This window comes from Zingiber officinale, chromosome 11A (genome assembly GCF_018446385.1).
Source record: "Zingiber officinale cultivar Zhangliang chromosome 11A, Zo_v1.1, whole genome shotgun sequence".
Classification (NCBI taxonomy): Eukaryota; Viridiplantae; Streptophyta; class Magnoliopsida; order Zingiberales; family Zingiberaceae; genus Zingiber; species Zingiber officinale.
The window spans coordinates 30,632,438-30,704,526 of record NC_056006.1 but is presented as its reverse complement, the minus strand read 5'-3'; the positions used below and the strand labels follow the sequence as shown (position 1 = coordinate 30,704,526).

At 38.1% G+C, this 72,089-nt stretch overlaps 1 protein-coding gene across 1 annotated transcript; it reads left to right on the top strand.

Moving 5' to 3' along the window:
• The first annotated feature begins 18,667 nt into the window (after positions 1 to 18,667).
• LOC122031842 (TLC domain-containing protein 2-like) lies at positions 18,668 to 62,442 on the top strand. The gene is made up of 3 exons (XM_042591023.1): positions 18,668 to 19,044; positions 61,287 to 61,564; positions 61,680 to 62,442. Exons 1-3 carry the CDS (start codon positions 18,798 to 18,800, stop codon positions 61,980 to 61,982), a joined length of 828 nt encoding a protein of 275 aa, XP_042446957.1. The 5' UTR covers positions 18,668 to 18,797; the 3' UTR covers positions 61,983 to 62,442.
• The last annotated feature ends 9,647 nt before the right edge of the window (positions 62,443 to 72,089 follow it).

The following is a 72,089-nucleotide window of genomic DNA, read 5'->3' as shown; positions in this document are numbered from 1 at the left end:
GCAGGAGGAAAGAATGACAGGTTCCGTATCGCAGACGATGGAATATTATACCTCAGGGATCGATTATGTATTCCAGAGGATCCAGAGTTGCAAAAGAAGATACTGGAAGAAGCCCATACAACGCCTTATGCAATGCACCCGGGTTCCACAAAGATGTATCAGGACCTGAAAAAGAAATTTTGGTGGTCCGGTATGAAAAGAGAAGTGGCTCAGTACGTCAGTACTTGTCTGACGTGCCAAAGGGTAAAAGCTGAACATCAGAGACCCGGCGGATTATTACAACCTGTCCAAATTCCAGAATGGAAATGGGAAGAAATCTCCATGGATTTCATTTCAGGTCTACCCAAGACGACAAATGGATATGATGCTATATGGGTGATCGTGGACAGATTGACGAAGTCTGCACACTTTTTGGCGATCAAGATGACTTATTCAACTGAACAACTAGCTCAGTTATATGTTAAGGAAATCGTCAGATTACATGGTATCCCGAAAACCATTATTTCTGATAGAGACGGACGTTTTGTCTCGCACTTTTGGGAGTGTGTTCAGAAGGCCCTCGGCACGAAGTTGTTGTTTAGCACAGCCTTCCACCCACAGACTGATGGGCAGACTGAAAGAGTAAATCAAATATTGGAGGATATGTTAAGAGCTTGTGCCCTGGACTTCAAGGGGAGCTGGTGCCGATATTTATACTTGGCAGAATTCGCTTACAATAATAGCTACCAAGCTACTATTGGAATGGCACCTTACGAAGCTCTATATGGGAGGAAGTGTAGGTCCCCTATATGCTGGTATGAGAGCGGTGAAAAGAAGGAAATGGGGTTCCGAACGGAACTTATTGATGACACCACCCGAGCTATACAGAAGATCCACCAACGCAGAGTCGGCAAAAGAATTATGCCGATAAACGGCGCAGGCCGCTAGAATTCAACATCGGAGATTTGGTATTCCTTAAGGTATCCCCCATGAAAGGGATAATGAGGTTCGGAAAGAGAAGCAAGTTAAGCCCACGATACATAGGACCGTACCGGATTTTAGAAAGAGTGGGCCAAGTTGCATACAGACTAGAACTACCTCCAGACATGGCAGCCATTCACAATGTGTTCCATGTATCGATGCTCAAGAAGTGTACTCCCAGCACAGATCAAGTAATTGAGCCACAGTCGGTACAGGTTCAAGAGGACCTAAGTTACGAAAGTAAACCCATCCAGATCCTGGACCGAGAAGTCAAGAGGTTAAGGAACAAAGAAATACCCTTAGTAAAGGTCCTGTGGCGGAATCAACGATTCGAAGAAGCCACCTGGGAACGCGAGGACGATATGAAACAAAAGTACCCGGAGCTATTTTAAAGTTCGAGGACGAACTTTTTATGAGGTACGGGGTACTGTAACACCCACTAAGCTTTTAAGATAAGCATATGAATGTAGGATTTTGCCTTAGAAAAATAAAAGGAAGTGGGTTGAAGCAAAAAGAAAAGAAATGAAATAAAAAGAAGAGGAGGTCAAGGATTCAACCTTGAACCTCTTATATTATAATTTATAGAATTAATTAGTGGAAACCAATTGGGATAGAGAAAAGATATTGATAGCAAAGAAGAGAAACTCATGATAAGGGTGAGAGTAAAAGCTAGCCAAAAGAAAACAAGAAAAGAGCAAGAGAAAGGCAACTTGCCTTCCTTCCTTCTCTCCCTCTTTCTCTCTTCTCTTGCCGAAAATAAAAGAGGCTAATTAAGGGGATTCATTCCCCCTTATTTCACCATGAATGATGAGGATAAATAAATAAATAAAAATAAAAAGAAAATAGAAAAAAAGGGCTAAGGGAGAAGGAAAGCAAAAACTAATTTTGCTACTTCTTCCTCCTTAACATAAAAGGGAGCAAGTAAAGAGAAGAATTCTAATTTTTCTCTCATTTCTCTCATTCTTCCCTCTCCCTCACCGAGAACCTCAGTCCCCTCTCCTCCATCTTCGGCCCCAAGCCAAGGTTTTCTCCTAAGAAAGCCTAAGATACAAGGAGGACTTAGCAAGAGAAACAAGGGAAGGGAACTAGAAGAAGAGGCTACTTCTTCCATCACCATACCTTAGATCCACAAGCGAAAAGGATGTAAGCTTCCCCTCACCTGTGGTACAAGGCTTTTTATGTGATTTTCGGATTTTATGAGGATTAGAAAACCTAGAATAGAATTTAAGAAAATTCGGCCAAAGAAGAGTTTTCAAGTCTAGGAAGGTTTGAACAAGTCCTCATTTCGTGATATTTTTCTATGCTATGTAGGAAGGTTTTCCTCCATGTTTTTATACCTATATGATGCTTGGTCAGAGGAGTACCTAACCCTATAATTTTGGCCAAAAATATTTTAAAGAGGTTAGGGAAATCATTGTTTAACCAAACTAGTACAAGATTCCCTCCATGAATTACTAAGGATCTTTTATTGGTTTTCTTGCTTGAAAGTTACTTGGAACCAAAGGAAATCCCCTCATATGTTTCGGCCAAGAAAAGAGCTTAGGGTTAGGAAGACCTTTAAATTTAAGTAACCATGTTTATATGATAGAATATAGAGTTCTCTTAAAGAATTTGCATGTTGAATATTGCTAGAAATTCATGAACTCTTCATTAAGATTTTCGGCCATGTTAAGATGGATAGCTTAGGAAAGCTTAAACAAAATTTTAACATGCTCAAGACCTCTGTGATATTAAGATATGAAAGTGGTTTAATGCTCTCATGCTTAATTAGGGTATAGAGAATTTAGTTACATGATATATGACTTGTAAGGTCACAAGGGTCCTAGCATGTTTATGAACCAAATTTGTATATGATGTTCTTAGTAATTTTTGCCATGAAACTTACTTAGGTTTTCCATGCTTTAGGCTACTTAAAACCTAGTTTAGAGAATGGTAGGTTTCGGCCATGAGGAAAAATAAAAGAAAAAAAAAAGAAAGAAACCTAGGAAGCCTAAGACACAATGCACATGTATGTTTATTATGCTTGTCTTTATACATGCTATGAAACTTGTATGACTTTCTATGCATTTAGGCTATTTGAAGCAAAGTTAACCACTGATGGGTCTCGGCCAAGTAGGGTTTAAATGACCTAGAGGCCTTAGAATTTAAACCAATTGTGTTAAAAATGCTTCTTATGGAAATATGATAATGTGTTGATTGTGTCACATGTTTGTATAATTTTTCCATGACCTAAATGGACCATTGTAGGTCTCGGCCATGAAGGGATAGATGCCCTAGAAACCCGAGAACAAAAATTAAATATGCTCATGTCACTCTACATGAAATATAATAAGTAGAAAGCCAAAGTTCTCATGCTATATGTTGTTTAATGACCTAGAATGAGGCTAGGGTAAGTTTCGGCCATACCCTTTGTATGATGCCTCATTATAAATTTATACATGATGTTAGTTCAAGTTCACATGCTTGTATGCTTGTTTTTAGCCCTAATGAATACTTGTTAAATTTTGGCCATGACATATGTTAAGGGCTTGAAGAACTTAGGAACTAGCTCAAATATGCTTACTATGTTACTTGGAAAAAAAATGCTATAAATATGGTTTAAGGTTTCCATGCTTTCATGACATTTGGGACCTTGTTTCACACCTGATAAGGTTCGGCCACATGAAGTTTAGGGACTTGGAGAACTTAGAAACCAAGTTAATCATGCTTATAATGCTTCCTATGAAATTGATGTGATGATAATTTAGGTTCCACATGCTTGGAGTTTATTTTTACCTAAATTGAGATCTAAGGGGGTTCGGCCATGATAAGAACCCAAGATATTAGGAAGCTTAGAACCCAAGTTAACTATGTTACCATGTTTCTTATGATAGTATAATCACATGATACACCCTTATGCTTAAACATGTATGCTTGTGATTCATACTTTTCATGATATGATATGTGCTAGAAATATGCATGTTTTTATGATATGCTATGTGGATAGAAATATGCATGCTTTTATGATATGCTATATGGTGAAAATATGCATGCTTTTATGACATGATGTATGCCTAAGTGATGCATACCTTTATGATATGATGTATGCCTAAGTGATGCATACTTTTATGATATGATGTATGTCTAAGTGATGCATACCTTTATGATATGATGTATGCCTAAGTGATGCATACTTTTATGACATGATGTATGCCTAAGTGATGCATACTTTTATGATATGATGTATGCCTAAGTGATGCATACTTTTATGATATAATGTATGCGTAAGTGATGCATACCTTTATGATATGATGTATGCCTAAGTGATGCATACTTTTATGACATGATGTTTGCCTAAGTGATGCATACTTTTATGATATGATGTATGCCTAAGTGATGCATACTTTTATGATATGATGTATGCCTAAGTGATGCATACTTTTATCATATGATGTGTGCCTAAGTGATGCATGCTTTTGTGATGTGTGATATGTATAAGTATGACATGTACTTTACTTTATGTGGCTTGTACCAAGGGTGGGCTCCATAAGTGCCCCGGGGTCGATGGAATAAGACTCGGGCCTCGTTAGGGATGGGCTCCTAAGTGCCCCTAGGTCGATGGAGTAAGACTCGGGCCTAGTATGTTTGCCTTGTAGGGTTCAGGACTTGCTACCTTGGACCTACATAGGTTGCGCGCAATATGTAAGTGGTACATAGCCGGGATCCCCTTTAAGTTGAGATTATGTTCAAGTATATATGTAAGAAGAAATGGTTTTAAAGATCATGAGACATACACATATTTTTCGGATACATGTTTTCAAAATCATATTGCATATACCTTATGATCATATTGTGATGATGCTATGATTTATGATATGTCATGATTAGATATGATTATGTTATGTTTCATGCCATGATTTAAGAGCTTGATATGCCATGCTACCTTATGATGATGCTATGATATGTCATGATTAGATATGATTATGTTATGTATCACGCTATGCTTTAAGAGATGATATGCCATGACTAGTTATGATTTTGCTATGTTGCATGATATGCTTAAAGAGTATGATATGTTATGCCATGACTAGTTGAGATCATGTTATGTTAAGATATTCTTTGATCATGTGATGATTTTCGGTTTTAGTGAGTAGGAAAGGAACTTACTGAGCCATGAGTGCTCATAGCTTACTTTCCTTGTACCACAGATAAAGGAAAAAGCTGGATGAGCTAAAGGAGCAGCAGGAGAGGCAAGGAGATGTGTGTGGCGGTGGCTAGGCAACCAAATAAGAACCTGCTTTAAGAACTTTTTTTTAAGAATTACGCTTTGGTTTCGTAAATTATAGTACTATATGGGTGACTTGATGTTATGTTTCTATTTATCTTGTTATCATGTTATGGAAACCATATTAGTGTAGTTCGGATTTGAAAACAAAAGAAAAGTTTTATTAAACTAAGAAAATTATTTTAAGTCTTCCGCTGTAATATGTACGTAGAGTATCGTAGCCCCGTCCCTTAGGGTTAGCGGGGAGGGCGGGCGTTACATTTGGCCGGAGACAAAGCTAGGTCTTCATTTTCGTTCTCGTTCGGGCAGAAACGGCGCACGCGAGAGGTGAGGAGAAAGGTTCGGAATAATACCTAAGTTCATTTTTCTTATACTAGGGTTTTTATTATCAACTATACCTTAAATATATTCCGCTCCTTCCTTAATTAGCAAAACCCGCTGGCACAGTTGGTTGGCTGCGTTTTGCTTAAGGCGTGGCTCATGAGTTCGAATCTCGGCTGCAACCATTTTTTTCTTCCTATTTATTTCCTATTCATTAACTTCTGCTTAAATAGAATATTTCTCCTTCTTTAATAAGAAACACTCGTTGGAACAGTTGGCTAGCTGGATTCGGTTAAGGCTCGGTTCAGGTCCGAGGTCCATGGTTCGAATCTCGACTTGAACATTTTTTTGTCAAAACTTCCTTCGTTTAGTAAAAATACCAAACGACCTCCAAAAATTACATAAAAATACTCTAAAAATCTCTAAAATATTTCTATAGCATTTTTAAATATTTTTAAATTACTTTTAGGACTCGAAATGGAAAAATTTGGGTTGTTACAATTCCCCATACCTTATAAAAAGTTCGTCCTCGAACTTAGAATAATTCTGAATATCTCTGTCTTATACTGTCCTTTACTAGTGATACTTCTTTGCTTCTTAGTCTCTTAACTTCTCTGTCCATCATCTCCTATATCGCATTATACCCATTAATGGTCCTTGGAAGACTTGTTATAAAGTCCCTAGAGACCATAGGTGCATTAGTCACACCAATTGTCGTGACTATAAATTCGTAGTGTCCATATCTAATCCTGAAAATTGTTCTGGGTGTATCACTTCCTTTCACTTCCAACTGATGGTACCCAAAGCGCAGGTCTGTTTTAGAGAACACTGTGGCCCCCTTTTAGCTGATCAAATAGATCATCTATTCTGGGAAGAGGGCACTTGTCCTTAACTGTTACTTTACTCAACGCTCTAAAATCTATGCTCATCCACATAGATCGTCCTTCTTCTTAACAAACAACACTGGAGCTCCCCGGGGTGAATGACTAGGGCGGATGAAACCCTTGTCAAGTAGCTCCTGAAGTTGTTCTTGTAACTCTTTTAACTCTGCTGAAGATATTCAGTATGGAGCTTTTGAAATTGGGTTGGTGTCAAGAACCAATTCAATTTCAAACTCCACTTCTCTGTTGGGAGGTAGTTCAGGTAACTCTTCTAGAAATACCTCTGGATATTCACAGACTACCCGAACGTCTTTCTGCTTGGGTCTTTCTTGTTATCATTGTCCTTCTAGTTCTAATTACTTAACTGGGGTTTCTGACTCCCCACTGTCTTGTCCTCTATCTTGACATCTAGTTATGCCAAGAAAAAGACTTGATATTTTCTCTATCCTTTCTAAACATACTTATGTATATTATAAATATAAGAGAAACAAAACTTCTATCTTACTAAAGCGCATATAAGCAGTTACTCTATACTGCAAATAATAAAGAAAGCATAAAAGGAATACTTAAATACTTTCTTACTTGAAGACGGTAAAGATGGTGCTGATGTGTGATGCTGGAGAATGGAAACTGCTCTGATACCAACTCTAACGACCACCCTTCTTACAACTCTACTACTCTTTAAGGTGACCGTTACTTAACTATTAACTCTACTTAACCGGTTTGATCGAAACCATAAGGAATCCCTATCAAAAAATTTCGACAGAGTCTCCCCTGTATTGGTGACCATAAACATCGATACATACACAGTATACACAGCCACAGGTGACTGGAACATATATTAAACACCCACGCAGTTCATATATAATCAAAATAACCAACTTTCGCAAAACACAATAAAACAATCCAAATGACATGGAACTCAAAATACATTCTCAATGTTTATTAATCACTACAATGCGAAAAACTCAACAACATCCCAAGTCTCTCCCATAGTCCTGCATCACACACCATCCGCACCTCCTCGTCATCTTCCTTTATCTGCAGTAAGAGGAAATGCAAACTATAAGCAAAATGCTTAGTAAGCGCTATCTAACTCACAAAATCTCGATATGCATGTGAATATACTGAAAACCAAAACTGAATGCTCAAAAGGAAAACTACTCATGCTCATCTACTAGTAAAAGTAACATACTGAAGGGCTAAATATGTAAAGCAAATCTATACAATCATGCTAGCATAGAGAACTAAACTTACTGAATTTTAAACACTTTCTGAATCTTATTTCACTTACTAAAAAAAAACTTATTCTTTTATTTCACTTGTTTAAAACTTATACTTTAATACTTTTATACTTAAGTGAAACTTATTTTACTTGTTCAAAAACTTATACTTATAATACTTCAAAATAATAATCAACTTCTCTTGGGCTCAGGCTTAGTACCATCTTATGCGCGTTCCCTAATAGGTTGGGGTAGTGAGCCACCAATCCTAAAAGAGCAGACCTTGGTGTACCAGGGCCAAGACCTTGGAATTGGACACCTGGATTTGTTTAACTACAACCTTGCGATGTCGGGTACTAGCCTCTTCTTAAAAGTAAAATACTTATAATCTTAATTACTTCTCCTTTAAATGCCTTGGCATTTTAATAGGCACCTTGTGTGCCAAAATCTCTAAAGTCTTGACCTTGAGATCTACTTAAGGCCTTGGCCTTTTCTTTCTTTTCTTTATCTTCCTTATACTTTTCTTAAACCCAAATACTGTTAGGGTATTTTTTTTTCATATGCATCTATAAGTGAAATCAACTAGGTAACACACAATCATGCGTATTAAAGTAGCAAATAAACTCAAATCTGTATGCTTAAACAAATTCTAAAACTATAATTCTTAACCTAATCACTTCCTTCCTTTGAAACTCACAGCAGCAAAGAATGTACAGGTTAATCCGAATCAAAGAAGGAAACTAAAACCTAAATCAAATATGTCCTTCATGCCTAAACTGAACTAATTCTTCTCTTCTTTCTTTAGGGTTCACAGCAGCAAACAAAAACAAGTTTCTTCACGGCAAAACTCAAGAAAACAAGGAAACACCAAAGCAAAATCGGAGCTACTCTTACCACAGGTGAGTAGCAACTTACATCGTTCTTGGACTTACAACCGAAGAAGGACTTTAATGCCTCTAGGGTTTCGGTGGCTTGCGATTTTTGGCTTCCTCTTCGTGCTCACAGCCTTCTTCTTAACGAGGGGAGCTTGGATTCTAGAAGAGCTCACGAAAGGATCCCCTTTGGCCGGAGACAAAGCTAGGTCTTCGTTTTCGTTCTCGTTCGGGCAGAAACGGCGCACGCGAGAGGTGAGGAGAAAGGTTCGGAATAATACCTAAGTTCCTTTTTCTTATACTAGGGTTTTTATTATCAACTATACCTTAAATATATTCCTCTCCTTCCTTAATTAGCAAAACCCGCTGGCACAGTTGGTTGGTTGCGTTTTGCTTAAGGCGTGGCTCGCGAGTTTGAATCTCGGCTGCAACCATTTTTTCTTCCTATTTATTTCCTATTCATTAACTACTGCTTAAATAGAATATTTCTCCTTCTTTAATTAGAAACACCCGCTGGAATAGTTGGCTAGCTAGATTCGGTTAAGGCTCGGTTCAGGTCCGAGGTCCACGGTTCGAATATCGACAAATATTTTTTTGTCAAAACTTCCTTCGTTTAGTAGAAATACCAAACGACCTCCAAAAATTACATAAAAATACTTTAAAATTTTCTAAAAATCTCTAGAATATTTCTATAGCATTTTTAAATATTTTTAAATTACTTTTAGGACTTGAAATGGAGAAATTTGGGTTGTTACATATAATACTTTCTATGAAATTTAGTTTTGAAGTCCCCAAAAGCAAAGATAGAAAAGAGCTCAAGGAGCATCTTTGGACTAAGAAGTAGAACGATAAATTCATGGCAAATGGTAAGGTCAAGTTCCACCTTCTGATCGAAACTCAACAAAATTAGCAACTATCACTGTGCAAAAGAACTTTGGGAAAAGTTCTTGGAGCTCTATAAAGAATCAAAAGAAGTCGAATTCAACTCCTCGATGGACACCGAGTCATCATCAGAAGAATTGATTCAATATTTTTTTTTGCTTAAAATTGCTTAACATTTTTAAAGAAAATTTTCATATAATTTATGTTCAAAATTCATTAGATATTAATTTTTTCAAGAAAGATGATTTCATTTCTTATCTGTAGAAAAAATTTCAAAATATTTTAACCGTTATTGAGTTTTATGTGAATTTTTTATAAAAATAATAATTTTTAATATTAAAAATTTTCAAACATTCAATTTTTTATTTTTCTACAAAAATACTTGCTCTATTTTATTCTCACAAAATGTTTCGAGATTTTTTGAGCTTAGAAATTATTTTTAAGGATTTTTTAAAGAAACTACATCTTGTTGTAGAAAATAATTTATTACTACTTAAATTGTTTTTATTTTTTATTTTTTTTGAAAATTTTATCACTACTTTAGGTATGTCTGTTTAACCAGTATAATTTTTTTTTAGATTTTTTCATAAATTAAAAATAATTTTAAAATTATTGTTCTAAAACTACTTTATAAATAACAAAAGTTTAGATTTTTGAAATTTAAACTTTATTATTTTTCTGAATGTAAGTCATTTTTTTCCCTTAGAGATTATTTCAGATTGATTTCAAAATTATTTTCAAAGATGTCTTCAATTTTTTATGTGATCCAAGGACAAAAATTAGAGATTAAGTTTAAAGGGGGGATACATTTTTGATTTTGGATTAAATGTTATTCATTGCAAATTATGTACCTATTTATTATTTTACTATTTTTTTGTTTAATTTACCCTAACTTAACTTAGATTACTCACATCAAAAAGGGAGAGATTGTAAGTACCCCTGATAATTTTGATGTGATCAACTAAGTCAAGTTAAGTTCTATTATGTTTTGATCCTTTTGTTTAAGTGTACAGGAACTTAGGAGCATAAGAAGTCGAGCAAGAGACACAACTAGTGAGAAGGATGACACGGGAAAGAGTTGACAGGCTCGGTGCATCCTAGGGACAAAGTACTGCGGAAGAGTATGTTAGTAGGCGAGAAGGAAGTATGCGACGTTTCTGTGGGATGAGAAGTCAAAGCAGAATATTGCTTGAGAATGCCGGAATATGGGTTCGGATGAGCCTAATTCTAGATGACCGAAATCACCCAAGTGAGCGGAGTCGGAATAGAAGCCTAGACAAAAAGTAAACTGGGAGTTGACTCTTATCCAAGCACTCGGGGCTACTCTGGGTGCCCAGACCACTTTGGTGCCAGTCAGGGCGCCTCGACTTCTCGACGGTGTGGATCAGGATCAGCAAGGGTCCGGGAGCCTAGAGTGGGTCCAAGTGCTCAGAGAGGGATAAAATTTATCTCGCGTTCGTTGCGTAGCCATTTTTGAGAAGATGAGATTTACCATGCTGGGGGCGCCCGGAGAGGGTCCGGGCACTCGGACCGTGCCATGTCAGCAAACGATTAGTTTCAACCAGTGGGCTATAAATAAAGATTTGGTCTTTTCCATTTTGTACAACACACTCTGTATTCTTTCTTGTTTCGAATTTCTATATTGTCAACGTTGTAAGAGGTTTCTCCACCTTTACAAAAGGAGAGCTTTCTACTAGAGTTTTAACTATCTTGGATTAGCAATCTTCCTGGTTGCAAACCAAGTAAAACTCAGAGTCTTCTCTTACTTTTATGTTGTTATTTTTTATTAACTAATGTGTGTTTATTTTTGTTAAATGGAAAGCAAAAGAAAGTATAAATTTCATTGCATGATTATTTATACCCTCTAACTGGCCTCAAGGGACCTACAAGAACAAGGCTATAAAATATATCATTGAACAAGTAAATGACCAAATACATAGTTCATACATAAACATCATATTATAACTACTCCCTACTCCTAAAATTCAAAGAATCTACGCAATTGTGTTAGAAATACAATGAGAGATGAGAATAAAGCATCCCACAATCAAAATACAAGATAAAGAAGGGAGGAATGCTTATCAATGAGTTGTCGATCTCCTCGGATGAAATCCTGGCTCTGGAGGTGGATGGATCATCTAGATCGACGAAGATAGAAGCCTTAGGATTCCCCCAAGGGAGAGAACCGTTCCCCAAGAAAAGGGAAAGAAATTCCAATCCCAAGATAGGTCCAAACGGGGAGAAGGGCCACTTTTATAGGCAAGGGCATGACCTCCTGCCTGTCTATGCACACGATCGTGCTTGAAGGCACGACCGGGGCGTACAGCTGGTGAAAAAAGGTGGAATGATCATGCCTGAAGACATGGTCAGGCCGTGTACATCCCTATGATAGGGAGGCACAACCGTGCCTCTTGGTATGACCTTTCCGTGTTGCTCTTTAGAAGATAAGCACGATCGTGCCTCCTGGCACGGTCCTACCATGTGATGCTTTGGAGGAGAGGCACGACCATGCCTGGTGTATCTCATTAGGGAGGGGCACGGTTGTGCCTCCTAGCATGGCGCCTGCCAGTGCTAAAATTTGAAAAGGGTTACACCTTGCATTCTTTATTCATTTTTAACATATTGAGTCTTATTAATAAAAACAAATAAAGAGCAGATATCCAAACAAATCGAATGAGATTATGACATAATAATGAATTAGAGTGTAATAAACATAGATTATACTCGTGAAATATAAGTAGATGTGTCAAATAATATATAAAAAGATATTTAATCTATGCGCATCAATAATCATTTTTGTACATAGCTGATATTTAACAACATAGTCCTAGAGGATGATATTTTTATTTTTTAACGATGACCGTGCACTTCCAGTTTCACAAAACGCCAAATTTTTGATGTCATTATTGAGGATTATATTTTGTTGATATTAATCTTATTTATAATTTGGTTAATATATATATATTTTTTATTTTATTTCTTTTACTACTAGAGTAGAAGTATCAATTCAGGTGAGTCGGATCAGATTCAGATCAAGTTGATTTTTTTTTAAAAAAAAAATTCTAACTCATATCCAACCTGAACCCGAATACAACCTAAAATCACTAAACTCGAACCCGACCCGAATAACCCAAATAACTTGATTAAAAATATTTTTTTATACTATTTTCCCTATAAATTTTAACTTTTAACTCAATAGTCCATCATTCTCATACTAATATTAATATTGATATACATAAAGCATCTTAACTTTCAAAATAAAATTTGATTAACCCAAAAAAACCTAAATTCGGGTCAACCTAGCTCAACCTGAATCTATCCCGAAAATCACTAACCTGAAATCCCTCTAATCCGAACTCGAACTGAACCTAGAAATTCTCAACTCGAATATGATATTTTTAGGTTGACTCGGGTCGAGTCATTGGGTCGGATTCATTTTGACACCATATACTAGAACAACTAGAGTGAAGCTTGGATATCCTCCCTCAAGGTCACTCGACATTAAAAGGTAAATGTATTTCATTAAACCTACAAACTAACATGTGTTCAAAGATAGCCTCTCATTTTTTAAGATGTATCAGATCTAACTAGATATTTAAGGTATATGAGATCATAGACATGAGTTTATATCATCATGTGTAACACACTCACAATATGTAAAACAAACAACATCCAAACATCTAACCAATCTCATATTTAGTTTAGGGAGTTGTATCTCATCGTGGCTCGTCGTATCTCAGTGTTGGGTCTGATCTAGTCAACTACTACTATCAAGTCAATAAGTCAATAAGACATATGATAAAGTCGCCTCATGTGATGTGTGTAAGCCGCTAATTGAAGCTCTGATATAGGTGTGTAAGTGAATCCATATTACGTCTTTGTATTTTTTTTTGAGATACATGTATCCTCTATATCAAAACGCACCATCAAAATCATATCAAAATGTGGCCAAAAATGTGATCACATATGCATAAGGTATCGAAACAAAAAAGCATGATGTCACTATAGATTACTTAAGGAAGAAGAGGTTGAGGGATGTTTTGATAATCCTACTTGTTGCTAAGTGATACAAGAAGACAGTGTGGAAATCTTCAAAGGAGCGGATAACTCCTAGTTTTATTTGGTTTAACCATTGCTAACTTGGTCTTGCATCATTTGACTCCATTTGAGTATTGATGTAGGAGGGATGCATTCTCGAATCGGCATAAATGGTCTTCTAAGTTTGTTGACCTGCTATACTTACCAATCTTCAATGATCGAAAATTACCTGGCAAATCCTCTGCTAGTATGATATCTAAAAAAGGAGTATCATGACGAGTTCCATTCTTTCGCCTCGGCTCGATCGAGCTAGCGACTCTCACTTTTCTAGAAGTCCCATAGGTGGTTCATAGGCAGTTAATTCTAGGGACTACTCCTCTAGGAACATGGATACCTTGTCTTGATCCCCTAGTATTGGAGAGTTCAAGTGAGCTTATCACAGTAAGCATTCCTTGACTATGATGGACAGATTTTCTATTATCATTAGAGGAATCAATGTCTCTAGGGCCATTCGGTGGGCCCCTTCCTTCACAGGAAGACCTTTGATCTCAATGGATTCAACATACATCTTCCATCTCAATGTATTAACTCAAGCACCCACAGACGATACTAAAATAATCTAAGTTGAGATATGGGGTCTGGTTGACATTATATTCTCAAGCACCCACAGACGATGCTAAAATAATCTAAGTTGAGATATGGGGTCTGGTTGACATTATATTCTTCGCGAGTTTGTAGGGTTGTCAGGTAGAAATCCTATTAGGTTAGCTTATTATAAGGTCAGCTTACATTGGGTAGGCACCAATGAATCTCCGATGTTGGGAAGGGGGAGAGAAGGATGCTACAATAGATCTGCATGCACACATGTTAGAAGGGGTCCGAAGGGGCCCGAGGGGGACCTTGGTAAAATTCCTTTGATGCTCAAGTTAGATATCTCACAAAAGTTGGAGGAAATACGCGCTTAGAGTAGATTGTGTACCTCATTTTAACTAGAGGGTGACCTTTGTAAAGAGGGAGAAAGGTGGGGAGAATACCTACCTCACACTCCTCGCAGCACATTGTTGGTGCAAGTTGCACCAGAATCAAACCTGAGTTTTGATGTTGTCAAAGGTTCAAGTTAAGTCTTGTTGTGATCTAACAAGTTGACTAAGTGTGCAGGATGTTTACTCAATCGGGAAAGACCTAGTTGGAGGCTAGGTAGGAGAAATCTTAACAGATCGTGGAACCCAGGTGCAAGTCCAAGTGGATCGAGGGAACCAGATGCTTGGCGGTGTGATCGAGAGGTCTGGAGGACCGAAGATCAAAGGAAAAGTCCTGGGGAGCCGATCAAGGCTGAGTGAAAAGTCGAAACTAGATCTGGAGGATCTAAGTTTGGCAGGTAGGTTGAGGTAAATAACTGGAGGAGCGACAGTGAGGTCGAGTTCCCGAAGGGAACAACCTTAGTTTGTTGATCCAACTGAAGAAACTGGGAAGGTTTCAAAAGTTGAGATCAAGACAATCCTACTGTATTACATATTATTCATGCTTTATATTATTCTTCTAACATCTGTTTTGCAGGAGAATTTTGTCTAATACTGTTTTGCAGATCTGAGCTGATCGGTCGACCGAATAGTAGGATCGGTCGACCGAACCAAGCAGAATCAGCACAAAAATCAGGTCAGATCAGAACTGAGTCCAAGTCGAATCAAAGCCTGATCGATCGACCGAACCGTAAGATCGGTCGACCGAACCATAGTGACTCAGCACAGGACATATCATCAGCACTGATCAACAGCAAAGGAAATAAGTTAATCGGTCGATCGAACCTGGGGATCGGTCGACCGATCCAATCAGCATTTATTCAGCATTAAAGGATGATCTCGACAAAATCACGACGAACAGGGAAGGAAGTTGTTCGGTCGACCGAAAGGTATGATCAGTCGACCGAACCATTAAAGACCAGTAAATGCAAAAGATCAAGCCAGCTTCGAACTTCAGCCAGGAAGGAAGGGAGCGGGTTCGGTCGACCGAACAATGGGATCGGTCAACTGAACCTCTAGTACACCTATAAAAATAGGCTTAAGACAGAGGTCATACAGAACTTTCTGATCATCTTTAAGTCTTCTCTCTGCGTACGGATTGTGCTATAAGTCATCAACTCCGCAAGTCTACTCCGTCTGGAAGTACCGACCGAGCTTCAACCTACACACATAATTGTCGGTATATTTTCATATTGCACTTAATTTCAATAAGATAGTAGGATTGTTACTATCTTATTCTATTTGTACTTGTACGATCTGCTTCTCTCCGAGGATTTCGGAGAGAAGAGTTATAGTGATTTGCCCATCGGTGCGGTCAAGGACCGCGGGCCTTCGAGTAGGAGTCGAGTTAGGCTCCGAACGAAGTAAAAGAATGTGTCTCTTTGTCTAATTTCCACTGCTTAACTTTGAGTTTTAAAATACGAAAAGAATAGTTTTAAAAAGCGATATTCACCCCCCCCTCTCTATCGCAAGTTTTCGATCTATCACACATCCCCATGTCCTTGGATCGTGTCCCACTTGTTATCTTATGTTATCGAGTATAGAGAATTCTAGTTTCATAGGCTTGACTATGCAGGCCGACCCTTTAGCTAAGAAACCCATCTATAGTCTACTAAAAACTATGATGAACTAGATAACACCGAACCTGGTGTGATCGACCCTGTTCTATAGAAGTTTTCTATCAGCTGCTAGGGTAAATCAGGAAACGCTCACTACGGATGACCCAGAAGCTCAGTATCTCGTGGTTGCGACCCCATTTGGAGAAAAACAATTGCTACAAATATGTCATAGCTGGGGATCAAATCACCGATGCCTAGGTAACAACTTGACATCCTTCAGCTCCACCATAACCCCGAGGGTCATCTATAGTCTCCCAAGTCCCCATACTAACGGGTTTTACCAAGCTAGTATGAAGGCGACCCCTTATTGGGTTATCATTCATCTTCTATGTGGAGCCCTGGCTACTCCGTCCCTCATCACCAGTGAACAAAGAGATATAACGACCTATGGAGCAACATTTCAATATAAGGTGATCGAAACTCTCAAAGACTTTTGAAAGAGCTCAGTGGAAATAACCTAAAATGATTTTTTTAATGTTGTGAAGAAAAAGGCTTCAATAGCTTTAGGTTAAGGGTTGGCTTAAAAATATGCTAGTTCATATCCTTGCAGTTAGGTTGCCCATTGAACAAAGGAATATTTCAGATATAAAATATGAATAAAAAAGGATCTTTTGAACCCTATCATTTTTAGCTCTCGTGGATCAAATTGTGATGCTTGGTTGCAAGGACCAATTTAAGCGAGAGTCCAAATTGGATAGAGAGCTAGGGCAATAAATGAGTTAAGCTGAGCTAAGCTTTGTATTACCCAAACTTATTTGATAAGCCAACCAAGTCAAACTAAACCAAGGCTAAAATAAATGGTCATTGAAGCATTTGTTCAAGCTTATTTTAGTTCATTTAGATGCTATCAAGTTTTTAATTTAAACTTGTCTATATTTTTTATATTTTAAAGCTTATTTAGTTGGTTAGTAAGTTTAATATATAAATTTATTTGTTTATTTTGAGTTTTTTTATAAAAAAATTTATTTATCATATTAATAAGAGATTTGTTGATTAATATAATTTATAAATATTGTTTGTGAATATTATTCATTGTAGTAAAATATGATTATGCTCATCCTAGATGCCCTCCATAGCCTATCACCAAATTATGTGAAGGGAAGTAAATTACAGGATCAACTTATAGTCGACTGCTAAACAACTAAGGGGTGAGAGGAGTTTTTTCCTGAGGGTATGCACTCGTCGAAAATTAATCCCTATTCTATTATAGTAAATTTGTCACCCTCTAACTAACTGAGCACTCATGTGAGGACATATATCTTCTAAACATTTAATTATTTATGAATATTAATAAATTGAATAGACCTTCCAGTTTTTCAAATTGATCAGAACTTTCAACAATCTTAATATGATGATTTTTTGGTTGGCTTTTTCATCATCTTTTTTTTTGGTCTTGAATGACATTCCTAACTTTAGGATTTTCTTTGTGTGCATGTATGTATGTGCGCATCATGGATAATATAGTCCCCCCGAGAGGGGTGAAAGGGGGGGGGGGGGGGTAACATCCCATTTAAATGCCCGATTGTCCTCTCGTGAAAGCTTAGGTTTTTTCAAGACTAATTTGAAGCCCTCAACTAGCTATATGAATGTTCAAATTTGTTTATTTGATTTAATAATTTTTTAGAATTTAATTATTTAAAAAATAGAAATAAATTCATTAGTTTTTTTTACCAAATTATGTAGGTATTTAAATTACGTATCCTAATTTTAAAATTATTAAAATCATTTTTGTCCCAATTCTAATTAACTGCTACAATCGTAAAAAGTTGATTCATAAAAGCATCTCTAATGCAAGTTTTGTGAGAGGTTTATAAAATCAAAAAAAGCCTCAATAAAAAAGCTTGAGCTATTATAGAGGTGAGATTTGAGATTTGTAGTTAAAGAGCAATATTAAAAACTAAATATACTTTTTTCTCTTGAAGATGAAGCTCATAATTAATGATAAATTAGTGTTATATTGTGATTTGTGATTTGTAATATAGAGAGTTATATGATTTGTAATGTAAGGTCCATAAAAAAGTTGTAGAGAGGTTTTTTCATTATAAAAATAATAGTAGATTTTTTATTTTTAATATGGCATTGGTGTGACATATTAGGGGTTAAAAAAAAATCTCATTTAGAGATTTAATCATTAGAGATATCCTAAGTCAAATATTAATCAACTTCATAAACTTTAATTCATTTGAGTCAACATAGAACTGTTAGGATATCTTTAAATAGTTAGAATTCTAAATAATTTTTTTTTTTATAATTTCAATATATCATGTCAATAATATAAAGACTTATGGAATAATTTTATAATCTAAGGTCAATAATTTCAATATATCTTTAATGGTTATAATTTTAAATAAATTTTTTATAATCTAATTTATAGCATGTAATTTATTTTAACTTTCATATATATTATATCAATTTTGAAAAAAAAAGATTGATTTAAATATTCACTACTATCGTTAAATTACAAACTACAAATTTCACTTGATTCAAAATGTTTTATTTAGCTTTTTTATTTTATTTTTTTTATTTTATAAGTCTCTTGTACTCTTAACCTGCCGACATGCAATCGGATAAAAACAAAGAATTTCTTTTGCCGTCCGTCGGGACTTTTCAATTTATCGCGGTGTCCGATGAAAATCGGAGAAGTAATCGGTAGAAAATAATAAACACTGCGATGGTATAAAAATAGAGAAAAGAAAGAAAAGACGGAGACGGGATGAAATGGCGCCGCCGAGGGTGAGAGCCGGCGGCGAGACAGCGGTGTTCTTCGCGGCGACGCTGGCGATATGGGGCGTGTGGGTAGCCTTCGAAATGAGCGTCAACAGGAGGTCCGAGCTCGTGCTCGTCGTCGCCGGCTTCTTCTTCTTTCAGGCCGCGAACTGGGCCATGCGCTTGGCTGTCTCCCGCGACCCGCTCTTCGTCAACACCGCCGCCTCGCTTCTCCACTCCACCATCACCTCTGCCTCCGGTTTGTTTCTCTCTCTTTTCATAATAGCTTCCTGTAAAATTAGCGCTTGCTTTCGCCAATTGTTTTTTTTCTTTCTTTTTTTTGTTTCCCACATCGATTAATTGCCGAAACCCACCGCAGTTAAAATCTGTGTTGTAACCCTAAAAGAGGCACAAATTGATATCATCATCAGACAAACAATTTGTGGTTGGCAGGTGATTATTCATTAAAAATAATATATTTATCCGAAACTAGTTGACAATTTGTGGAGATGGGATTGCTTATTGGACCAGGACAAGCTAGCTAGCTTGTTACTATAGTGTTCTAGATTATATTGGAGACTCCCCTTTCCTCTTTTTTTTTAGAGCACTCTACTTGTTTCACATTTATCCATCTGGTATACAATTTACTTCATCAAGCTATGAGAAGTTTACTCTCCCATCTGATTTGCCCTGCTTCAGCCTATTGGGAGTTAGAAGTGATGTTGCAGGTTTGCAGCCAAATCATATATACAACATAGGCTTTCAAACTTTAAGTAGACATTTTCTGAAGTTGCTGATGAAGAATCAGATTGTGATAGTGCATCCAAATTAATTTGAATCAAGAGAATTATAATTTATTTTTTTTATTCTTTGGGGAAACAAGATATTACTTTATTTCAGTTTATGTGAGATTGGAACCAACACCACAATTCAAGTGAGAAAACACAAATATGGCCTAGAACAATCCACTACACGTGGCCTAGTTGTCCGATGATGATGACAACACATTAAAACCTTTTTTTTTATATAAATTTTTTTGCTACTTTGGCCTAGTCTTTAAGTCACTTTAAACTCAAGAAGTCTACTAGAGCTATGACAATGCTTAAACATGCACGAAGATGTTAGGACTCCCATCCCCGATCTTGGCAAAGAGTTTAAGTTAGCTCTGGCCTTTGTGGTTATCTGATGTGTGCGCTAAGTTATATATGGTCTACTAAATATATAGATTATGAGAGCTCGAAGGCTCAAGGTCCGTAAGACAAAGAAGGATAGCACATTTGATAGACTGCAGGACGAGGAGCATTAGAGCTTGGCAAGTCATTGAGGAGATCTCCGTAAGCAAATGTGAGAAAGATAGCTAAGGAGGAGCCACGGTCTCAGAGTATCCGAGGGATGCAAGTCGACGCTAGAAGGCCTCAAGACTTGAAGATACTCAAAATAAGATGAGTGGAGTGATCTATATACATGGGTCGAAGGGTAGACAAGTGACCAAGGTTTAAAATTTCGACTCGTGCCAATGTTTTAGTTCTATACCACAACGATACAATTTTGATATCGTGCCGTGCTGATACGATTTCAGTATTTTTTATTTATATATAGTAATTATTAGATAAATGTGTTTATTGTGTATAATTTAAAAATAAGTTAATTATTGATTTATATAAGTTCTCAATTATTAAACAACTTAATGTTAGAAAAAATAATTAAATATAGTTATCTTTAAAGAAAATTGACCTGTTAATAACTCGAATTAAAATTGATATATCATAATATGTTACCTTACTAATACTAAAATGAGTGATGTGAATAATCAGTATATAAATTAACACAAAAATATTATCTATAATCAAAATATAAATTAACACACAGATGCTACTTTATACATAATAATTATATAAATTAATTATTTATTCATTTGATTAATTATTAATTTAAATAATATATATTTAAAATAGTAAAAAAATATCATAATATCAATTAAACAGTAAAACAATAAAAAATACAAAATAATAAAAAAATTATCATAATATAAATATGATTTATTAAATTATCATAATTTAAAACAGTAAAAAGAATTTTCAGAATATCAATTAATAAAATTTATTAAAAAAATTTTAATTTTAAATATATTTATATATATTTTATTAGAATAATTTAACTAGGACTTATAAAAACCTATTCGAAATATAACTTAAATATTAATTAAATCCGTAGACCTAATTTTTGACTTCGTTAAACCACCCGGAACCGCGGGCATCACACGTGTTCGGTGGCGCCGGAGGTGTCTTGTGATGCTTCAGGCGACGCCGGAGGCGACGCCGGAGGCGTCTTGCGATGCCTCTGGGACATTGTGGTTTTGGGAAGAGTGGTCAAAGGCGTCCGGGATGCCTCCAAGACGTCTCCGGGACACCTTGGGCTCTTGTGATGCTTCAGGCGACGCTGGAGGCGTCTTACGATGCTTCAGGCGATGCCGGAGGTGTCTTGCGATGCCTCTGGGACATTGTGGTTTTGGGAAGAGTGGTCAAAGGCGTCCGGGATGCCTCCAAGACGTCTCCAGGACACCTTGGGCTTTTGCGAAGATGCCTCCAGGATGCCTTGGTCCCCCGACACTTCGGCGACGCTGGAGGCATTCGGCTATGCCTCCGTGACGCCTTCGTGACGCCTCCGGTACGCCTCCAGAGCATGTGTTGCAATTCCTTCTGTCGCGCGTGTCATGTGCTAGATTCCTTCTATCGCGTATGCGTGACGCATGTGATGATGCATGCGAAATTGTTGCACATGCTATGCCGTTGTCGCTCCCGTGTCGGAATGGTAAAAATCGATCGTTTCAGGCGGTACAGAACAATATTTCAATCTTGGCAAGCGACTTAAGCGGACTCGACCTTACAACTGGTCGAAGTCATGATATTAGTTGACTGATGGATAGATCTAGTTGACTAATGACCCTAGTATTTGAATACCCTAAGTTTAGGATAGTTTGGGGGTATTAGGGAATCAATCGACTGTTGAGTAAGGATGAGTCCACTATTCGGGTTGAGGAATCAACTAGATCAGTCGGTTGAATACAAATCAGTCGATTGATGCTACAATGACCAATTCAAATGGAGTCGACAGATGGAAAGATCAACGACACAATGTAATAAGACTTGAAGATCAGTCGATTCGTGTGCAACAAGGAGTTGGCTGATGGTCGCTAGATTAACTAGGGGAAGATAGATTTGAGTTGAAGGTTGTAAATAAGATTCGAGGGGCTGTGAGAAAGATAAGCTTCGCTTTGAAATACACACAATGCTCAGTGTTTTTCAAGCCTTCATTGTTATTGATTCCACTTATTTTCTTATTTATTTTTAGCTGATTGTAAAAAGTTTCTCCACCTTCAATTATTAATCGAATAGGAGAAAAATAGTTGACATCGTGTGCATATGCCTTGGACGTAAACTTGGGGCTTGTGAACCAAATAAATCGAAGGCGTTTCTTTGGCATTTGTTGTGTTTTAAATTTTCATTGTGCACTATTTTTTTTGTAGAACACTAGTACTGTAGGTGAATTGTGGTATTCACTCCTCTCTACCATGCCGACATCCCGATTCAACATGTGATATTAGAGCGGGTATGTTATTGAATGACTATAAGCCGATGAAGCATATGGCTGGAGAGTGATTTTAAATTCCAAAGCTCAAGAGAAATTTTGCATCATGGAAGTAGAAGATGACGCTCTACTTTAGACATTGATTTGGACACAACAATCATAATTGAAGAAGGTTGTAATCTTCTAGTTGATAAAAATGATAACTTGTTTCCTCTTTCCAAGTTAAAGCAAAAAGAAAAGTGATAGCCGACAACAAGGCCAAGCTAGCATTAGAATATGCAATACTAGATTTAGAGATGAGCAAAATTGGAAAATACGCAACAACAAATGAGCTATGGGAAAAAATCATTGACATGCATAAAAGATCAACAGAGGCAAAGATTGCACGGAGAGATCTGCTGTGATAAAAGCTCAACACTTCTCAATGTTGAAGTGGGAGCAAATCCTAGAATTGCACTCAAGGTATAAACAACTTATTTTTGAACTAACTAGTAAGGACAGCCCGGTGCACGAAGCTCCCACCATGTGGGGTCTCGAGGAAGGATCTATTGTACATAGCCTTACCCTGCTTTTTGTAAGAGCCTGTTTTCAAGATTTGAACCCATGTTCGTGAAAATTTGTCAAATAGGGATCTTATTCGAACAATGTTAAACATCCTACTGATAACTCAATATTTGAGCTCCTCGTCAATAGTTATTTGATCGCCCGAGATCTAAATGTAAGTAGTTTAGAATCATTAATTTCTGAATTAAACTTTTGCATGCTTCTAGGGATCCAGACAACGAAGGAAATAAGCTATTGAACATAAAAGCATAGCTCTGATTGGAAAAGAAAAAGAGCTAAAGAGGATGATGGTCATCTTTAGATTCTGAGAAGTTCACCATGGATGAAGATAGTGATGGAAATGCATGTTTGGTAAGTAAGGTAAGATGTAAATTTAAGAATAAATTTAAATTAAATGGGGAAGACTTGAAGGAATATCTAAAGAACAAAAAGAAGAAGGAAGAAAGAAGACGACCGTACATTGCTACAACAACTACAAGGAAGGACACATAAGAGACTCAAGTCCGAAATTGAGGAAAGAAAAGGAGAAGGAAACAAATCAATCCAAAAAGTCAAAGAAAAAACATCCCCATAAGAAAAACTTGAAAGCTACTTAGGACGATTTAAGTTCATCAGAGGAGGTAAACAAAACCTTATTAGCACTTCCAACCTTCTATAAGACTGACAAAGCATTCAAGGCAACAAATGATAGCTCGTCATCATAAGAAAGTGAAGAAGAGAAATCGGATCAAGGGGGAGATGATGTGGTAAGTGAGGTAAACTCTTTTTCTTTTGAATCTAAATTAGTAGATTTAGTAAATTCCTTGAATGAACAATTAGATAAATATGAAAAGAAAATTAAAATTTTAGAAATGGAAAATGCCATGGTAGAAGAAAAACTAAGCTCAGTAGTACCTTGTTATAAATTGCATGAAGAACTAGTGCTAGAGAATGACTCCCTAAGAAAACAAAGTGACTCTTTGAAAATAGCACTAGAAAAATTTACTATTAGATCACATTCATTAAATATGCTAATTGGCCGTCAAAGAGGAAATTTTTGTAAAAATTGCTTAAGAATTAAGGAATATAAGAAAGAAAAGACATGCTTTAGGCTATTAACTAGAGGACAAGGCAGTATAAGGACAGTTGCAAAGAAATGAATACCTAGATAGTACTTGGTTAATTTGATTGGATCCAATTGGGTACCAAAATCTCCACTTTGTCACTAGATCACCTCTAGGGTCAACCATATTGAAACATATGCTATAATCATGATATGGTTGTGATGTGATAAATCCTCAAGTGCACGGAATGTTAAGTAATAAAAAGATATTGATCCCACAAGAACTGGTGGTCAAGTACTAGCTTACTAAGTAAATACAGCTGTCTAGACTAATCATGGGGTTTAGAATGTCTAAGAACTGGAAATCTGGAAAAGCAGAGTGAAGAAGAGTGTGGAAGAGACAAGAAGAGAGAAAGAGAAGTAGAATGATCCAAGAGAATTTGATTGGTGAAGGCAATCCTAGGATTTCGTTTCACCACAATGGTCATGAACTCCTAATCTATGTTTGGTTTCCTATCCTCAATGGTGGTTTATGTAGGTAGACTATTCTATGGTATTCGATGTAAACATTTGGAACTACACCGGCATATTAATTCCAATTCGTTGTCTACTTTCAGAGTGACGACACTAAGAGATTGTTTTTCTAAGGAGACCTTGTCACGTGATTCCATAACCCCTTGTTATCTTCTCTTATTGTGTGGCAACAAATTAGAATAGCTCCATTAAGATCAATGACAACCTATTACTCCTCGTGGCATACCAGTATATTTTCGTAGTTGACTCTCCTCATCTCTGGTTTCTACGGGTCGGAGGATTGAGTTTTTCTTTCGATTTATCCCCGAATCCTCGTGGGATACGAATCTCGTGCTTTTGACATTGAGATTGTATTTACGCAGTAGATCCGGACTACAAACACACATATCATTGAATAGGAAACATTCAAACTCAATAGATTCAACAAAAAATGTTCATATATCAAAGGGCTATTCCCTTATCCTAGAATTAAGAATCTACTTCATAGAAATGAAGTTACAGCCCGAAATCAAAGTTCAAACGATTACAATCAAGATCTAATTCAGAAAAGAGAAAGAAATCTTAGTCTTGTTGCGTGAATGCATTTTTGGATGCTCCCGATCTGAATTCCCTGTGTTGATGGCGTCAAATCTCCTCTAGTTTGTCCTTCGAGGTCACCTTGGAGCCTTGGGCGACTCCAAGTCGGGATCCCCTCAAAACCCTAATAAATCTGCTAAAATAGTTGTTTCCCAAGCGCTCGGCATAGCCATGCTAGTGTTGGACATTGTGAGCTCCTCTAGACTTTCGGCATGGGCGTGCCGCCGGGCACGGGTGCCCGTGTCGGGCTTTGTGAATTCCTTTGAACTTTCGGCATGGGCCGTGTCGGCTGGCACGACCCCCGGTGCTTGGATCTGTGGTTCATCCTAGGAAGTCTTTTAGTACCATTTTTTTTTTTTTGCTTATTTTCACGCCCTATCAAAAGAAAAACACGAGAGCAATTCTCTAAACTAGGAAAATATTGAAATGAAGCATAAAGAGATGCAAATGTGAAATATATGCATATAAAAATGTGATAAGATATACATCAATACATGATAAAACCTATATGAAATATGTGCATCAAAATCCCTCGACCAATCCTTTGCTTGTCCTTAAGGAAACATCAATATCAAGAATGCATGTGAATACCTATCTCTCAAACTTTAATAAGTTCATTTAATCCTATCAGATAGTATCATCATTAAGCGAAGACATTCAATTAGTTTCACCAAGCCTAATGAAATAGTTTAAGTGCACAGTAGATAATTTGTTCATAAGATTTCAAGTTCCTCCCTAAGTCAAGTTGTCATTCCATTGTGTTCCTAAGGTTTCCAACGTTAGACACTTACCTACCATATGCGAGGTTCATCCCCTCTCCCTCAACACAAAGTTTCAAAGGTATGCTCGGTATTGAGAGAAATGCATAAGTATTTCCCTAGTAACCTAACCAGGTCTCAAAGGGACATCTTATCATTTCTACCTACTACAATTGTTTTTTATCCCATTATTACCATTCAAATTTTTTTCTCTTATATTTATTTATTTTTTTACTCAAATGTTTTATTGCATTTCGAATTTTCTTCCATTATTTTCCTTTTGCTATTTTTCCAAATGGGTTGACACAAATCGAGCATGATCCAGTAACAAAAATATTGGGAAAAAGTCACCTACAGTTACCATGGTACTAGTCCAACAAAATGAATCATAACTATGTTGTACTAAATTTACCTTTCGGAAACAAACTATAAGTGAAGTGTAATCGTTAACTATCAAGTAAACATATGGTGAAATAAAACCAACTCAACAACGCTTCTGCATAATTTTACTATAAGATAGAAAAATATGAATCACCAAAATTAAGAGAATGCATTCACATGGTTTCACCCAATGTTTGAAGTGCCGTTCCGTGCCGCCCGACACAGACGGTTTTTACCGTTCCGCCGGGCGGCCGAAACCGGCACGGGAGGCGTCCCCGTCTCGGCGGCGCCGGAGGAGACGAGGGACGCCTCCGGTGGCGTCCCGCGACACCTTCGGCACCAAAGCGTCGCGCGCGACGCCTTTGGCGGCGCCGAACGCTTCCGGCGACCCTTCCAGCGCCGCCGGAGGCGTCCGGCGACGCTTCCAGCTTCGCCGGACGCCCCCGCGAGATCGATAGCGCGCGGACGCGATCTCGCGTACGCTACTGCGTTTTTTTTTTTTTCTATTTTTAATAATTATTTATTTTATTTTATTAATTTAAACAATTCCTAAGGAGGATTCCTAAGGAGGATGGGTAGAGCATGTGTGATATTTCGAAGAGGCTTTTATAAACCTAGTTAAATTATCCTAATAAAATATATAAAAAATATATTTAAAATTAAAATAAATTAAATAAATTAATTAATATACTGAAAAAATAATATTTTAAATTTCAAAAATTTTTAAAAATATATAATAATTCTTATTTATATTCTAATATATTTTTATTATTTTAAATTTCATTTAAATTTTTTAAAAAATGTAAAAAAATTCTAAAAAATTCTAAAAAATTATATTTATATTCTGATTTTTTTAAAAATTTTTTTACTTGATATTTTTTACTATTTAAAATATATATTATTTAATTAATAATTAATTAAATGAATAAATAGTTAATTTATATAATTATTATTAATATAAAATAATATCTTGTATTAATTATTATTATTATTATTATTATAGATACTTCCATTTTAATTTAAATTATTGATATATCAATTCTATTTAAATAAAATTATTTTTAATTATTTTTTCTAACAATATTAAATTATTCAATAATTGAGAACTTATAATAAATCAATATATAACTTATTTTTATATACACAATAAACATATTTATCTTATCATTATTATAGATAAATAAAAAAATACCGAAACTATATCGGCACGGCACGATACGATACCGAAACCGTATCGTTTCGGCCTGAGACCGAAACCTCGGCACGGGTCGAAATTTTAAACCATGGTTTCACCAATACTAAACATATCAAAACATTGCTTAAAGGACAAAGCTTGCATGGGTGCTTCAATTCAAATCCAAAAGATCAACAAGAACTAAACATGAAACGAAATAAAACTAACAACTACCTCAAACCAAACAACTATCAGAAAAACATCTAAAATAGGCATTATCAAACAATATTTATAAAAGAAAAACTCACATTGAAAATGAAGCACTCCTCCATAAGATCAATCAACATGGAGGACAAGGGGGAAAATAAGGAAGGCGAGGTAAGCCGGTATTTTTATCGAAAAGATCAGAGCTGAGGCGACGATGCCATAGATACATATGTTCAATCTCAGAAGCTGTAACCTCCTCTACTCCCTAGTGGTCTTCTTCCCTTCTCCATTGCTACCGTTGACCATGCATGAATCCTCTCACATCTCCCCAGAACTACCTCAACTCTTGCACGAAGGTTGCCTCTTCTTACCTCAGCTTGAAAATACAATTCGGCTTCATCATAATGTGCTTCTGCCCACTAGAAATGACACGTGAGGCCTTCAAACCCACTACTCTAGTTTCCCCTTGTTCTATATATTCTCATAGCAACTTGTTCCATATGGATATTTTCAAGGTTAGAACGGAAGTCGGCAAAATCATACATAGAGGGCCCTGTAGGATGCTCAAAACGAGAAAAAAACGGTCCATCCGATTCAATGTTTACAGTGGGTGGCTCATTCCTAAATACCCATGGCTTATCCCTAAATATTGTTGTCTATAGGGAATCTCTCAATGTCGGGGTGAACTGTTGGTGCATGGGGCATCTCATAAGGAGATAAGTATGACTCTCTTGATCGAGGGATAGGTGAGACTTGTTCTAACCTCTAATTCTCAGGGTTGGTGATAGTGGTGTATTCAATATTGGGAAACTTAAAGGGTGCTTGATCTTTCCTTACTAAGCCAAAGGAATTTATATTGTGAACGATCATCCTAGCCGCTAGACAAGCTCCGATATTTACCCTCTACGATCTCCAACTCACTCAAGTCGTACTCAAGGCTTATAGCAATATGGGTAATAAACCTACCAACCATTCTAGTTCCAGAAGGGCTATTCCAACCTCGACCAAATGCCTAGTAAAGTGGGAACCAAAATCAATACCCACTCCATTCACCATACACCAAAGACATAAAAGTTCACTAAGTCTTGCTAGCCCTTCACTATCTCCTCTCTCAAAAATGGAATTAGCCATCACCCTATGGAGGTATCGAAATACAAGATTTTTAAGTTGCGAAGCTTTTGTCAGGGTTCATATACACTCTCCTAGTTAATTCCTTCCAAAAGGAGGTGGCATCAAACTCCCTAGGCATTCACTTCTCCCCTCCAATAGGAAGTCCAAAATAATAATTGAATTGTTTCAATGTCTAAATATAATCGTCATTAAACAATCGGAACGTGATTTTACCCTTCTCACACTGACTTCCAGTTAAAAACTTCAACTTCTACGGAATTTAAGAATTCAAGAGTTGTCCTAGTGTAATTGGCAGTGTAGCATGGACACTCTAAAAAATATTTTTTTGGAAGTGTCGGGCACGGACACAACATGCAAATATACATGTCGGACATTGCAAAAAACGTGTCATTGACTTTTTAAAGGTTTGACTAGTCAGATATGGTTAGGACATGGATGGGATATGTTTTCGAACACGTTTGGGCTCAATTGTAAAAAAGTTAAAATTTCGAGGGTAAAATTGAAAAAAAATTCTGAGGACAACTTATTACAATAACGACCAAGCCTTATCCCACTAGGTGAGGTTGGTTGTATGGATCCTTTTACGTCATTAAGCTCTATCTCTAACTATATCATCTATATTTAAATAAAATTTATCTTATTTTATCGTTGCTAGCCAAGATTTTTTTGGTCTTCCTCTTCCTTGTTTGATATGCGTATTTGTCATAGTTTCACATCGCCTTACTGGAGCATTTATTGGTCACCCATACCATCTTAAACTTGTCTCTCGGAGTTTTTCCTCAATAGATGCAACTCCGACTTTCTCTCTAATGCTCTCATTTCTGATTCTGTCTATTCTCGTATGTCCATACATCCACCTTAATATTCTCATCTCTACAACTCATCTTCTGCACATGTGCTCGAGTCATAGCCCAACATTCAGTTCCATATAACATAACGGGTCTAACTGTGATTTTGTAGAATTTTCCTTTAAGTTTTAGAGGTATCTCACAGTCACATAAAATACCTGACGTTTTCCTCCAGTTCAACCATCCTGCTTGAATTCTATGTATGACATCTCTCTTAATTCCTCCATCATTTTGTAAAAATGATCCTAAATATCTAAATTTCTCGGTTCCGGACAATTCGTCGTCTCCTATCTTAACAATTGTCTCATTATATCTAATATTGCTAAGCTTAAAGTCTATATATTCTGTGTTTATTCTACTAAGCCTAAAACCTTTCCCTTTTAGTGTTTCCTGCCAAGATTCTAGTTTAGCATTTACTCTTTCACGTGTTTCATCTACCAAATTAATATTATCTGCAAACAACATGTATTACGATACTGTATCTTAAATATGTGCAGTGAGTTCGTTCATAATTAGTGTAAAAAGATAGAGACTTAGAGCTGATATGTAACTCTATCTTTATTGGAAATGTTTTAGTTACTCTACTTGAAGTCTTTATTCTAATCGTTACATGTTCGTACATATCCTTAATTAGTTCAATATATGTTACGCTAACATCTCTTTTTTCTAGAATTCTCCGTATAATTTTTCTGGGACTCTATCATAAACTTTTTTTAAGTCAATGAATACCCTGTGCAGATCTTGTTTTTGCTCCCGATATTTTTCAATTAATTGTTTAAGGAGATGTATAGCTTCTATTTTTGATCTTCTAGGCATGAATCTAAATTGATTTTCGGTTATTGTGGTCTCTTTCTTTAATCTTTTTTCTATTACTTTGACTCATTAGTTTAATATCCCTATAGTTTGCACAATTGTGTATGTCTCTCTTGTTCTTATATAAGGGAATTAGAGTACTTATCATCCATTGATCAGATATTTTTTTCGTTTTCAATATCATGTTAAATAATTTTATAAGACATTTAATGCCTTGTTTCCCTAGGTACTTCCATACCTCTATCGAAATATCATCTGGTTTAATGGCGTTTCTATTGTGCATACATTGATCATACATTTAGCTTGTTCTACTTCTGAAGTTTGAACTCTACGATAAAAATTAAAATTTTTATACTGATCTACTTAAATTACCTAAATTAACTTGATCACTTAAACCTTCATTAAAAAGTTGATGAAAATACCTCTTTCACCACTCTTTTATTTCTCCATCGTTTACTAGTATCTTATTATATTCATCTTTAATACATTTTATTTGGATAAGATCTATTGTCTTAATTTCTCTTACTTTAGCTATTCTATAAATGTCTCTTTCCTCTTCTTTTGTATCCAATTTTTGATATAATCGTTCAAAAGTTTTATTTTTTGCTTCATTCACTACTCTCTTAGCTTCTTTCTTGGTTATTGTATATTTTTTTAGATTTTCCTCATTCTTATAAATATATAATTCCTTATAAGCTATTTGTTTTTCCTTTACTTTCTCTTGTAACTTTTTCATTCCACCACCAAGATTCTTTATTTAGTGGTGCATGTCCTTTTGACTCATCGAGTACACTCTTTACTACTATTTTCAACTTTGAAACCATCTTATCCCATGTTGTATTAGAATCACCGTATATTTCACCTAATGCTTGGACTCCTACCTTCCTCTTGAATATATTTTGTTTCCTATCCTTTAACTTCCACCAATTGATTTTAGGAGTCGTATATATATATATTTTTTATTGATATTATGCTTGAGGCGTATATCCAACACTATTAACCTATGTTGGGTAGTTAAGCTTTCTCCGGGAATGACCTTGTAATCTTTACAAATCTTTTTATCATTCTTCCTAATTATAAGAAAGTCAATTTGCGATTTATTATTCACACTTTTGAACGTGACTAAGTGTTTCTTTCTTTTCTTAAAAAACGTATTAGCTAATATAAAGTCATATGCTATCACAAAATCTAAAATAGTTTTTCTTTCCTCATTTCTCGTTCCAAACTCATAACCCTCATGTATCCTCTCATATTCCTCATTTTTTTCACTCTGACATGCCTATTTAGATCACCTCTTATTAAAATCAATTCATTTGCCGGAATGTTTTGTAATATTTTATCTAAGTCATCCCAAAACCTTGATTTGGTAGCTTCATCTAATCCTACTTGCGGTGCATATACGCTAATTATGTTAATAGTTTCTTTCATTACTATTATCTTAAGAATTATAATTCTATCTCCTTTTTTAACTGCTTCTACAACTTCATCCTTTAACAAACTATTTACAACAATACCCACACTATGCTTTACTCTTTCCAGTGTACCATAACTTAAAACCCAAGTTCTCTATTAGTTTTGCTTTCTCGCCTATCCATTTTATCTCCTGTACACATAAAATACTAATTCTTTTCCTAATCATTGTATCTACTATTTCCATTGATTTACTAGTGAGTGTTCCTATATTCCATGTTCAAAATCTTAGATTATTACTTTTCCTATCATATTTGTTTTTATCCAACCTATGATGTGAGAACTCTTGCTTATTTAACATTACATCTAAATTCTCATGGAGGTATAGCGGTACTGATACGTTACAGTGGGACTCTGCAACGCGAACTTTTGCATATTTAGCACTACACCTGAGTTCTAGAGATGTAACGGTTCTTACCGAGACGTTATAGTCGGACCTTGCAACGTGTTCCTTTTGGGGAACAATCTAGCATTAACACAATAATTTAATGGATCAATTCATTGAATATTTGTTATAGTTTTAACGTTGACTGACAACCTAACGCAACCCTCCTTTATCCGAGCTTGTGACTGGCTATGACTAGGTTGTCACGGATGGAGTTTAAGGATAACTTATTAAAATGAAAAAAATCCTAAATTATTCCCTGCTCCCGATTCTTTCTTCATCGCGATGCGACTAAAAGCTACTTGCCGCCGTCACTTGCACTTGCCGTCGTCGACTGCACTTTCCGCTGCTCGTCTGCGCTTTCCGCTGCTCGCCTTCGCTCTCCGCCTCTGCCCTCTTTTTGGCAAGTTTACTTTTCGGAGGATGTTGCTATTCTTGAAATTGCCAATTTGTCTTTGATGAACTTGAATTGGAGTCGGTCTTATTTACTGACGAAGGCGGTGTTAGTGATTAGACCGATATAGATGTTTGATTTTTTTTACTTGTTTAAGATGTATTTGGTGTGTTGCATTTTACTATGTTTACATTTTGTTTGTAATGGATATTATGGTTGATGTAATATGGACATGCTTTCTATTATCAGATTTTTAATTTTTAATACTATATATATATATATATATATATATATACTATTTTTTATTTTTTAATAATCGTTGTATCCTAGCTATATCATGTCTTATATTTTCAAAATTTTTTGTATCACTGTATTTCTGTCGTATCTGATATGATATTTGTATCTGTATCTATACAACACAGGTAATTGGGACAACAAATATTTACCAATTTGTCCCAATTCACTTTATTAATCAACCACGATATGTCATCCTTCATGCTTAGGACTTCCATAACTTGATTATCTATATATCTGGTGGGTATAATCCTACGTGTCACAATAATATCAAAACGTGCTCTATGATTTTCATCACGAAAAATAATTCCGAAAGGATTATTGCCCTTGTCATGTGCCTTTTCTTTTACCTTCTCCTTACCTTTCCCTTTGGAAGTGGAAGCTTCTCCTCTCCTTGTTCTTTTCATCTTTGCTTCAAAATCTAAAATGGAGGTTAAGGTTTTGGGATAGAGAAAGGTTTACTCCCGTAAGAAAATGGGAGGAGGTGAGGGTTTTAGGGTAAGGGAAGTTTGATGTGGAGATTTAGAGAAAGAAGATGAAGGATTTTGAGGGGTTTCAAAGCTGGCACGGGCGGTGGCGATGGTACGGGCGCCCGTGCCCGACTCTGGAAATTGGGTGTCTCTTTGGTATTGTTTAATGATCTACAAAATAAAATGACTTGATCAAAAACTCTCAATAGCAAAGATTAATGGACGAAAACTTCATTAATCTAAAAAACAAAATGCTTGGGTTGCCTTCCAAGAAACGCTTATTTATGGTTCTCGATCCCTTTTTTAAATCAACTTGGGGCCTTGGCTTTGAGGGGGTTCCTCTCCCCTCCTTCGAGCGATCTAAATTGGAATACTTCTTTCTCTTGACTGGGCTCTGGCGGGTATTATATATTTATTATGTTTCAAAGGTTCTATATTTGGTTTAGTGTCTGGAGGTCTTTCAAGATGATCCTCCAGTGATTAGAATCGCCTTCCTCCCCTTGGCCCTCTTTATGGAAATCATTGGATAATTTAGAGAGGTCAAATTTCAAATTGTCTTCCCACCACAAATGAAAGCTTATGATTTTTCACATCAATAATTACTCCAGCAGTGGTTAAGAAAGATCTTCCTAGGATGATAGGTACGCGGGGATCATCTTCCATTTCACGATAATATTTCCAATTTTTACCGAAATATCCTCCAAAATTCCCAGAGGATATTGGCAAGTGTGATCAACCAATTGTAGAGTCATGGTTGTGAGTTTAAGGGAATCGTCTTTTGCCACATGGTTGTGAGTTTAAGGTCCCCGACCTAACTTTTTGCATATGGAAAATGACATTAGACTTACACTAGCTCCTAGGTCACAGAAAACTTTGTTTACCTTTTTATCTTTGATAAAGCACGGAATATAAAAGTTTTCTGGATCTTATAGCTTCTGAGGATGCTCATTTTGAATTATAGTACTACACTCTTCAGTAAGTGCAATAATCACATGATTCTCTTTCTTTCTTTTGTGAGAGATGATCTCTTTCATGAATTTAGCAAACTGCTACATTTGGTGTATGACATCAAGTAACAACACCTCCATGTAAATTTCCTTCATCTTTAAGAATTTTCCAAACTCGTCATCTTTCTTAGTATTCACTAAGCGTTGTGGGAATGGGATGGGTGGTTGATAAGTCTGAACCGGAGGTTTTGTTTCCTTTGATTTGATTGACTCCTTCTCTACCACCATGGGCATTTTTAGTATATCAAGCCCTTGAGCAAGATCATTTGGTACCTCTTTCATACTTTTGTCAAATCATGTAACATCTTTCCACTTCTTAAGTTTATGACGTTATAATGTTCCACCTGGTTTATCTCTGATTCTAAATTTCCCAGGAGTTCTTGAAATCAAAATTGCTACTTGATTTTCCAACATTGTATGATTGATAAGAGAATCAACTGAAGTCTTCAACTCTTAATCATGACTTTGTGGTTAGAATGTTGTTGGCAAAACTTTTCATTTGTTCTATCATTTTCTCCATGCTTGACTTTTGCAGTTGTGGTTCATAACTTTGCCCATAACTCCCTTGATTTTAGAATTGTTCTTGATTTGATCGATACGAAATGTTTGGATAGTTCTTCCATCCCGGATTGTAGGTGCTAGAGTATGGATTGTTTAGCCCATGCTTGACTTTTGCGGTTGTGGTTCATAACTTTGCCCATAACTCCCTTGATTTTAGAATTGTTCTTGATTTGATCGATACGAAATGTTTGGATAGTTCTTCCATCCCGGATTGTAGGTGCTAGAGTATGGATTGTTTAGCCTTGAGTTGAAATTGTTAATCGCATTCACATGTTCCACTTGATCTCCTTGCACGGATGTCAAAATTGAATAGTTCTGCCCAACATTTCTTGAAATGCCACAAATCTCACCGAAAGTGCTGACATCATTAAGTGAGTCCAAGCGTTTGATCATTGCATCCACCCTTGCCGCCATCCACTGAATTTACAATATGCTTTCCTAGGGCTTGCATAGGGATACTTTAATTGGCCCACTGATGGTGGTTAAATACTACACTCTCAATGATGTCCTTAACTTCTCAAGTGTTTTGTTCATGACAGCTCCTCCAGCAGTTGAGTCAAGAGACACTTTAGCAGCATAAGAAATTCCATTATAGAATGTGTGAATAATTAACCATCTTTCAAGCCTATGATGTGAGCATTGTTGCAATAGGCTCTTGTATCTATCCCAAGATTCAAACGACAATTTCCCTTCTTTTTGCATGAAATTTGTGATAAAGTATCGCATGTGAGCCGTCTTAGGGGTAATATTTGTTCAGAATCTCAACTCGCATTGATCCCATGTTACTATACATTCTTGAGGAAGCGATGAAAGCCACATTTTGGCTTTGTCCCTCAATGGGAAAGGAAAGAGCATGAGTTGGATAGCATCCGTAGAAGCCCTATTTCGCTTCAAAGTTCTATAAATTTCTAATAAATTCTCCAAATGCAAATTCGAGTCTTCAATAGGTGCTCTACTGAATTGGCATTGTTGAACCATGCGTATCAAAGTCGGCTTGATCTCAAAGTTATTTGCCTCAATTGTTGGTCAAGCAATGCTAGATCTCAGTGCTCTCAAACTTGATGCTGCATAATCACCAAGTGGCCAGTTGTTATCGTTCACCACAACCAAGTTTTGGGGTGTTTGATCTGGATCCATTACTCTTTGTTCAGTAAGTTTACGATGAAATATCCGATCTATCTCTGAATCAAATGACATAATTCCCCTAACCTTGTGGTTTTGTGCATGAATTGATTCCCTGAAAAAAGACAAAGTAACAAAATTAAGACGAGTGTAAACAAATGCAAAGCAAAACTATGAAAAGAAACAGTTTAATCCAATCAATTTGCTATTCAACTAATATCAACCAAAATCAGTCCCGACAATGATGCTAAAAACTTGATGTGATAAATCCGCAAGTGCACGAAATGTCATTAAGTAATAAAAGGATATCGATCCCATAAGGATTGGTGGTCAAGTACTAGCTTACTAAGTAAATACAATTATCTAGACTAATCATGAAGTTTAGAATATCTGAACTAGAAATCTGAAAAGTAGAGTGAAGAAGAGTGTGAGAAGGAAATTGATCAAGAAGAGAGAAAGAGGAGAATAATCCAAGAGAATTTGATTGGTGAAGCCAATTCTAGAATTTCAGTTTCACCACAATGATTATGCACTCCTAATGTATGATTTTCTATCCTTAATGGTGGTTTATGTAGCTAGACTATCTTATGGTATCCGATGTGAACATTTGGAATTACACCGACGTACCAATTCCAATTCGTTGTCTACTTTCAGAGCAACAATATTAAGAGATCATTTTCCTAAGGAGACCCTGTCACATGATTCCACAACCCCTAGTTATCTTCTTTTACTGTGTGACAATGAATTATAATAGATCCATTAAGATCAATGACAACTTGTTGCTCCTCATGACATACTGATCTACTTTCATAGCCAACTCTCCACGTCTCGAGTTTCTACAGGTCGAAGGATTGGGTTCTTCTTTCGGTTCATTTTTGAATCCTCGGGGGATACAAATCTCGTGCTTTTGACATCAAGATTATTTACACAGTAGATCCGGACCACAAACACAGATATCATTAAATAGGAAACATTCAAACTCAATAGATTCAACAAAAGATGTTCATATATCAAAGAGCTATTCTCTAATCCTAGAATTAAGAATCTACTCCATAGAAATGGAGTTACAGTCAGAAGTCAAAGTTCAAACGATTACAATCAAGATCCAATTCAGAAAAGGAGGAAGAAATCTTAGTTGTTGCGTGAATGCAACTTCAAATGCTGCCGATCTGAATTCCCCTCATTGATGGCGTCGAATCTTCTCTAGATTGTCCTCCGAGGTCACCGACGACTCCAAATCGGGATCTCTTTAAAACCCCAAGAAATCTGCTTAAATAGTTGTTTCTTAAGCGCCTGACACGGACCGTGTCGAGTGCTGTGAGCTCATTTGGACTTCCGGCGAGCACAGGTGCCCGTGTCGGGCTCCATGAATTCCTCTAACTTCCGGCATGGACCATGTCGGCTGGCACGACACGACCGTTCGTGTTGGCTAGCACGGCACGACCGCTCGTGCCGACTAGCATGACACAGCCGTCTGTGCTTGTTGGCACAGCATGACTGCCCGTGCCGACTGGCACGATCGCTCGTGCTGGATCTGTGGTTCATCCTGGGAAGTCTTGGAAGTTGGCTTTTAGTACTATTTTTTTTGCTCCTTTTCGTGCCCTATCAAATGGAAAACATGAGAGCAGTTCTCCGAACTAGGAAAATATCAAAATGAAGCACAAAGAGATGAAATTGTGAAATATATGCATATAAAAATGGGACAAGATACACATCATGCTAAAACCTCTAAGAAGTATGCGCATCTGGTTGACATGACATAAGTATGAAACGAATGTTAGATATTCATAATAGTCTTTCGTTGTTTCTAAAGTTATACCATAATTTTAACATGGCATGATTTTCTTCATAAACTTGGCACAGTCCAGGTGGTAGTTGGCTGGCCAGGTATATCAGTCGATTGTAGTCCATGAGTCGACTGATACATGTTTCTCAATCGATTAGCACATATGGTCGAAACTGATAAGGGTTTAGAACCTTGCTGTCTAAATCACATTCTAAGTTTGTGATGAGTGGCAAAGGGGGAGATTTTAGTGTTTAAGTAATCATTTACAATTTTCAAAAATTATAACTTTAGGGGAGCTTAGGTGAAGGGGGAGCATGACTTTCCTTATTTGCATTTGTCTATAATTTTGCCCTAACTTGAAGAGATTATCAATCATAAAAAAGGATGAGATTGTTAGGACTCCCATTCTTGATCATAATGGCTTTGATGATATTGGTAAACTTAGTTAGCTTTGTGCAGGGTCCACCAAGTATATAGGTTATTAGGGCTTGATGGCTTGATGACTCAAGGTCCATAAGATCGGTGAAGGATGACACATTTGAGGGATGGTAGGATGAGCATGACAAATCGAGGAGGAGATCTATGTAAGCAAAGGCGATAAGGATTGTTAAGGAGGAGCTGCTGGTTCAATGTATTCGAGGGACGTAGCTTGACAATAGAAGACCTCAAACGTTGAACATACTCTAAGTAATATGAGTGGAGTGATTTGTATATATGAGTCGAAGGGTAGACAAACGACTTCGACCGACTCGATCTTAGAACTAGTCGAAGTCATAACATTAGTTGATTGATGGATAGATCTAGTTGGTGACCCTGGTATTCTAATAACTCAAGTTTAGGTCATTTTGGGGTATTATGGTTGATTAATCGATTGATGAATAAGGATTAATAGAATGTTCATAAAAGGTTTGAGTTGACTGGTGCAGTCGGCTGGAGTCTACAAAAAAAGATAGAAGGTTTAGGAATCGACTCGATACAACTAGTCGACTAATGGTTTACAATAGTCATTGATGCAGCTGTGACCAATTCAAATTGTGTCGAAGATGGAAAGATCAACGACACAATGCGTATAAGAATTCAGTCGTCTGGTGTGCAATAAGGAGTCGATTGATGGTCGCCAAATCAATCAATTGGAAGATTCGAGCTAAAGGCTATAAATATGATTCGGGGGGCTGCGATAAGGATAAGTTTCGCTCTGCAAAACATGCCAACACAATCTTTTTCAATCTTTCATTTTTCTTGATTCCACTTATATTTTCTTATTTGTTTTTCGCTGATTGTAAGAGGTTTCTCCACCTCCCGTTGTTAACTAGTAAAAAAATAGTAGACCTTGTGTGTGTATAGGCCTTGGACATAGCAACCTGGGGTGTGAATCAAGTAAATCGAAGATGTCTCTTTGGCTTGGTCTATTTGTTGTGTTCTAAATTTTCATTGCACACTATTTTTCTGTGGAACACCAACAATGTAGGTGAATTGTGGTATTCACTCCCTCTACCACACTTGCATCCTGATCCAATAGAAGTGAAACTGAAAACCATTGAGCTTCTTTGTGACATCTTTTAGAATATTTATTATTGATTCATGCCCTTGTAAAAACTCACGACCAGATTCAAAGAAATGAGACCTTCTTCACTAAAAAGATCTATTGCACTACAAGAGCACAAAAGTAAATCTATATTCATCTACTAGATCTTAAGTAATCTTTTATACTACATTTTTCGAAATTCCTTTGTTCCTGAGATAATCATGACTCCTTTAGTGGTCATGTATCCTCACCTTGTTGGCCTTTTGGATTTATCCAACAATTCTAGTTTACTTCTATTTTTTCTTCTTGAGATTCCTTTAAAGCAATTTGTAATTTGTTCTCTGCTTTATCTTAAAGCATATGCTAAATTATCGGATGTTCATATTGCTCTTTTGATTTGCAGCCCTAATTCTTTTTGTTGTTTAAGGTGAAGCAAGTTTTTGTAGCATTTCTAGAGCCGCTTCCTCTAAGGAATGCAGGAACAACATGTGAGGGCTAACCCGTCAACTTGGCGGGTTGGGAAATTTCAACCCAATCCAATCCAAGGTGGGTTGCGGTTTGGCGGGCTAACCCATGTGCCCATCAATTTTTTTTTAAAAAAATAAAAAAAATATTTCATATCTTCAACGTTTTACTTCGGACATAAACATGTATTTTAAATATAAATAAACACAAACGAGTACTTATGTGGGATGAAAAGTACTATTTTTATTTCAAAATTATAATAAAAAAAGATAATAAATTGACATAAAACTTAGCTTACATGTGTTTCTCAATCCGCGGGCCAACCCAAGCTCGTTGCGGGCCGACCCGCGAGGGTCGCGAGCCTAGGCAGGTTGGCCCAAAGTAGGCTTGGGTTGATAAAATTCCAACCCAACCCGCTTAAATTGTTTGGTGGGGCGGACCAATTCGACGGGTCCAACCTAAATTGATGGCTCTAGAGGTGGACACCAACCCTAGAGGATAGGTTGTGGCTATTCTCCTGGTGGTGGAAGATACCCTCCCTCCCCTTTGAAGGTGTTGTTGATTGGGCATGCAACTGGCTGTGCCGGTAGATTTGGTTTAGAGATCGTTGTGGGATTGTGCTAAGCCATCATCTACTGAGAAGATAATTCCTATCTTAATCCTTATACCCTCTTGGGCCACGAAATACACTCATAGGATTGCTCTGTTTGCAACAGGGGAAATTTCGGGTGGTCTGTTTCCCCTGCCACAGCAGCGATCAACATTGCTGACAGGGATGACCACCTCCAGGGATTGGAAGCTCAAACGTTTTTGACCAGTGCCCAAAGTCCCTTGACTCTTAGTCAATAAAAGGCGAACATGGTTGGATTGGGCTGTGGAATTTGAAATTCAAATTCTTAAACCGTGGTGCAGAGACAAGCAACCAATCACCTAGCTTAAGGGTGGGAAAGTGTTTGGTGAAATTCGAATTTGAAAATTTAAAAGCACCACTCGAATTCACAGCTGGTTTAGATGACAATTGGCAAAGAAACCTCCTAGCTCTATGGTGGCAAAGGGGAAAAACTTTAGGTTGCAATTGCTGGTTCAGATGCAGTTGATATTTCAGAGGAAGATTCCAGTGCAACTAACCAGCAACAACCTACACGGGATGGAGAAGCTGAATCTAGAGTGACAACTGATACAAAGCATCAGGCCACTAGCAATCCAGTTGTAGAAGGAAATCAACCCCTAACGGAGATCCCATGGAGAAAGACCTATAACCTTGTAGAACACCGAGCAGCAGAAAATTGGCCTGTGATTTGTGACTTTTGTTGGATGAGTTGACTTCAGAACAAGTGCAATAAGTGTGTGGTTCCATTGCTTTCGCACCTTCTAGAGGAGAAGAATTTTGTAACTGCAGTAGTAAAATCTGAGCCAACAACTGGCCATGCATGCTCATAGAATTTGGCTCTATAGTCATCTAGCCTTGGAGCCTTTTCATCTCTAATGTTAAATAAGGCCCCTTGTATGAGGTATCCCGTCAGAAGTTACAGGTGCTGCCAATTTCTCCCCTTGTTCGACCAATCTATATTAGGTTCTGTTCTTGGAATTGAAGTGCCCAACAATTGTCTAAAATGAGCTACAAAATCTGAAGCTACTTCTTGCAACCTTGTGGTACTTTCCCCTGATTCACATTGCAATGCCACAATAGTGTTTTGCCTATTGTTTCACTTTACAAGACCATGGAAAGACTTTGTATTCCGATCGACATTCCTTTGATAAGCACACTTGGCCCTCTAGGAGTAGAACATTTGCTCTGCTTCCTCCAGTAATCTGCCATTGTAATTCCATATTGCAATGTCGCTTGTTGCACCTCCTCCAACTCCTGTTTAGCACATCTAGCTTTTTTGGAAATATGTTGGTAGTGCTCCTTGTTTAGGGCCTTTAATCGAAACTTGGGGCATATTAATTTCTGGTTGAGGATGTAGTGAGTTGCGCCTTTTTGTTGATCAGTCCAGCTCTCCTCAAGTAGCCTTAAGTAGTCATCATGGGTGGTCCACATGTTGTAGAATTTGAAAGGCTTGACAATTGGCCTCTGAGGTTCTAAAATGGATACAATGCAAGATGCATGATCTGAGAAAATCCCGGGAGGTCTGAACTCTGCCACACTGCTTCTGTCCTGTTCTAACCAGATCTTGTTCACCATTGCTCTATCTAACTTGCAAACCACTCGTCCATTTGTCCATGTAAACTGACAGCCGGTAGCATGTAGGTCCTCCATCCCAGCTCTATTCACAAAGTCTGGGAAATGAAGGAGAAATCATGAGTGTCATAGTTAGTGATGGTGTCATTTTTGCTTGCTCAGGCTCCTCCTCTCCCCATAGCTACGATCATCTACTGGAAGTTTGAGATCCGATGGTTTGGGATGTAAAGAGCGTTAGGCTTAGATGGCTCTACCGGCATGGCCACTCCGACGCTCAAGTCAGCGTCGAGTGGAATAAGAAGATCGTCGTGCAAAGGTGCGAGGTAAAGCACAAAAGAAGAACTCGAAAGAAACAAGAGCTTAGTGGAGAAGAGATGCCTCTATGCACGAGAAGAAAACCATATCTCTACCTTATTCTCTGAGATTATATAATCGGCAGAAGAACATCTCCATGTCAGATGCTGCACACTCCTCCGTCCTCCTCATAAAGGTCGGTAAGGGAACCAAATTTGACAGCCGTTAGAGGCTTCTCCACTCACAAGACGCCACATATTCCTCTGAAGGCAATCAGGGACCATATCCGACAACCATTAAATGCTTCTCTATTAATAAGACGCCACATATTCCTTTGAAGGCGATCAGGAACCAGATCTGACATATGAAATCTCCATTACAGGGAGCTGAAACCCGAACACCACCTCACCCAAGCACTTAGTCTTCGAATGTGCCTTAGTTATTGGATGAACGTTAAGTCCTTGGGAATTGAATCCAGCATGTCTTCTATAAACCCCCTTGACGTGTTGCTGAACTGAGTACTTTAGCGTACGAGAATACTAATCCCTAATATTTGGGAACATCAACCCCTAATGTTCGGGAATATTTATCTGAAGGCCATATTTGGTTTTTGGCGATATTAATCACGAATGCTCGGGAACGTCCATCATGAGTGCTCAGGCACGTCCCTCATGAGGCTTAGGAACGTCCATCATGAGTGCTCAGGAATGTCAATCTTGGGAGTGTTCAAGGATGTTAATCCGAAGACCATATTTAGTGCTCGGGGCTGATTATCTCTCGGCGCTCCCTAGATGCTCGGGGATGTTTATTTGAGAATTGAGCCTGGTTGCTCAAGGTAGTTGGGGAAGTCCGATTTCTCGACTAGTCACTCGGGAAATGACCCGGGTACCATCAGCTAGTAAGTGGATGCCCTCCCTGTTTATCCTGAGTGGACAACATGACATTGAAATCTTTGATGATCAACCTTGGTTCATTGATGTGTATGCTCAATAGATGCAGGGCACTCTAAAGGGGTCGTCGATTGATGATGGCATGCAACCCATATACGAAAGTGATTAAAACAATGTAATTGGAGACACATTTGATTTTACAATGGATCAGGTGTTCCCATGTGTCTTCCACCTTCACCTTTTAGTTGCCCATAACAGCAATATTCATGCCGTTGAAGAAAAATCCAAGTTATTAGCCACGCCATGTGCAAAATTGAATTTGCTTTATCTTCCGAAGAGCTACCTGAGACAGTTTTGTTTCTAGCGACGCAAGGATACCAATATTGAGTTGGTGAAGGAAGTGTTGCACCCCCTTCTACTTAAGGGGTTTGTTAAAACCCCTTATGTTCCATGTTGAGATCTTTATAGGATTGAGTAGGCAACCCGACAATCTTGCCTAGCCACAACCATCTTAGTAGACAATAGGATTGTTCATCTTTTGCCTTGAGAGTCAACTAGGATATACTTAGTTGCCTCATAAGGTTGATCATCATTCAGTTGTGTGCCAATGAACATTCAGTTTGTGGACCACTTTCTTCTGTAGCACTTGTAGCCTCTGTTCCGTTTGCATTGGCTTGGATGCTGGTGCTTTCCGTGCTGCTACTCTAGCTTTGGTTTGTATCGTAATAGTTTCCCCTACTTGCCTTGTGTGAGCTTGCAACCTCATCGATGTGTTTAGGTGTGAAGCAACAACAGTCAGAGTCATTTGCTCAGTGCCTTGATCCCCTGCAACATCTGTATGTGGATTCATTGGCTGACTTTGGCTGGCATGTGTGTTGGTCATATTGAGCCTCCTTCTGAATCTCCCCCATAATCCTTGATTGGATCACGTGGAATTCCATCTCTCTCGAGTGGTTTGCTCAATTGTCTGATGGCTAACTCCCGTCTCTAGTTTACAAAAATCTATCCAATGCCTATTTGTAGCTTTGTAGTATTGTGGGGTGTATTAAAAAAAGATTCATAGGTCCTCATGGTCAAAAGGGCAATTGGAACACTTCGAACTAAGGGCTTTGAGGCATCTACTTTCACCAGGACCCTGACATAGGCAATTCGGGCTCGACTATGTGTTAATTGATCAGAATAAAGTAGTTTACCAATACATGAGGTAATCATGTTCAACGCCTTGGTAGACTAACAATCCATAGGCATACCATGAATTTGAACCCATACTGGCATTCAACATTGTTCTTCCTCTTCGAAGAGGAAGTAAGATGGTAGGATTTTGAGATCGATAGGGCAATTGTATATGATGTAGGGCCCTCCATGCAAAACTCTGTCTTTGGCTCATGCAGTTTTGAACTTGAAGACAATCCAATGACTTCAATGGCTATTGAATTTATATGACACTTTCCATCTACTAACCACATCTTAAATGACCTCCCAGCCTAGGAACTTTTGCATGAACCGCCCAACTAGGTAGAAACTTTATGAACTCTCCATCGTATCTATATCTTCAAACCATAAAGTCACTCTTCCTTTGATGTCTTGAAAATGTTGCAGGGTCACATCCTCTGTGCATGTTCGATTGGTCTGAAAAGAATCTGCCCATTACCTCTAGGGGTGAGCAAAAGATAGATTAAACCCAATTGATCGACTGAACCGATCAAAATTTAAAATTCGGTTCGATAAATTCGGAAATTCATTTTTTTATTAAAAATATTGGTCATCTCAGTTTAATTAGTTCGATTCCGGTTTTAAAAATCCAAAATCGGTTAAATCGATTAAACTGAACTGAGGAAGTTTAAAAATTAAAATCCCAATTCCCAAATTCCCAATCCCACTTGTCTCGCCTCTTCTCCCAACTCCTGCTGTTGCCTCTTCTTTTGGCACTCTCGCCTCCTCCCTTTTGTCGCTCTTGCTGCCGGCAACCCTATAAGTCCCTCTTGTTCACCTTCCATCCAACCTTGTGCAGAGCCTGCTCGACGTTGCCCTCGGTGTGCAGGTAGGCCCTGATGGTATTGCTCAGGTCGGGGAACAACTCACCCACCCTCTTCAGGAGGTTGTAGTACATGGTCTTGGGAGCAAAGTTGAGTACCAGCTTGCTCTCGTCCAACGACACCAAGTGGGTGATCATGGCTTCGGCCTTCTCTTGAGGGTAGCCATGTGGAATATGTCCTCTAGGGGCCTCAAATTTGGGCATCCGGGCGCTGAAATGGCCAGCTAAGGCGTCCTACGCTTGACGCTCGGCCTCGGCAACCATCGAGGCGGAGATGTCGTTGGCGGTGACAAGCACACCCTCTTGAACGAGTGGGAGCGACCAACAATATTAGAAGATTCTCATTGATCACGAATCTAGAAGATGAGCTTGTGCTTGCTTGATTTCTAGGGTTCCAGAGAGTTAATCAATGAGCGCAGTGGGAGAACGACGATCGGGCCACTTGCAACAGGTAATACCGATTATTTTTTGAAGTTCGGTTAATTCGGTCAAAAACTGATATTTTATTGGTGTGGTTTTATCGGTTTTTTGTTGAGAAATTCAGTCGGTTCGATTGATTCAAAATTTTTTTGATTTATTCTGTTTCGGTTTGGTCAGTTCGATTTTCAACCGAATGCTTAGTCCTAAATTCACCTCCCTTGTTGCGCATATAGTTGACCCAGTAGCAGCTTGACCCAACAACCTGACATGGTTTTGTGGCTGATGTCCCTGCATCATTGTTGTTTATTGCCACAGGTTTAGGGCTCTATTGGATGAGAACCTTAGGATGGGGTTGCTTAGGAACTACTTGCACCTCTAGAGGAAAAATAGCCAGAGGTTGTGAGTCACTTTCGACTACGGCTTCAACTCCTTCATCACTGTTGGGAACCCTAAACTGCCTGATGGTTGCACTGGAAGCCTCATCTGATGGAGCAGTTGAAGAGTTGGATGTCACTTGAGCTTTTCTTCCTTTGTCGTTGAGGGATTAGGTGCCCTTTTCTTTTGTTTCACCATTTATCCCAACACAATTTTAAATTTTAAGTTTCAAATTTCAAACTCCACTGTTGCTGCCGCTTCTTAGGTCCACTAGTTAAACGCCAATACGTGTATCATCTTTGTAGACTGAAAGTCGAGGCAATAGACTTGTTGTCCCCCATGATTGTTTTCCCAAGCAGCTTTCACTATGGCACAACGGTGCTAGTTTCAAATCTTCCCCTGATGCTAGTAGAGCAGCCTAGGCTTTCCCCTGATCAACTCGAGCATCCAAGTATTGTGTAATCTTCAAGGTCACTGCTCTGGGCCCTTAAACATACCTTCAGTGTGAAAGGGAAAAATTGTATTCACTTGCTACTCTTGTGAGCAGCAGTGATTACCCAACAAGTTGTATGCCCACCACCACTCTGCACTAGTGATGGTAGACTAGGGACCCAGTGATCTGAGAGGTTAGGGACACTGGGATTGCAAGTGTTTCAGCGGCGAATTGGTATGTACCCTTCTCACAATAGAGAACCAACTGTGTGAATTTTCCCTCTGTTGCAAACAGAGTAATCTAAGAACCTCCTTAGTTTTGCTCAGAGCACCCAATTCCAGCCTCTTACTTGTCGCCATGGGACAAGGTGAGCTGCTAAGAGCACTTTCTTTCCCAAGTGAGTATGGGTAGGGGTGACTGTCATCTCGAAGTTATGTCACAGCTCAATCCACACAGCCAACCCCTTATGTAGCCAAAACAAATCCTAGATCCTAGTACCATTGTTGAGGAAGAAGTTACAGTATCTCTGACTACTGAGAGAGTAAGGTTGCCTATCCACTGGTGTTAATGCTCCAATCTTCCACCCAAAAAATGAATGTGAACCTCTCAAGATCTTGCCACCAGCAGATCTGACTAGTCTCGCTGACTACTAACACAATGTTGACTGCAAAGGAGAAGAAGGTGGTTAACACTCACCAATTATGATACACATAATTTTATAAATTTTGAGTAGATCTGCACTCAGTGGGTTGTTGATTCACTTGGACTAACTGCTCAATATTTTACAAGTTGGACCATGAATTGATAAACAATGAATGACTAGCAGTTGGCTTTTATGGATATGCAGAGTTCTTTCCTCCACAGGATGTATATCCAATCACTCTTTCCGTGTAGTCTCCATTCTCATAGATAGGCATAGGGTGACAAAGCCATTCCAATTTGACAACATGTGAATATTGCATAAGGATTTCATGCATATTGCGAAGGATGCTGAGGACAGAACCTGAAGGAACAACTCAATATAGTTTGAAACACAAGTTGACCTGACTTAAAGAACAATCAACTACACTATGAGCACATATTGTAAAAAGTTAAGAGGGACAAGCATGAGCTGAAGGTGGTTCAAAAGGTTGCACTAGACATAGGTATCATAAGATGAGAGTATCAAAATATCTTGCATAAGGCATCCTGGTTAGTTGAAGTAGAGTTATATTTTATTCGCAGTGAGCCAAATGCACCTACCTAAGCAACAATGACCGAAATACAAATTTTTTTTTATGATCTGATGAAATGGAACAAAAGAAGCACAATTGTGGCACTAAATTGAAAGTCAGAAGAAAGTACCACCAACATCCAAAAAGTAGCATCAGAGTTTTCTGAATATTTTCAAAAGCTGCCGGGCACCTTAGCTCCAAGATCAGAGATGGATGCAGATCTGTTCAGATATGGGGCATTGGTCTCACAGGAACAAGAGTAGCAACTAATTAAACCTGTAGCCATCAAAGAGATCCGGCATACATAATTTAGTATTGGAGTTGAAGAGGCACTAGGATCGAACAGCTATGGGGCCAAGTTCTATAGACACACATGGTCAATGGTTTGCACAACTTTACCACAGCAGTTGTAGAATTTTTCATTTTAGGAATCACACCCATGTTGCACTTGTGCCAAAATCAGCTCATTCTGCAAGGGTAACAGATTATAGACCGATTTCTACTGTTCAATATTTTATGAAGTTATTGCCAAGGTGCTCGCAGGGAGGCTAGGTAATCTTGTAGGGAACATATTGCACCAGGCGCAGCCAACTTTTATTTATGGTCAGTCCAATATTGCTCAATATTAAGGAAGTTTGCTCGAAAACGAATATGCAAAAGATGCATCCTCAAGGTCCACCTTCAGAAGACATTTGATTTAGTTCATGGGGGTTTCCACTATGATGCTCTATTTGGTTTGAGTTTTTCACAAATCCATTTGGTCTATGCTTGGAAATACTTTCACATGCTTTTCAGTGGTCAGCGACTAGATTGGACTTTCAATATCATCCTAAATGTGCAACAATGGGGATTACTCATCTAGCATATGCAGATGACATGCTATTATTCACAAGGGGAGGTTTCATTAGTCTCAATTCTTGTAGAATGCCTTGAACTCTTCGGAAGAATGGCAAGATTGTGTGCCAACCAACTAAAGTCCAGAATATACATGACTGAGTATGGGTTGAATGAGTGTACCAAGAACAATTTGCTAGATGTCTCGGGCTTTCAAGAAGGTTCGCTTCCATTCCGGTAATTGGAATGCTCCTAGCCTCTAAAAAATTGCAGCCTTTAAATTATGGTGTTCTAATTGATGTAATTATTAGTAAGATTAATGCCTAGCCATTCCAGTAATTGGAATACTCCTAGCCTTTAAAAAATTGCGGCCTCTAAATTATGGTGTTCTAATTGATGCAATTATTAGTAAGATTAATTCCTAGCTGCGTTACAGTCTGTCATATAGAGGCAAGATAGAGTTAATCGGATTAATACTACAAGGCGTGGAGTGTTTTTTGATTATCCATTCTATTGATCCCATGTGGTATCATAGATAAGATCTATTCACTAAGCAAATCATTCGTCTGTACATCAAAACACCCACCACATTTGCTCACCGAAAGATGAAGGGGGATATGGCTTAAGGGACTTGTGGGTATGGAACAAAGAATGACTTTGTCTGGTCTTATGGAATATACAGAAAAAGTAGGACACCCGCTGGATCAAATGAAGATTTTTCGCTGATTAAAAAGCTATTATTTATCCGAGATTAAACAATTGACTACATAGGAGCTAGCAGCAGATCACCTTAGAGGATGGTTTGCACAAGCCGACAGGGGGTATCCAGAGTGTATGGATTTTTTCAGAAGGAACCATGAAAGCATGAACTAAAGAAGCTATATGTTCAATCCAGACATACGTTTACAATATAGCTTTCTGGCACATAGGAGACTGTTGACACGTGATTAGCAACAGTATGTTTGACAAGGCTTGTGTGCTATGTGAAACTATGGAGGAAACTTTGGAACACCTATTCTTTCGGTGTCTTATAAGTGGTAGGTTTTGGCGGAAGGTCCGTACTTGGCTTGGGATGCAGCAGGAAAGGAGCATATATTGACGGATGGTACGAATTTGCAAGCAACAATATAGAGGCTTATAGATTTTGACTAGCTATGCCTTGTGTGGTTCACCATATATGGTTGGCTAGGCATAGATGCCTTTTTTATAATGAACATATAGAGATAGATCCTATGAAGATACAAATACACGTGTTTAGTGATCTTTAAACATTACTCACTTTTGACTCCGGTCAGAATTGACTAAATGTTCAGGGTTTGGGATATGACTTAGGTATGCCCAAGAATAGATTTATGCAATAGACTAAAGAAGAAGTATAAAGGCTTCTGAAGGAAAGATGCATATAATAGCTCGACCCTTAACTAGTATATATAAGAAAGCATTCTATTCTCAGTTTACTACTAGTTAAGGATTGTGTTCCTTACTGCATATATTTGAATAAGCATTCTGTTCCTTCCTTTCTCTTTTTACTAATTAAGGGTCGAGCTTCAAGGAAAAGTTCACTTGAGCTATTTGTTCTTGGAATTTCTCTTTGTTCTTGTTTCATTTAATCTTCTCAATGTGTTGGATGGAAGTCAAAGAAATTATTGGCTCTGTATGGATGTGAGGTTGAAGTGATAATTGGTTGCGTGCCCCCTCAAAATTTATAAAATTTTCATAGTTATGTTTTCCATTTCCATAGTCATTATCTCATTAATACTACATCTTTGATTTTGAGAGCTTTTCTACTTTGTGTTAGAAGTCGGGCATATCATAAACAATATCTATACTCTTTCTTAAGATGGAGTGTCAATAGCATTAGATAAGAGGATATTTGGTCTAGTGTGTTTAGTCTTCCATTGATATTTAGGTTTAAGATTTTTACATTGTGTCACATATAGTCAGTCCCTTTACAACATGGAATGTGATATAATGTTTTCTTATCCTCAAACTTCAACATTTTGTTTGTCTTTGACATTTATGGTTCTGGAAAGTTTGCAAGGTCTAGATTGTGAGTGCTTTCAACTATTTTGTGAGTTTTAAATGTTTTGCTACTGCAAATCATATCTTGATAGTATTCTTTCAAATTTATCTTGTTACAAAGAGGATAAAGAATAAGCATTGCTAAAATCCTCACTAGGTACATACGAACTGTCAAGCTTATTCTATCAAGGTAGAATCCATCACCACATTAACTGACAATATGCAAACAAAGTATTCAATCATGTCAAATGATCTAAAAACTCGACAATCAAACTTAAAAAGCTTTTACGATTCTCAAAGTATTAAAAGAGAACACATAAGGGAAATGCAACCAAAACTAAACAAAGTACAAAGCAAGAAAGCAAAGTAATGAAAGAAACCAAAGCAAAGCACACAAGCAAAAAGATAAAGAAAAACAAGAAAGAGAAAGGAAGGAACAGATCTCCCTTATTTCATGACAATTGAAGGCAATTCAGTAGTAGTAGCCAGGTCGGGAGTGAAATGATATGAGTGGAGGTGAGGGCCTTCTTCAAATGGTAGATAACTTCATTAAGTTTCGCTCCCTCTAACATTGCCTCCTTGAAAGTTCTCTCAGGTTACGGTATAAGTATAGACCGCTCCTTCCACTATATACCCTTTGAAAGTTCTTCGGGGAGGTTGGAGGCTGTTCAGTTGGAGTATCCCCTCCGGAGTTGGGATGATTGTAGATGAGGCCAAGACTGCTCCGTCCACCATTTTTTCCATAGTGTTTGGCGGTAGAGAATCCACTTCGGGGGCTGATTATTGTAGTGGAAATTAGGGCCTTCTTTAGCATGGATCTTAGAGATGAGGCATAATATATGATGCGAAGTGCTATTCCAATCCACGAAGCAATAACCACTCCTACTGCATAGTAGGAGGGATCACAAAATAGATCCAATTGAAATGTCTAATCTGGGGCCTCTAGCTATTCATCACTCGCATGAGGATTAACTCATCATTTTTGTTTGCTACCCCAAGTACGCTTGCAAGTGTCTATCCAATAGTTTCATTGCGTTGCCTAAAAACACCCAACAGGTTCTTCTCCGGATCAGATTGAGGTTTCTGAGCAATGATAGCTAGAAACTGTTCATCCTCCTATAAGTATCCCTCCTTCAAGTGATCAGGAAAGAGTTGTAGCTCTAGTTTAGGTAGTTGCACAATTGAATAAAGAAATTTTGTAGGCATTGTCTCCACTATGCAAATGCACTTTCATCTACAACAAAATCACAGGATTAGTAGACAACTCACCACCATCATCATCCATCTCTGCCACATCAATAGTTTTATCAAGAGTTTTGCATGCAACATCCATATAATCAGAATCTACAACATTAACAACTTCATCAGAAATTTTGCATGCACCATCCTCACCATCAAAATTGGCATCATCATTAGGAATGGTTTATGAGGGAAGTTGGTAGAAATTGGTGCATGTAGCTGGTTGATGGATGATGCAATTTGGTTTACCCATTTCTTCAAATTTTGTACGAATTGAAGATTATTGGTTGGCATCTAATGTACGTGATCTTCTAGTTTCTGCACTGATGGTTGTGGTTGACTAGAAGTAGAAGATTCTGCATTGAGGTCTTAGAATGCTCCCCAAGGAGTTGGCTCTACCTGTTGGAACGACCGTGACCAATTAAGCATCGGATCATTTTGAAATTCAAGTGAACTTTGGTATGCTGGTCGGTTGTCGAGATTGGTTCATTGCTGTGAGCTGTTTGACAAGAGAAGCTATCTCATCCGACCTGCTCTTACTTTGATGTTGCTCATTAATCTGTTGCGTTCTTATAACTGAAATTTGGTTGATCTCTCGGATCAGGGACATAGGTACTGCCAATGGATCATACATATTTTGTCGTTAGGATTGGTTGTACTGAGATTGCTCAAGAATTTGTTGTTGCGTGTTCCCATATTTAAAATTTTAGTCTATCCAACCATAATTATAGGTATTATACAATGAATCATACCTATCATGTTGTTGGAGCTGGTAGTACTGAGATTGGATGGGAAACACATTGGCTGCAGCTGTTGTCTAATTAGTGAAGATAAAACTATCATCTTGTTGTGTCCAATCAAAAATATAGGGTTGTTGGGGTTGATGGTATTGAGGTTCTATGGGAAAAGTATCAGTTTGTTGCATGATGGGATATACATCAAATGGATGGAATGGACTGACACAAATAACATAAATATCGTAGGCTCTCATTGATTTTTCTGGTTGCACGGTTTGCTATTGGTTCATAGCTTGGAGCTGTGAGACAATAGAAGATATCTCATCCAACCTATTTTCACTTCTATGTTGCTCGGTACTCAAATACAAGCCTTATTAATGCATCCAAACTGCTGAAAATAAGCATCCATGTTTGCTCACAAAGGAAAGTTTCTTGTCTTATACTGAAACATTGACAAACAAGATCAAAAGATACCAGAAACACACAAAACAAAACGCATGGATATAAGAGAATTAAAGCCCTAAACAATTTTAAAATATTTTGAGACCACTACAGGGGTAAAAGTAGGTGAAAATGGAACTGAAGAATGAAATTAAATTTTTTGAAAAATTGGAAAAGTGATCTAAACGTTGAAATTTGGCCAAAATAGGCTGTTGTTATTCACGGAGAAGTTGAGTATTGATTCCCACACCCAATTTCTCCTACCTTAAAAGTTTGAGGGCAAAGGGGGATACTAAAATTTTTGACTGAAAACAAAGCAAAAAAAATCCCAAGATTATTAAATACTGCAAAAACTCCCGACAACAGTGCCAAAATTGATAATATGTTATACGACGGTTATAATTCAAATTTAAATTACCGAACCTTCTACACTAGTATAGTATAGGGATGACTCAGATTGTCTCTATCAAGGAATATGCCCGGCGAATGACAATTTCAGGATTAAATGATTTTATTTTGGGTTTTAAGTTTTGGTGTTGTAAATGAGTTTGAGTTTTAGATGCTAAGACTAACAAATGAAAAACATCTTAATTTAACCTAACCTACTTGCATCCAAATGAAGAACAAACATCACTAATATTCAAATGAACTAAAGCATTACAAGAAGTAAATGAATTGAAATGCATTGATAAAAAAAAATAATGTAAAAGCGCAAGGGGAATTTAACCGAACACATTGCAAACACAAAGAACAAAACTAAGCACTGAAGATAAAGGAGCTCTCCCTCCAATTGTGGTGGATGGTGCAAATCGATGCTTGCAGATGAGAAGTAGAGAATCCCCATGCCTTCCTCTCCTCTACAAGTGGATCATGTGGAATGAGCCTAGGAATCCCAAGAGCTCGAGGATGGAGATGGATGCAGAGCTAGGAATCCCAAAGCTTCGGTGAAGATGGCTTGTCGGCGGTGGAGATGATGGTCGGAGGTTAGAGATGACGATGGAAATCCCCTTTTGTCTCTTCACCTTGATGGATGAAGGTTAACATCTGATGAGCAAGGGAATCCCCTTTCCTCTTCGTACGGTTGGATGATGGTGGAGATGGCCATCAGAGATGGAGATGATGGAGGGAAACCCCTTTTATCTCTTCTCTTTGGAGGATGGAGATGGTTGCCGAAGATGGAGATGATGGAGGGAACCCTCTCTCGTCTCTCCTCTGGGAGTGGTGTGCGTTGGATAGGAGGAAGAAGCTTCCATGATAGATGATGAGATCATGCCCTAGATTTTAGTGAGACCCTTTATATTTGAGTACACAACACGATCGTGCCCTAGAGCACGACCAGGCCATGCTTCTTATTGTGGGCTGTTGGAATTGACTTGGATCAGGTTGCAGAGAGGGACACGATCACGTTGTGTCAGGGGACATGACCAGGCCGTGTTCCCTGCTATAGTGAGCTTATGACTTATCTTATGATTCTGGTTGACGCCATCTTTTGATTCCTTACAAGGCCACATTCATATTTTAAGAAAGAATGTCATAAATGTAGAGATATTGAAATGAAGCTCCAAATTAACCCTTGAACATAAAATACGATAATAATCAACATTTAAGCATACGAGAGGATTAAAACGTCAAGTACAAGAGCCAAAATAATACGTCAAAATGTTGGTTATCAAGCATCCCAAGAGGAGAAAAGATAGCGATGATTTTGAGAGTGATCCACCGACAAATTATAAACCTTAAAGTAGGAACCGAGAATTTCAAACTATGTTAACTCGATTTACATGTTGCTTATATTATTTATGTTTTCTGCTAGGTACTAATCTGATCATAGGTAAACATGAATGAAATCGAGCAAAAGACAATAAGCATCTATTCACCCCCCATCCTATAGCTGTGTCATGCGATCTAACAACCCCTAACTATTTTGGGTTTTTTCAATATTCTCTATATCTAATTTTTATTCAATTATGTCTGAGTAAACTTACTAAATTACTTGATAATCTTCAATGTTGGTTTTGTTTCCATTAGATTACAGACTAAAAGGGTTACTAGCTACGACATGAGTCTTAGGATTGAAGTTGAGTGTGCCAATCTAGCACTGTCTTAGGTTGGGTTGTCTCAAACCAAGCCAACAAACCCTAGTGTAAACTACTATGCATTATACATTTTAAAACTAAAAGTATAAAATTGGGAAAAATATAGGTATGGATTTGAACTTTTGTCCTATTATAGGCGTCCTTATGTATCTTCCCTTGGAAGGAGCAAGACTCATATAATTCTATTTCTAGCGTACTTTAGGCATGGAATCATTAGGATGACCATGTAAAAGGACATTTTTCCCTTTGTGTTGGGGGGATATCGAGTGTCCTTTCTCTTAAAATGATCTTGTTCATCTAACTAATCCCTTAGGCATATAGAAATCCAACTTCTATTTCCAAATTCTTCTAGTTCGGTTGACTTTTTTTTCTTCTTTAGCATTCAATTGTCTGTAAGAAAAGAAGACTCTAATGCTATAGCAGGCATGCGAACAATTACTATATCATGTAATGACGTACAATATTTTTCTCTCCACCAACATAAAATATCTAAATTTTCATATATATTGCCATCTTATTCCCTATTTGCGCCAAAAGCCAAATAAAATGTAACTCATTTACTTCATAGCTTAAATAAACACCCGTATCTCTATCTTGTTGACTCAATCTCGGAGGAGAATTTATGACCCTTCCATAGACTTACACGTACTTGTGTATTATTGTATTCTTACTAATAATATTAAATGTAGATGTTGTGATTTCTCTGAGCTTTAATTCAGACTTCAAAGTATGATAGTGTCAAACTTGTCATATCTCTGAATGGTTTAATCCCTTTTATTCATTAAGATCTAAGGCTTGTATGGTGGTACTTGTTATGTGTTTAAACCGTTGGACTGCAATAAAAGCTAAGAGTAATTTCTCTCTAGGATTGCTTAATATAATTGTTAGTTTAATCATGCTATGGATGTGGAGTTTCGATGTTTAACGAGTATTTAAGTTTGGAATTGTGAATCTCATTTGTGTGACAAGTGTCCAGGAAAAGTCCTTGTAGGTCCGGAGACCGCAAGGCAGGAGAAGTCCAAGAAGATTGGAGGTTGGATTTTTGGTAAGGAGAAGTCCTCACAGATTGGAAGACCGGATGCAAGACATGCAAGTTCAAGATCGGATTCTTAGAAAAAAAAAAGCCCGAGCAAATCAGGAGATCAGATGCAAGGGTGGATGAAGACCCGGAGATAAGGAAGCTCCAAACACTACAGTATAGGTAATAGGAGATTCATAATACTTGTGGGATAAGGGTAGTGAAGTTGGGCATGTTTTGATCATTAGAATGGATGAAAATAGTGTATTAGTCTATTGGTAATATATAACAATCGATTGATACATTGTAAACTTGAACGGAGTTTACGGTTAAGGGTTTAAGTGTGCAAAATCCTAAATTGGGTTTAGTAGTCAATTGTTATCAATGAGCAATCAATTGCTTAGTCGATTGATATGGATGAGTAATCGACTGCTGAGCAAAACCCTAAACCGGTTGGGGCTTGTGCACCAATTGATTAATAAGGATGATCAATTGACTGATGCGTAAACTCCTTGAATCGAGGTTTTCCACAGAAACCCTAACAGTCAATTGCTGTCATATAGCAATCAACTGTTTGACCAATTTAAACAAACAAAATGTTTTCAATTCAACTAATCAATTTGACTAAGTGGCATCAGTCGATTACTATGATGGAGCAATCAATTGATGGACTATTTTTAGTGAACATGTTTTCAATTTGACTGATTAATTTGACTGTTAGCTAGTAGTCGAATGGTAGCCTTTGGCAATCGATTGCTATTTAGAAATATGGATGATATCAATCGTAAATCGGAGTCAGTGACTGTTCAATGATCAAGTCAAGGTTAAACTTCAACAATAGTCGATTGCTAGGTAACAACAATCGACTAACGGTGGCAAAAAGATGCAACTAGCTCGATTGAAGGCTCTTTAAAAGGGGGTTTTGACTTATTTCTAGAGCACCCTTGGCTCTTATTTTCTCCTGCACGACTCAAGTGATAAAAACTTCAACTTTCAACATTCTACAAGTGAAAGGAAGTAGATGTCTTGTGTTTAAGGTTTTCCGTTCTTGTCTCTTCCAATTTCATTGTTTCATCCAATCATTGCTGTAATCATGGTTGTAGTACTCCTGTAAGAGGTTTCCCCACCTCCGTATTTCATCCACGGAGGAAAATTGTTAGTGGTGTAGAATGCTAGGTTGGACATATGAACCAAGTAAACCGATCATGTTAGTGTTGTGTTGTGTTGTGTTGATTCCCGTGTGCCGAAGTCTTTCCACTGCAAAATCTCTCATTCGATGCACAAGAGTCATTCACCTCCTTTCTAGCTCGTACGGGTCCTAACAATAATAACTTTGATTTGGTGTAGAAAAGTCATATTAATAAGCATTTTAAGACTCCTACCTTACATAATCCATCTATGATCAATAGAAAATTTCCCACATCAAAATAGAAGGTGATATCACTCTCCTCTGTAGCTTGCAATTCCTATCAAATTGGGAAATTCCTTTTAGAGGCGTCAATCCCAATGATTCATTAGTGACAGTACTGAAGCTTAGTCTATATGGTTCTTCTAGGAACTCATTATGAACTCTGTGATTGGTATCGTTTTAGGATGGGATAATTAACAATGTATAGAGCTTTCTCATTCACAAAAACCAATCATATTATAACAAGAACAGCTATAATGTAATTTGTTCCCATGTACATTCTAAATCTGGATGTCTTCAACATAAAGGCATATCCTGTAATTGCTTGCCGAAGGATCCCTGGTAATAAACTTTTTTCTGGGGTCACATTTTACATGCTGATGGATAATTTTGGGTTTTTTTTTCAGTTGATATCAGATTACAGCCAAAACGAAAAGAAGAAAAAAAACCTCTCCAAGTTCTGTTATCTTTCCCTGCAATCTGATACTAGAGGAACTGGGTTTACAATGTTTATCACACCACTCTCTTGTGAGCCCTTGAAATTAATATATTTTGAATTAAGTAAAACAGGAACATTTTATGCTGTTGAGTATTTTTTGTTGATAAGTAAAATGTTTATATTAATGCAAGTTCAGAATACAATACTTGGTAATCAGCAACGCTCCATGTCTAATATAATATCAAATCAGAAAACACTCGTAATGACCGGTGAACATAGGTTTGTACATTTCTAAAGATCCTCTCACTATCCAATTGTCCCTCATCAAAGATACAACTATTCTAGCTCTCCAAACAAAATGTATCAAAGCAAATATCGCAAGGTGTTTGGCGGTAGTCAAGAGACGACCTCCTTTGAAGAAATTCCCGAAGACTCGCAGCATCCACCGGTGATAGACATCACTTGCCCCAGATGTAGCCACTCTCAGATCCTCTGCCATAAGATCGTAACAGGAGGGCACTCAAAGAACAAGCGTCTCACGCAAAAATTCCCAATGAACTGAGTCAAAGACCTTTTGAAGGTCAACCTTCATAATGCATCTAGGGGAGATGTACTTCCTATGATATCTCTGGAAGAGCTCCTGTGCCAGATGAATATTATCTGTAATGAAAGGTCCTTGTACAAAAGCTGCATAGGATTGATGAAGAATTCCTCCTACTACCTCTAATAATCTCGAAGCCAATAACTTAGAGATGACTTTGTAGAATCTTGTACAGCAGGAGATCGATCTATAATTTGTCACCCCGCTAGCGTGGGCTGATTTTGGAACAAGCGCAATCAAAGTATGATTCTATCTCCGCAATAATTTTTCATCGGTGAAAAATTCCAAAACTGCACTAGTGAAGTCTAGTCCCACAATGTCCCAAGCATGTTTGAAGAACTTTGAGCTATACCCATCTGAGCCGGGAGTCCTCTGATCACCAATGTCAAATAGTGCTTTATCTCCTCAGGGAGTCGCTCTAAAGCATCATGCTGATCAACATGGACATGTTGGTCGAATGTCATGCAAGAGTGAGGAAAGTCAGTCGTGCGGCCTATAGTCTCCCCAAGTTGGCAATGGAAGTGTTCCATAAAAACCTTACCACATTCTCAAATGATTCTATAAGACTAAGCTTCTCCACTACAATGATCTCATTATGCTTATTATTACGTTTTACTAGTGCATGAAAAAGGGAGTGTTCCGACATTCTTGAAGTAGCCAATTTTTGCACATTGCATGGAAAAAGAATGTTCTGTAGCATTTAGAAGGGTTGCAGTTTGCTGCAACTCCTTGTAATCCTCTGTAATATGACCATGCAGCAATCCATCACCTTGGGCCTCTTCTAGGCGTGCTCGGGCAACAACAACTTTGACATATATATGTTGATAATGCTCCGCGTTTAATCTCCTCAAATCTGATTTCAATGTCTTTTGGATAATGCGAGAGCCCATATTGTTTGTTGCTTTGGACCACTCGTTGCTTGTATTCCACCCATTTTGTCTCCACTAGTTGTGAGAACGAGTCATGTTGGACCCACATTGAAGAATTTGAATGATTTCTAAATGCGAATTCCTCCACCGATGATAGAGATTAAACATGCTGAGTGATCTGATAAACAACTTGGAGGTGTGAACTTTGCAAAGCTTTGTAACTTGGCTTCTAACCATTTCTATTAATGAGTTCTCGATCCAGTTTGCAACATATATTACCATTCGTCTATGTGAATATGCAGCCTGTATATGATAGATCCTCTATTCTGGCAAGACTCACAAAATTATGATAATCTACTATGCAATTCTGAGTAATCGATAACCCTCCACACTTGTCCTTGGCCAATAAGTAAGAATTAAAATCCCTAAGGACCAACCATGACATCCCCATATATGTGGAAATCTGTTGAAGCCTTTCCCACAATGCCTTCCTCCTCACCATAAAAATCTGACCAGAGACAAACGTAACCACAATGAGCTTTCGAGACATCTTGCAACAGATCTGACAATGAACGAATTGCTCATGCCACTCCCAGCACCTCCAAATCAACTCATCCCAAATAAGTAGTATTCAACTCCTACCCCTTGGTTATCATGTTGTTTCACTTGTAGCTGTAGGAACCGCTGTGTCTTCAGCTTTTGGTAACCCTCATCCAGTTGTTTCACTTCCGCTTGGGTCGTCTTTTGAGGTTGTTATCTAACCTACCGTCGCAATTCTCTATTGGCCTGAACACTAGGTTGAGGAACTGCTGTCCTCAACGAAGGAGCCACCTAAGTGTGGTTCCTGGATGACCGCCGCCCCTTGTCACGCATCAGATTTGGTAAGCTGGTAACTTGGAATATTGTGGCCAATTCGGCAAGCTTCCAATCCAGCTGGAGTTGCCAATTAGTTCTGAAACTTGCCGTCCAAGTGAATGAGAATCAGAATTAAATCAGATAGCCTTTAAGGAGAGAATTAATTGTTTCCGAAGACGATTAATCTGCCACCCAAATCCAGAAATAAAAGGTGAGAGAAACTGCAAGCCTTCCAAATAAAAGAGTTTCCTTGTGCGAAATCCAGCCACAAGGATCCACTGCGTAGCCACTGATTGGGTTACACAGACATGGCAGCATAACTTCCATGTATCTATTCTCCACGTCAGCCTTCTTCCCCAAACCAGCACCGGCAGGAATTGCTACTGGCGTTGAAGAGCTTGATTCCCTCTGCTTCACTAGCCACAAGAAAAGATTTCTTCCTACATTTTTACAAAATTTCAAAGAACCAATTCTGTAAAATACCCAAACTACCAAGGAAAACCTCCTCCCCACGTGAGAAGATCTCATCCAGGGGACCTCTTGAGAGCACCACCAAGGTGTGGCACAAAATAAGTTTACCACGAACCCACACTCTTGATTAGAACCCATTGAACAAGAGCACTTTTCGCGACAAGAACTCTGGGATGATTTGCTGGCTCCTTCTCAGAGAGAAGGGAGAGTTTCTCTCTCTAAACGATACAAATCTCCCTGACAGATAATATGCTATTGAGTATCTTGACAGTGTGAAGAAACTATTATCTTTATTGTTAGTTTAGCTGGAATGAAATGACAAATGGTATCATGTAAATGTTTTTCTTTCCCAGTTTTTATATTTTTGTTTCATACTGTCAGTCAGTTCTCTTTATCCTTTTCTTTATTGGTCTGGCTTCTTATTTATTAAATGCTTTGTTTTTGTATCTTTTTCTAGAACTTTCACCATGTTATCATCTTACTTCCAGATTAACCTTAGACACTAACTATTACCAAATTTGTGTATCCTGCAGTTGTCCTGATTCTGATTAATCAGTGTCACATCAAGGGATTCAGCAATATGTTTGAACATGAACAACTGTTCGGCGGTGCATGGCTTGGTGCATATGCTTCATTGTGTTTCTCCTGTGGTTACTTTGCGTACGACCAATTGGACATGCTTCTGTATCGCCTCTATAGTGGTTGGATTCCTGGTATTCTTGTTCACCATTTGATTCTTCTGGTTTGCTTTACACTGGCTCTGCACAGGAATGTCACAATCAACTATCTCATACTCACTCTCATATGCGAGGTAAGCAAATGCCTCCTTTCTCTTCATTTCACTTGTGAACACCTCTCACACCGTGACATTTGAAGCTTAATTTGTTCTCCTTAATTTTTCCCTAGTAACATGTGATTGTTTTCAGCTCCATTCAATCTTTCTGCATATGAGAAAAGTGAGGAGGATCGCTGGGTTTGGAGATGCAAAAAGTAGAATGGTGAAAGTTGAATGGGTGCTCAACTGGACCACTTTCTTCATTGCAAGATTTGGATCCCACATACTTATAACATACAAGCTAGTAGCTGATGCCGCTAAGTTCAGGAAGGGCATCGAACTCCCACTAGCTCTGTTTGGAATGGTTGGTATGAATTTGCTTAACATCATTCTAGGCCTCGACCTCTACAAGGCTTATAAACGTGAGAAAAATGAGCGAAAATGTCAGGAATAGAGATGGGTTTGCTCTTTTTCTCATTAGTTTACACATTTTGTTGGAATGGAGGAACTCAGAAGTTGGTCTAAACCATTAGAGGTGGAAAAATTAGAATTGTCAGGGGTAGAGTTGAATCCATTTGAGGTAGAACAAGTTAAATGAGTTCTCAAACCTTCTATTGTTGCGCCTACGATGTTCTAAGGTCTCTAAGGGCTTGACCAAGGTTGAAGACATTAACTCTTGGTAATCTCTCTTGTGCTTTTAATTTCATTTATTATATTGAGAGATGAGTGATCATTATAAATTTCATTTATTGTATTAAGAGAAAAGTTGTCATTGTAAACATTCTAGAAGTGAAGTGATGTAAGAGGTTTACTTCAAAATCTCTTATACAGGGCAGTTTAGTGGAAACATTCAAGGATGATGTATCAAATGCTTCATAGGCTGTGAAGAATTATCAAAGTTTCTAAATCATGTACATTGAATTTGTTAGCATTATTTTGTTTGTATTTGTTATTATATTTTCACTAAGTACATATTCGACATAAACAAAAATACAAAAGTATTTCACAAGAATTAACATTTGATTTGTTCTCATCTTTGTCGGAGAAAGAATTTTTATTTGTACTCCATTCACTCCTCTCTAGTTGGGGTAATTCATATTTGAACCACCATTCATTGGATTTTAAGTTGTATCAATATGCCTATATAGTGCAGACGGTGGGCGTATGTCATCTCTGACGTAATAGTTAGGGGTTAATTTTAAAGAACTGACGATTAAGGATTTATCCCATTATGCGTTCAGTATTTATCTTCCTCTATATTCATGGGGCCGATACGAAAGGGGTTGTTAAGGTAATAGATTTTTTTTTTTTGAAAAACGATATCGATGCCCCCTAGGGCTTGATGTGGTGGGGGCATGGTGTGTTTCTTAAGCAACCATGGTTTAATTTCCATGCAGGGTACACGTATGACGATTGAATTACTAGTGAAGTTGAGGTAACATGTCAGGAGCTTGGTGTAAAAATAATTGAGTAGTGGTATCAATAAAATTTTACTCCCGGGGCTTGGTGCGACGGTAAATAGATGGGTGAGTTTCCCAAGCAAGGAGGGTTCAATTTCAACACAGCGCAAATGAACGTTTGTAGTGCTTGAACCACTCATAGTGCTAAGTCACCCCCTGGTACATTTGAACTTTCTGGATTTATCTAATAGCTGATAGGAAATTTTTATGGAGTTGAACCACCTACCTAAAGGATAAAAATACTTAAAACACCTGCGCTTCTATTTTGACAAGCGATGTTAATGTAGGTTTCTCAAGTCGATAACGTTAACATCTTGCAGCGAGCGATGGTCAGATTTCCACAAATACCTCTAGAATATTATATTGTGTAATTTGACTATTAGAAAATGAGAATGTAGTGTTTCTTAACTTTAAGCTATTTTGGATCATAACATTGGGATTTAATATTCCAATGGAGGAAAGGAGATACCTATAAAACAAGTTGAAGGGTTTGAAGTAATGAAAAAGCAACAAAAATCATCAAGGAAGCTGAGTAAAATCGAAGACTACATGGATAAAAGGTTTTTTAGAAGGAGGTCAACCTTCATGGGAAGTTCTTGCAAGTATAAGAAGCTCAAACTCTTGAATTGGTTGAAGAAAAAAAAATACAAGTTTAAGAGAAGCATGTTCTTATTTGCAGAAAGGCACAACTTGAGGAAGATAAAATCATCACAACTCAATTATGGATAGGATGGTTGATACTGAAGATAAAAAATCATCTTTATTATTCAAAATCTTGAAAAATGAAGTTTTAATGTGTCCCCTAGGCTACGGTGCAGTGGTGTAGTCTTTAAGCATTCATGATTCGATTCTTAGATACGATGCACCATAGAGTATTTTCCTCCCTACTAAATAAAGTGCCCACATATAGACAAGGAGAAAATAAAAGTGAAAAAAATAACAAAGGTGAAGAAAGCCAAGGGAAAAAGAAACATTTCAAGTGTAATGAAATTGGATACTTCAAGGTAGATTGCCCGAAAGTCAAGAAAAAAAAAAACAAGAACAAGAAGATGGAAGAAACCAATAAAGCAACGAATACAAGAATCAAGTGTTTTGGGTGCATGACTAGACATTACAAGAGTCAATATTTGAAGAACAAGAAGAGGAAAGAAATTCCAATACCAGATCCTCATTAAGCTCATAGAGTCAAATTCAAAGTGGGAAACTAAAGCTTCATGCGTGACTGTTGGACGTAATAATGATTATTTTGTAGACTAGTTCCTATTAATTTTTTAAAAAAGACAGAAAATCGTCAAGTGTAAAAAATTTTTCTTTTGATTTAATTGAATAATATTAACTCAAATATAGATAATGTTCTCATATCGAAAACAAATATTTAAATAGTTAAAAAAATTTAACGATGTAAAAAATGAAAATAATTTTTATAAGAAGGACTAAATTTTTTTGAATGGTCTAAAAATACCTTAAACGATATCTTTTGGGTCCAATATTGAGTCGTTATAGGTTACATTTAATAATAATGATAAATCTTTAAACGGATTTTGATTTAATATATTATAGATCCTATTATATAATCCGAATCAAGAATTATGATCTCTTAAAATTTATAATCAAAATAATTTTAAAACTCTAGACTTTATTATTCAACATCATGGAATCTCCCTAATCTCCCATCAAAGCGAGTAATAAATTCCTCACCTAACTCTAAATTGCATAATTTAAAATAAGATATTTTTTTGCAATTAAATGAATAAAAGAGAAAGTTTGAGCTTTAAAAGAAAAAACAAAAATTAAGTACATGTCTAATTCATTCCACATGCTAGGTAGGCATAAGAAATTGAAGAATTAAGCATTGAGGTCAAAATTTGATGGCATGAGGGAATCTTAAAGAAATCTTCAAATGACCTTGAGAATTAAACATCATACTAGATGATTCTGTCCGAGAATCAAGGCGATGGATATTAGGAGCATGGTGCTCCTGTTGACTATTAGACTCCGAGTCAGAGAGATCTGCAATCACAGCAGCGTCAATGTCAAGCCAGGGAGGGGTTTCCCGATGATGGTCCTCCGACGCTCAAGTCAGTTATCGGCGATGTAGAAGAAGCGAGGAAACCAAGTAGCAGAGTAATAGTAGCCATAGTAAAGATTATGCATACCTCCGTTGAAGCTTAGGGCCCTTTATATAAGGCCTCGGGGGAGCGCGTGCACGTTCCTCGAATCATGCACGCTTCTCAAAGTTTTTCCTGAAAAGACGTGTCAAGAAAGCGTCTCTGACACCATACCTCAATGACCCGAGCATATCTCTAACATAACAGTGGAAGCTTCTGCCGTACGATCCTCTGCTCGTCCATGCCACCAACCATGCCATCTGTCGGTGGCACGAATTCCTACGAGGATATCGACTGATCCTCCTTTTGTCTGTTAGTGGCCCGAGCGGGACAGTCGCTCGGCCAGCTCTTAGCCTTTCGGGTTGTTCCGAGGTTCAATGTAAGTCCGAGCGAGCTGGCTGCTCGACGTATGCCTTATTTTGAGCGTCGAAAGCTCGGTGCTTGGTCGAGATGTGGTGATATCTGATCGGTACTTCTTTATCCCGGTCGGGGCGAGTGAATTGTCCGACTAGCTAGGACACATGGACGTTGACCGCCTAGACCTTGACTTTCACCGTGGCCATGACCCTTTGAGGAGTGGGCCCTTATTACCGGATCACATGCCGCCCCTTCAAGGCTAGTTGAAGGAGGCTGTAAGTCCGACAGACTGGACAAAAAGAAGCATGGAGATCGGTTGACCGATTGACCCTCACATTGGTAGAATTCCAACCGGTTCGTTGAAGAGCATCATTCGACCCTGAGACCGATCTTTGTAGCCGATCGGCGGTCCAAGTATTTGCACTTGGGTTTTCTCCTTCAATGTCCTCAGACATGTGCGGTCAATGCTGATGTCACCGATATCTCCTCGGAATTCATGCAAATCACCTCGTTAAGGCCGAGCACACACCCCTTAAATGAGAGAAAGTGAGGGAATTCCATGCGTCAATGCCGCAGTCGTCGTCTGCCCGAAGCGACGGGCTCTAATGCGACGTCTGGCAGTTTGAATTCCATGGCTGGATTTGTGTCTTGGATTTCACACCCTAGATCCGACGGCTCTGCTTGGTCGAGCCGAGGGTTTATAACGTCGCAGCGTCGCCTTCTCCCTTACCTTTGCGTTCTGCAATCAGTGTTCCGATGATTCCCGTGCACTCAGTTGCTCCAACAGTTCCCGTGTGATTAGTTGCTCCGGTGACTTCCCGACTTCCCTTCTTTTCCCGTGGCAGCCTTTCCTGCTCTCTGTAAGCTCTCTTCGATCTCATTGTTGTCCTTTCGAATCCTCGCCCCCTTCTTTTTTATGTTCATCGTGCTTTATATCCCTCTCTATTTCTATCGGAGCCTGTTTTCTTGTTCCCCGACAATGGCTAGCTCTTATTGGCCGTTTGACCCCGCTCCTGGTCTCTGGTATAGTACCATGGAGACCAGATTTGACGTGGGTGACGTCGAGAACCTTAAGAATATCTTTGAGATCCCCTCTAACCATGACATAATCCTGGCCTCTCCGTCTGATCGCCCTAATGACCCACCGACCGACACTATTTATCTTTTTCAAGACCAATTTGTGGTCAGTCTTCGATTTCCGATCCACCCTTTCATCATCGAAGTCTGTAACTATTTTCGTGTTCCCCTTCCGTAGCTCGTACCCAATTCTTTTCGCTTGTTATGCGGCGGCGTCGTGCTGTTTCGGCTACACGACATTCCCTTGACCCCTCAAGCCTTCCATTACTTTTACTACCCCAAGCAGTCCGAACTAGGAACCTTCCTCTTTCAATCTCGGGTCGGACTAGTGTTTTTCAATAAAATGTCAACCTCCAACAAACACTGGAAGGAGTACTTCTTGTTGGTGCAACATCCCTCAGGTCAATGTTGACCTGGTTGACCAAGTCTGAGTCTTGGTTTGGGTTTCGATGTTTGACAATGCAAGGTTGATTGAAGAAGAGTCAAGTAGGTCAAGGATGACCGGATACTTGACTGAGAAGTCCTAGTGAGTGAAGCTAGGCAAATTGGAAGTCCTGGTGAGTGAAGCCAGGCAGAAGAAAGTCCTGGTGAGTGAAGTCATGCAGAAGAGAAGTCCTAGTGAGTGAAGCTAGGCAAATTGGAAGTCCTGGTGAGTGAAGCCAGGCAGAAGAAAGTCTTGGTGAGTGAAGCCAGGAAGAAGAGAAATCCTAGTGAGTGAAGCTAGGCAGATTGGAAGTCCTGGTGAGTGAAGCCAGGCAGAAGAAAGTCCTGGTGAGTGAAGCCAGGTGAAAATCCTAGTGAGTGAAGCTAGGTGAAAGACCTGGTGAGTGAAGCCAGGCACGAGGAAATCCAAATGGGTCAAGACTGACCAGACATCTGGTGGAAGTCCAAGTAGGTCAAGGGAGTGACCGGATAGTTGGCACAAAGAGAAAAGTCCAAGTGAGTCAAAGGGATTGACCGGATACTTGGTGGGGAGTCTTGGCAGGTCAAGGGAGTGACCAGATGCTAGGCATGATATACCAACAGGTCAAGGCTGACCGAATGTTGGTTTGAGAGGCTTGGGACTTGGTTTTGGGCAAAAACCAAGAGCTGGATCGATCAGTGGATCGATCCAGGCCTTTCCCAGCGAATAGAGAGCCTCTGGATCGATCAGTGGATCGATCCAGAGGTCCCAATCGATCAGCCGATCGATTGGGACGCTGTTGGTTCGCGCGATAAGCACTGGATCGATCCGTGGATCGATCCAGGCGTTTTCTCCAGAGCACAGAGGCGCTCTGGATCTATCCGTGGATCGATTCAAAGCCTCCCCGATCGATTGGGAGTTTTCGAATCGATCGGGATCCGACCGTTGCGTCGTATTTGAGCTGCAGGCGTGCGATGGCTGCGGCATCTCTTCACCGATTCATTCAAGATTCATCACAGCTCCTCCCCAGCACTCTCTAAGCTCGAGATCGCCAGTTCTTGAAGGCTCTTGGAGGTTCTTCCAAGTCAAGAGGCGGATCAAAGCAAGAAGAAGAAACTAGGGTTAGGGTTTTTGCTCTCATTGTAAGCTTGTAAGCTTGTATTTCATTACCTTTCCCTTCCTTCTTGTATTGAGTCTTGTAGGGCTTCTCCGCCCTTGGTAGTTACCATAAGGAGAGTTTTATTAGTGGAGGGTGTGTGTGTAGGTGTGGATCCTTGGACTAGTCACCTCTTGTGAGGTGGATACCAAGTAAATCAACCTTGTTAGCGTTGTGTGGTTTGTTTCTATATTTTCCGCTGCGCATCTTTGAAGAAACAAGCAACGCCGAGCAACGAGCCAATGACGAGCTATTCACCCCCCCTCTAGCTACTTTTCGGTCCCAACAAGTGGTATCAGAGCGAGGCCGCTTTTCACTGGAATCATCACCGGAAGGGGCAAACAAAACATGCAAAGCTAGAGGGTGAAGAAGTTGGAGCGATTCTACAAGTCGAAGACTTCATTACAAGAAGCTCAACTTCAAATGGAATTCCGAAATGGACTCGGATTCGACACGAGGGTGCCTCCACCATACACATCTACAAGCTTCGATCTTTGGAAATCAAGGATCGAAAACTTCTTAATGGTGGAGATAGAGCAATGGTTTGCTCTCATGGAAGGTTTTGAAGCTCCCACAAATTCCAAGGGTAAAGTACTCAAGAGGAGCAAGTGGAGCCAAGACCAAATCCAAAGATGTGAGGCCAATGACAAAGTGACCAAGCTTTTGGTCAATTTATTGCCAAGCAACATCCTGGAGCAAATTGGAGAGTTTGAAGATGCCAAGGAGCTTTGGAGCAAATTGGAAAGGATTCATGAGATCCCCTCCACTGTACCAAATCAAGGAGAATCCAAAGAGGGCGACTCAATGGATCAAAACCAAGAAGAGGAGGACTCCGAGGTTGAGAGATGCTCAACCTCCGAAGAGGAGGTCCAAGAAGCTTCATCCTCAAAGGAGAGAAATCAAAAGAGCAAGGAAGGAGTATATTCCTTGTTTCATGTACAAGAGGATGAAGATGAAGAAGAAGGTGAAGCCTCCACCTCTAGGATTGAAGGGGAGCAATCTTCATTGACACCGGAACAAGAGCAAGAAGAATCCTCCACATCCGGGTCAAGAGAAGAAGAGGATGAAGAAGTTTCCACCTCCATAAGTCAAGCAAAATCAAATGGAGGAATATCATCTTCGGATCAAGAGGAAGCTTCTACCTCCGGATCCAAAGGAGAAAGTGTCATCCCTACACAAAAAGGTATAAACATTTCAATTAATAATAAAAATCATATTATATGCTTTGAATGTAGGGAACATGGGCATTATAAGAGCAAATGCCCTAAATTGGCCAAGAAGAAGGGCCAAGTGGCATTAAAGGGCAAGGAGAAGCCCAAGGAGACCATCCCCGGAACAAAGAAGAGCAGGAGCACATTGTGTGCTTCTCTTGCAATCAAAAGGGGCATTATCGAAGTCAATGCCCTAATGGGAAGAAGGTGGTCAAGGCTCATGGAGGAAGCTCAACTCAAGGAGGAGCCTCCAAGGTAAAAAAGAAGGTATCTTTTATTGAGCCTATTTCCTTGCAAAATGGTAAAAAGCATGCTAGGTCAAATTTATATCATTTTAATGCTATTTACCATGAAAATAGGAAGCATGATAGCGTTAAGGAAAATCATGTAGCTTATCATGCCAAAACCTCTCAATCTAGGGTTAGAAAGGTAGATAGAAACTTAGGTAAGAACCCTAAGGATTCTAGGTATGTACCTAAGAAGAAGAAAAATCATGATTTTAGTGAAAAATCTATGGTTGAGGGATTATGGAAGGAAAATCAAGTCTTGAGGTCAAGACTTGATAAATTAGAGAAGACCCTTAGAAAAATCACAAATATGATACAAGGGTCTAAGGGTAAAAATCTAGGTCTAGGAGTATCAAAGTCATCCAATGGCCATAGAGGTTTGGGATACAAACCTAAGGCTAAGAAGGATGAAATTTCGTACCATAAGGTTCCATATAGTTATGGAACTAACCCTAGATCTAGTGGTCAAGTCAAGAATACTAGGGAAGTCATCCCTAAGAGTATTTTTGCAATAAATGTGACTAAGGCTTCTAAGAAGTCTAAGAAAGTCACAAACAAGGTCACAAGAGAGACTATCCCTAGAGTTGACCTAGAAAATGTGACCAAGGTTTCCAAGAAGCCAAACAATGTCACTAGGAAGGTATCTAGGGAAGTTATCCCTAGTAAATACCTAGAGCATCCAAGGAGCACCAATAGGTGTTGGGTTCCTAGGAGCATCTTCTCTACCCCATAGATGGGTTAGAGAGTGTCAACTCCGATTAGGAGGGTAGTTAACCCAACTTTGAGGAAATTGACACTCAAGGAGCATTTTCAAGGTTTTTGTTAACCTTTGAAAATGAAATGGAATTATTTATTTACTCCTTGAAAGAGTAAAATGTGCCTAATGGTGGAAAATTGATTTTATTTTAAAAATGGCATAAATTGGGAAAACCTAGAGAAATACCAAGTTGGGATTTTGGTATTCTCTTAGAAATTTAAGGCAATTCGGGCCTTGATTTATGTGATTACTCTTGAGGAAAAATGGAATATGCCAACATTTGAGGATATGCTTAATTTTATAAGTGGCATAAACAAATCAAGAGAAATAGAAATGTCAATTTGGGTTTTGGCATTTTCTTGAAGCATTTATGGCAATCTAGGTTTACCATTTTAAGTTAAAACAAGTGATATATTTTGAGTTAGCTAAGTGGTTAAGGATACTTAGATAGGTAATCTAGGTATATTCTGTTTATGTTAAACATTGCCATGATTGTTTGCCCATGATATGCCATGACATCATATTTAGTTCTGTATTTTGCATTCATTCCTTTATTATGAAAAATACAAAAATACCATGTCATGTCATACATACATCATGTAGTTATAGGACTCTTTCTTTTGAAAGATATGTTATATTGATGTATGCCATAACATTAATCATGCATTTAGTTTGATTTCCTTAAAATTAAGGACAAATGATTTTTACTAACAAATGGTATAAACAAATGGCATTTATATACAAGTTATACCAATAAGTGGTATATCAACAAGTGGCATACCAACAAGTGGTATTTATACACAAGTGGTATACACAAGTGGAATCAACAAGTAACATCCTTGGTGGATGTTCACCACTCAAAATGCTTAAATAGAGATGCATGATCCCTAGATTAGGGCAAAACCAAATTTACATCTCACAAAGGCCTATAAGATGACTTGTATGTGTTTTAGTGCACATTAGATACAAGTGAGATGTTAGGATGATGAACAAAACTCAAGATGTTGATTTAGTGCATTCTTTAGAGTTTTAGGTTCATCAAAACACATAGTTATGTGTTTTTCCATTATTGGGAAAGCTAATGTATAAGTCATGTGCATTAAGCCCAAGGAACATGGTGGGATATTGGTTTTGAAAATGTTGTTTAAAATGATTTTGGAAAACCTTGGTGAAGGCTATCTTTTGATAGTAATCACCATTGAATAGTTAGACACAAACTTGAAGAAAACACTAAAGTTTTTGCAAGTTCTCAAGTTTGTGTCAATCTTTGAAAATATGATGTATTTTCATAGAAAACTATTTTTCCATAATAAATTATACCCTAAATAATTTCTACACAATTTTTTACGATTTTTGGAATTTTGTAGAATTTTCTAGGGGTTTCTGAAATTGGCTGAAATTGAATTTCAGCAATTTCAGGCCTTCAATCGATCAGTGGATCGATTGGAGTGCCTCAATCGATCAGTCGATCGATTGAGAAGGCATTTCTCGCGAGCAGAAGCTCGTTGGATCGATCAGCCGATCGATCCAAGAAGACTGAATCGATAAGTGGATCGATTCAGCAGGGTTCAATCGATTGGAACCCAACTCCAATCGATTGAAGATGCTTATTTTGGCTGGGAAAGCTTATTTTCAGCATTTTGAACCTATTTTAGTCTAGGTAACCATTCCAAATCTCTAAAAATACATGTGTATACATAAAAAGGGTGTTTTCGTGTGGAAAACAAGGATGGATTGGTTAAGGA

What these genes read in the sequence shown, in the direction of transcription:
- LOC122031842 (XM_042591023.1), top strand. Translation starts at nt 18,798, where the DNA reads ATGGCGCCGCCGAGGGTGAGAGCCGGCGGCGAGACAGCGGTGTTCTTC. An exon ending in CACCATCACCTCTGCCTCCG is followed by an intron (nt 19,045 to 61,286) that starts GTTTGTTTCTCT and finishes TGTATCCTGCAG; the next exon opens with TTGTCCTGATTCTGATTAAT. An exon ending in TACTCACTCTCATATGCGAG is followed by an intron (nt 61,565 to 61,679) that starts GTAAGCAAATGC and finishes GATTGTTTTCAG; the next exon opens with CTCCATTCAATCTTTCTGCA.